Source organism: Phacochoerus africanus, chromosome 7 (assembly GCF_016906955.1).
Source record: "Phacochoerus africanus isolate WHEZ1 chromosome 7, ROS_Pafr_v1, whole genome shotgun sequence".
In the NCBI taxonomy this organism is placed as follows: Eukaryota; Metazoa; Chordata; class Mammalia; order Artiodactyla; family Suidae; genus Phacochoerus; species Phacochoerus africanus.
This window is the reverse complement of record NC_062550.1, coordinates 83,074,122-83,145,769: the sequence shown is the minus strand read 5'-3', so window position 1 is coordinate 83,145,769 and position 71,648 is coordinate 83,074,122. Positions and strand designations below refer to the sequence as shown.

At 41.4% G+C, this 71,648-nt stretch overlaps 1 protein-coding gene and 3 non-coding genes across 7 annotated transcripts; all 4 read left to right on the top strand.

Annotated features, from left to right (window-relative positions):
• Positions 1–34,119: 34,119 nt before the first annotated feature.
• KANSL2 (KAT8 regulatory NSL complex subunit 2) lies at positions 34,120–67,073 on the top strand. 4 transcript variants are annotated; one of them, XM_047788108.1, is made up of 10 exons: positions 34,120–34,209; positions 43,785–44,043; positions 45,470–45,648; positions 46,240–46,354; positions 50,874–51,037; positions 51,241–51,407; positions 52,568–52,664; positions 57,330–57,583; positions 65,558–65,677; positions 66,357–67,073. In XM_047788108.1, the coding sequence occupies exons 2-10, from the start codon at positions 43,793–43,795 to the stop codon at positions 66,486–66,488; spliced, it is 1,479 nt and encodes a 492-aa protein (XP_047644064.1). In that variant the 5' UTR covers positions 34,120–34,209; positions 43,785–43,792; the 3' UTR covers positions 66,489–67,073. The 4 variants fall into 4 exon arrangements, with proteins under 4 accessions (XP_047644064.1, XP_047644065.1, XP_047644066.1 ...); XM_047788110.1 differs by lacking the exon at positions 34,120–34,209 and adding an exon at positions 42,569–43,216 and having other exon boundaries at positions 57,330–57,481; XM_047788107.1 differs by lacking the exon at positions 34,120–34,209 and adding an exon at positions 42,684–43,216.
• Positions 52,753–52,889, top strand: LOC125131871 (small nucleolar RNA SNORA2/SNORA34 family). Its single transcript, XR_007136051.1, has one exon. It is a non-coding gene; the product is annotated as a small nucleolar RNA SNORA2/SNORA34 family (small nucleolar RNA).
• On the top strand, positions 63,824–63,955 carry LOC125131872 (small nucleolar RNA SNORA2/SNORA34 family). Its single transcript, XR_007136052.1, has one exon. It is a non-coding gene; the product is annotated as a small nucleolar RNA SNORA2/SNORA34 family (small nucleolar RNA).
• On the top strand, positions 66,000–66,138 carry LOC125131873 (small nucleolar RNA SNORA2/SNORA34 family). The gene has a single exon (XR_007136053.1). It is a non-coding gene; the product is annotated as a small nucleolar RNA SNORA2/SNORA34 family (small nucleolar RNA).
• Positions 67,074–71,648: the final 4,575 nt, after the last annotated feature.

Sequence of the window (71,648 nt, the reverse complement as noted above, 5' to 3'; positions counted from 1 at the left end):
TGGAATTCTTGGTATTCTCAGCATTGGTGCTCAATGGGTTTGCAAGGAAATCTCTCTGGTGGGTGGACCGAGGGAGGGTCTCTCCTCAACCCTTCCTACAGCAAGTATCCAGTTATTACATGGGCTTAGAGAGAAAATTGCACCTATTGGCTAGCTGTTTACTTAGCTTCTCTAATCTACATTTTCCTCACCAATAAGGAGAGGATAATAAAATCCCTCCATTATAAGGTTTTTATAATAATTAAATAAAACAATACATATAAAGTATTCCATCAAATCTGGCCTACAGTAAGCTCATAATAACAAAAGCTACTAATTGATGCCCAAAATGCGTGTGTGTGTGTGAGGGTGTGTGTGTAATTGGTGACAGAATAAATTGGATTTTCAAGGCTAGAGATTCCAGATGTGATTCATCTAAGGCTCTGGGGTTTTTTTTTGTTGTTGTTGTTGTTTTAATATTAGACATTACAAAACCTGCCAACTAGGAAGCAGCAAAATGGAATACTATATCAGGATTAGGCTCAGCAGTGAGATCTCAAATAACCGTGGCTTAAACAACATAGAAATTTCTCCTCAGAAAGACAAATACCATATTATATTACTTATATGTGGAATCTAAAATATGGCACAAATGAACTTATCTACAAAGCAGAAGCAGACTCACAGACTTGGAGAACAGATTTGTAATTGCCTGAGAGGGAGGGGGGAGGGAGGGGATGGACTGGGAATTTAGGGTCAGTAGGCGCAAACTACTACCTTTAGAATGGATAAGCAATGAGGTCTTACTTTATAGCACAGGGAACTATATCCAGTCTCTTGGGATAGACCATGATGGAAGATGTTATAAGAAAGGAATGTAGGCGTTCCCATCGTGGCGCAGTGGTTAATGAATCCGACTAGGAACCATGAGGTTGCGGGTTCGGCCCCTGCCCTTGCTCAGTGGGTTGACGATCCAGTGTTGCCATGAGCTGTGGTGTAGGTTGCAGACTCGGCTCGGATCCCGAGTTGCTGTGGCTCTGGCATAGGCAAGGGGCTACAGCTCCGATTCGACCCCTAGCCTGGGAACCTCCATATGCCTCGGGAGCGGCCCAAAGAAATAGCAAAAAGACAAAAGAAAAAGGAAAAAAGAAAGGAATGTATACTATATGTATGACTGGGTCACTTGGCTGTACAGCAGAAATTGGTGCAACATTGTAACTCAACTATACTTCAATAAAAAAATTTTAAAAAGGACATTTATCTCTTACATAAAATCCTAGAATTATCTAAGTTTGGAGAGGCACTTTACTCCGTGAGGTCCTCAGGGATCTAGGTTCTCTCTAATTTTCCCTCTCAGCTTTGGCGACCGGAAAAAAAAGAAAAGCACAACATGAGAGTTGTGAGTGAAATTTTATTCAGGGCAAAATGAGGACTATAGCCCAGGAAACAGCATTTCAGATAGCGCTGAGAAACTGCGCGCAAGAGGTAGAAGGGAAGGTCAGTGTTATACATGGTTTTAGTAAGGGAGGTACATGCAGTCAAGCACGCATTTTGGCAGAGGCCTGCTGCTGTTCACAAGGAACAGATGTCATCATTAATGACTTTAGTGTTTTTCTAGACATGGAAAGATGCAAGAATTGGGCTCATAAAAACTTCTCCCAAAAATATCTAACTATCTGAAGGCTTGTTCTGCTAGCTTTTTCCCAGAGCACGGCAGTGCCTCACTCCTGATCTCCACCCTGAACTCCTTTTGGGGGAGTTGAAGATCAGCTGAAGTGGTTCATGACTTAATTCTTGTAGAGGCATGTGCAAGGGCCAGTTTTTAGTTTGCAGCTTCATTGTGGTATAATTGACAAATAAAATTATTTATATTTAAAGTGTATAACTTGATGATTTGATATATGTATACATTGTGAAATGAGTACCACAAACAAGCTAATTAATGCCTTCATCATGTCACATAGTTACTTTTTTTTTTCCTGGGAACACTTGAGATCTACTGTTTTCTTAGCATATATCAAGTATACAGTACATTATTATTAACTATAGTCACCAGAATGTACATTAGATCCTTGTTCTTTTTTTTTTTTTTTTTTAGGGCTGCACCCTTGGCATATGGAGGTTCCAAGGCTTGGGGTCTAATTGGAGCTGTAGCCGCTGGCCTGCGCCACAGCCACAGCAACGCCAGATCCAAGCCATGTCTGTGACCTACACCACAGCTCACGGCAACATTGGATCCTCAACCCACCTGAGCAAGGCGAGGGATTGAACCTGCAACCTCGTGGTTCCTAGTCAGGATTCAGTTTCCACTGCACCACGATGGGAACTCCAGAACTCGTTCATCTTATAACTTTAAGTTTGTATCCTTGGACAAATATCTCTCCATTTTCCCCATTTTCTGCCCTTGACGACCACCATTCTCCTCTCTGTTCCTATGAGCTTTGAATTTTTTTTAAGATTCCATAGCTGAATGGAATATACAGTATTTGTCCTTATCTGGCTTATTTCATTTAGCATAATGCTCTCTAGCTTCACCCATGTTGTCACAAATGGCAGGATTTCATTCTTTCTTAAGTGACTGATGTATCTATGTCTAATCACATTTTCTTCATCCATCCACTCATCCACAGACACTTAGGTTATTCTTCTCTCTGTGTTAACGCTGCACCATACATGGACTCCATAGGTCACTCATGGGTCAGGAGGGCTATTCAGCGCCATCCATCAGATCTAAATTCCAGGCAGGAGCAAGTAAAAACGGGGCAAAGAGGAAAGAGTAGATGGTATAAGACTTGATCTCTTTAAAGGAGGATTCTTGGAAGCTGCCATATGACACTTCCTCTTAGATCTCATTGGCCAGAACTGAATCACATGGCCTTTCTCAACAGCAAAGCAGGCTGGGAAATCCAACCTTATTCTGTATTATCGTTGCCATACGCCCAGCCAAAAATCAGGGGTTCTATTACAATGGGGAAAAGAGAAAATAAAGATCATGAAATAGTTTCTGCCATAAAAACCCACCCTTCCCATGGTATTCATTATAATCAGGAACCTTAAGTGAGATCCCTTAAAATTCACCATTTTATTTTTAATAATTCAATAATAGGGCAGGCATTAAGCTTGGCACTGATATACACCACATAAATTTAGGCACTGGGGATGCAAAGATAAACAAGGAACAGTTCCTTCCCCAAATAAAAAAAGTACAATGTTTTATGTGCTGTACCACTGGTGGTTACAAAATGTTACTGGACAGTGAGGAAGAAGGAATGATTAAACCTTCTGAAGGAGGGGGTCACAGGGGGTGGTCTGAGGAGGCCTCACAGAGAACCAGTTTTATCTGGGGCCTTCGTAGGTAAAGAGAACCTTCTCAGAAATGGCAGATACAGGCTCATAGCCAACTGCTGGGCACATTCTCCACCATAGCAAGGGATTCTTGGCTCGAGTAAATGGATTCAAGCAAATGATTCAAGCAAGTTCGAGAGAAATGGAATGGAAAGCAGGAACCCTCCCCTTGCTCTTTCCATGCACCCCAAAACCAGAAGAAAAGAAGGGAATACAACGATTATTCCTTACTTTCAAGGATGAAACTTGGCTAGACCACTTACTGCCTTAGTTCAGTTTTCCCCACTCCCACCCCTGAAATGTTGGATACTTTTCATACTGAAGAGCAAATCTAGCAAAATGTGAATGGGGCAAAGATATCCTTTCTAGAGACATATTGAAAATATTAAATGGGAGTTCCCATATGGCTCAGCGGAAATGAATCTGACTAGTACCCATGAGGACTCAGGTTTGATCCCTGGCCTTGCTCAGCAGGTTAAGAATCCAGTGTTGCCATGGACTGTGGTGTATGTATGTCGTAGACACAGCTTGGATCTGGCATTGCTGTGGCTGTGGCATAGGCTAGCGGCTACAGCTCTGATTAGACCCCTAGCATGGGAACCTCCACATGCTGTGGGTACAGCCCTAAATAGACAAAAAAAGAAAAAAATTAAGAAAGAAAATATTAAATGGTAGAATTAGCTGATGTATGCACGATATGAAGTTTCTGCTAAGATAATACGAAAATAATATCATTGAGAGAATAATCAAAGCTCTGGGGGAAAAGCTTCAATGATGGCTGTGAAATCAATCTCAGTTTATCATTAAAAATGGGAAAACAAATGGAGTGATAAAGTTAACCCACTTTCCCAAATCAGTGGGGCTTTATTGTGGAAGGAACTCGGATGTTCTCATTCGTGGCAATGTCAGGTTCCCTCAGTTACTAAGCCTCTTTCAATATGGACATAGTTTTCTATACTCTTTGTATGTGTGATAACAAATTGAAATAAGAATGGAGTAATCACAGTTTAAACATACAAAAATGAAATCCAATGGCCCCTGAGGATCTTATTTCAGACACATCTCTGCATCCACTGAAAACTTGAGCTTGGTTTGAACTGCACAGACCCAAGGACACCACCCGCCATATTCAGAACAACACCTGGTAGCTATAATCTTATGGTCTCAAGATCATCCCCTGTCGATATGGGACCATGTCGGACCCCAACCAATCCTTATTTAATAGGCACCCTTTGGAGTTCCCATTGGGGTGCAGCGGAAATGAACCCGACTAGGGACCATGAGGTTGTGGGTTTGATCCTTGGCCTCGTTCAGTGGGTTAAGGATCCTGGGTTGCTGTGGCTGTGGTGTAGGCCAGTAGCTGCAGCTCTAATTGGACCCCTAGCCTGGGAATTTCCATATGCCACAGGTGGGGCCCTAATAAACAAAAACAAACAAACAAAAACCACCCCTACTTCTTGCCAGCTCCAATTGTAATTCTTGATAAATAATTCATGGAACTAACTGTAAGCTTGCTGATTGTTGCCTTTTATAAGCTTCCCTCATTTTACAGTCGGACAGAACACAATTCCAGTGCTTCTTGAATCTGTGTCTCCTGGGCTGCAACAAACCCCAAATAAACACCTTTTAATTTCAAACCAGTGTCCGTTTCTAAAATTTTGGTTAACGTACATAGCCTTTCAAAATCCAGTTTTATGTTTTGTTCCAGCATGCATACATTCTAACATAAGCTCACATGTACAACCTGAAAAGACCAAAAATGTCTTGATAAGGCTTTCATTGTGCATCTGGATGACACATTAAACAGCACAGTGATGCTACAAAACCATTGTTATAAATGTAGATGCCATCACAGGTCAAAACTGGGTTCAAAATAATTTGAAGACACTTCCTTCTAAAAGAACACAGAATAACTCCAGTTCATCAGAATTTAGGAAAGAAAAGAAAACATTTTCAGCCATCTGAAGCACTGCTAAGTGGGGCAAAGCAATCAGAGGAGAGGCTTTGAGAAAACCAGAGTCCTCCCAAGAGAAAGATACAATGTTCTGTGAGCTATAATATGCTGCTCTCAGCAGGAAAAATAAGGGCAAAGTAAAATAAAAGTAGCAACTGTGGTAGGCTGTTTTGTTCCATGATAGTGAGGGGTTTTGTTTTGTTTCGCTTTTCCAGTGCTAATAATTTTTTTTTTTTTTTGGTCTTTTTAGGGCCGCACATGCCAGGCTAGAGGTCCAATTGGAGCTGTAACCGCTGGCCTATGCCACAGCCACAGCAATGCCAGGTCTGAGCCACGTCTGTGACCTACACCACAGCACATGGCAATGCCAGATCCTTAACCTGCTGAGCAAGGCCAAGGATTGAAACTGTGTCCTCATGGAATCTAGTCAGATTCATTTCTGCTGAGCCACAACCGGAACTCCAGTGCTAATAAACTTGAATGGCCCGTTTTGAAATAATGTCACTATGTTGTTAAAGAAATGCAGTAAAATTCCCCAAACAGTAAATGTCACCTTTAACTTACAAAACGTTGTGCAGTGGTTTTGTGCTCTTGATGGTTTAAATCTCTTTCTCTATCTTTTAACTTGTAATTCCCTTCTGCTTTCGTATTCTTGAGAGAGGAATGGCTGTCTCATAAGACAGGAACAATTTTGTTCTCACTCTTTTAGACTTGAATGTCTTGGGAACTTTTTTACTTTTTGACTCTTAAGAACCCATCGACCTCCTGGCCAGGGTTTTCCTCTGGCTGAGCCACACCTTGATTTCCAGGCTGAGAGGTTGCGAGGGAACAGACTCAGTCAGCCTGAGGGACTGTGTCCTACCAAGCATGAAGATTCTGGGTTTGAATACTGGCCCTGCCGCTTTCCAGCTGTGTGATTTTGGACAGGTTATTTAACCTCTCTGTGTCTCCGTTACCTCAAGGAAAAATGGGAGTAATGAGAGTACCTACCTCACAAGGTTGCTGAGAGGATTAAATGAGAGCCTAGTGTATAGTGAGTACTCCGAGAAACATCAGCTATTTTCATTATTGTGTTCTCATACTCCAACAGGATATTTATTTTTTATGTAGATGCTTCTTTAACATTGTCTTTAATATAACATGCGCTCAAATGGAGAGTCCAGTTATTGAAATCAAAAGATCTTGGTTTGAAGCTCAGCATCGCCACATGCTAAGTGTGTGACCTTGGGCAAAACCTGTAACACTCATGGGCCTCAGTTTCCCCAACCTTAAAACGTAGGGAGGATGGTGAACTGGATCATGTCTCATTTGTTCATTTAACAAATTTTTCCTGAGCACTGAATATTCATCTCCCAAAGCCATGTGATTGCTTCGAGCATTTTGTATGTGCCTAATATCATCCCGGGTGCCTTTTTCCTCAAGGTGGTCTACAGATTCAATGCAACTCATTGACTTTTCTTTGCAGAAGAGGAACAATCCAACCTCAGATTCATATGGAATTGCAGATGATGCCAAAGAGCCAAAACAGTCTTGTAAATCGAGAAGAAAGTTGGAGGTCTCACATTTCTTGATTTCTAAACTTACTACAAACTTCAGTAATCAAAATAGTGTGGGACTGGCATGAAGACAGACACTTAGACCAATGAAAGAGAATAGAAATCCCAGAAGTAAACTCTCACATATGTGGGCAAATGATTTTCAACAAGCACGCCAAGACCATTCAATGGAGAAAGGACAGAATTTTCAATAGATGGAGCTGGGAACTCCAGCTATCAAAATGCAGGTTGGACCTTTACCTTACACCACATATAAAAATTGACTCAAAATGTATCAAAGACCTAAATATAAAAGCTAAAACTAAAAAAGTCCTGGAAGAAAACGTAGAGGGAAAGCTTCACAACATCCGATTTGATATCATTTTTTTTTTTTAGTTAAGACACAAGAAGCATCGTCGACTAAAGAAAAAATTGGTAAATTGGACTTTATCAAAATTAGACTTTTTGTACATCAGAGGACACTATTAGCAGTGTGAAAAGACAATCCATGGAATGGGAGAAAATACTTGTAAAGTATGCACATGATAAGGGATTAATATCCAGAATATATAAAAAATTTCTACAACTCAACAGCAAGACAAATAACCCAATAAATATACTAATAACTTGAGCAGATATTCCTCCAAAGCAGATGTACAGATGGCCAATAAGCGCATAAAAAATGCTCAACATTATTTATCACTAGGGAATGCAAATCGAAACCACAAAGAAATACTTCACATCCATTAGGATGGCTATTTTCAAGAAAACAACTCTCCAAGCCCTCAAACCTGGAAAGTGATAAATGTTAGCAAGAATGTTGTGCATCACTGGTAGGAATGTAAAATGGTGCAGCTACTATGGAAAACATCATGGCAGTTCCTTGAAAAAAATTAAACATATTATTCTCATTTGATATAGCAATTCCACTTCTGGGTATATTCCCCAAAGCATTGAAAGCAGGGACCTGAAAAGATATTTATATGCCCATGTTCATAACAGCATTACTCACATAGCCCAAAGTTGGAAGCAACTCAAGTGTCTGTTGATGGAAGAACAGAAGAACAAAATGTGGTCTATGCTTACAATGAATAGAATTCAGCCTTTAAAGGGAAAGAAATTCTGACACATGCTACAACACGGATAAACCTTTAGAACTTTATGTTACGTGAAATCAGCCAGTCAAATCATGTCAAATATTATGATTCCACTTAAATGAGGTACCCAGAGTAGTCAAATTTATAGAGACACAAAGTCAAACGTTGGCTGCCAGGGGTTGGGGGAGGGGAGAATGGGGAGCCAGTGTTTAATGGATAAAGAGTTTCAGTTTTGCAAGATGAAAAACTGTACCTAAATCGACAGTACTGACGATAACCCAATAATGTGAAAGCACTTAATGCCACTGGACCACATACTTAAAAAAGGTTAAGTTGGTAAGGTTTTTGTTATGTGCATTTCATCACACACACACACACACACACACAAATAGTCCAATGCCAGATGTCCCATCCCATCCTGCCAGAGTGGTGCAAGCAGAACATCAGCAGAGTGAATGGTTCCAGGCCAAAGACTAGACAAAGGAGAGTCGTTTTCCTCATCCCTTCTTAGGGCTCTTTTCTGTGGGTTGCATTTCCTCTGTGATGAAGGAATAGGAAAATGATAGGCAAAAATCCACTACATGGCAGCTTGTGATACAATTATATTTAACTGAATAATAAAACACAAGTAATTCTCTTTCTATATTATGTTCCATCACACTCTTCATTTGTGGTCTTTGTAAAATCCTGAAAAGAGGTACTCCTTGGGACTAGTGATGGATCTGAAGACTAGTTATATATCCAAACTGGGTTACATGACTGTCTTAGTTTGAGTTCTTCCCCAACCAAACCCCTGGGCAAGGATGTGAATGTGAGTTGTTTAATGGCAAATGCAAGGCACACAGTTAGCGAAGTAGCCAAGTGCTACAGGGAAGAGAGGAAGCCAGTAAAGGGGGCATTATTAAACCAGTGACCTGGGAAATTCTGGGAAATCATGTAAAACACACATCTCAGAATAATCCTACCTGAGGGTTGAGGGCTTGAGAGAGGTAGTGCTGGAGGGTTACTGGAGTGAGGCAAGGACTGCAATAATTTCCTGGTGCTTCTGGCCTGCTGTAAACACGTGTCACTTAAAGTGCCTTACAGGCTTCCAAAATGGGCCCTTCAAGTCCCCAGATGCCCATGCGGGAAGCTCCATCAGCTGGAGCACATTGAGTTGGCAAGGGCTAGAAGGGGAATACATTAATCACTGCAATCAATGTGGGCTAATCTGGCTCAAATCCCAGCCAGCTGTAAGATCTTTGGCAAAAATTTAAACCTCATAAGTGTCAGTATTTAAGGCTCAAGATTAATATCAGCCTTAAGAGGTTGCTGTGAGCATTAACTCAGAAAATATATGCCAAGTAAACCCTGGCACATAGCAAGTCTTCAACAAATTTTACATATATATGATGTTCTTAGGGTAGCAACACCAAGCCAACTGCCCTCTTACTGAATGTAGCCTTAACAAGGCTTAATTTGATCTGGGAGTTCTACAAATTACTAACCACACTGGGAGAGGAAAGGCCCATTTGTGTGTCAGTTCATCACCTCTTTATTGAGCATATATAATACAAACAGGGTCTAGATTGTTATTCCCAGAGCTTTAAGCATCCTTTGAAAAAGTAACACAAGAGGACTTCTGGAGCCTAGCAGATGGCTTCATGGCTCTCTCTGCTCTTAGTCTGTGGTTTAGTCCCAAGCCCCTGTTCAACCCTTTCAACTAGTGATGTGTGACCCTCATAGAGGAAACAAGTGTGTTGCCAGTTTCCCAGGGAACCGTGTTTATCTCAAGGTGCCTAACAGGCCTCCACGTTCTTATCTAAGATTGCAGCCATGGTCATTCCTCTCCTAAGTAATGAAATCTGCTCCAAAACAATAGTTCTTTATGGAAAGAACAATGCTATCAAAAAAGAAAATTTTCATTGTTTTGTAAAACCTCTGAAAGGAACCAAGAGTAAACTGTTGATTTACCTGCATGCTTACTTTTCAAATGGAGAAAGATATATCTTTTCAAAAATTACCCTTTATACAAAGATATTGATATTGTACAGGTTAAAAACTTTTTTTTTCCTATTTTGTTGACAGGCTGAGAAAGGCCCTGTTGCATTTAAAGTTCTTTTTGTATTAAAGAAAGGACTGGAACCATTCAAATGGTCCTTAAAGATCAGCGTGAGAATTTGGATTTTTAAGCCAATCAGTCTCCCAATCAACATTATTGAAGATCCACTTTGCAAGAGTACAAATTGAAAGGAGGCGGGAATTCCTGTCGTGGCTCAGCAGTTAACAAACCCGACTAGAATCCATGAGGACGCAGGTTCAATCCCTGGCCTCACTCAGTGGGTTAAGGATCTGGCATTGATGTGAGCTGTGGTGTAAGTCAGATGAGGCTCAGAATCAGTGTTGCTGTGGCTGTGGCATAGGCCAGCAGCTGTGGCTCCGATTCAACTCCTAGCCTGGGAACCTCCATATGCCATGGGTGTGGCCCTAAAAAAAAAAAATAATAAAAAAAAGAAGAAGAAAAGAAAAAGAAAGGAGGCAAAATATTCAATAAAAATAGATGGTTTTTGAGTTTTCAAGATAACTTTCTAACAATTGTTCTTAAAAAAAAAAATTACAGGAGCTGCTGGGTATTTTTAAAAGATGGATCAAGATTTGCTTTCTGGCTTGATGTAAAAGCAGTTTGAACCAGAACCAAAAAATGTAACTGGTTCACTTTACATCGTCTCTTATCTTCTGCTTCTATGGGCTGACTACAGGTAAGAACATCTTGGAAAGTTACCACTTCAAAGCGTCTCCTTTCTGCATTCACTAGTATTATCACTGTGTTCATAAGTTGCTTTCTTTCAAGCCTGGAACCAGTGTTGATGTTTTTTTGCATGCTAATGTCTGTTAACTTAGATTTCATTTTTTGGTTTCTCATAATAAATTTTAGCCTTTCTTAATTTCAACTTTTTTACTTAGCCGTCCAATTACTCAAACTACGTATTACATATAATACCCAAGATCTCATACCCTATTCTGTTCAGAAAAATGACCAGAAAACCCAAAATTTAATGTCTTCTACTTTAAACTCATTTAAGTCCTACTGAAGTGGGACTGAAATTTCTTAATTGCTTCTGTGTTTGGCATAGATTTTATTTTTCATCCCTGTCTGTTTGGTACCAAACATCATGGATTTTCTTTTATATCAAACACCTCTCTAGCTGGGTGCAAAACTGGAAAAAAAGAAAAAACTTTATCTTTTTTTTGATGGTCATATGATAAATGCTTCTGGTGCCTCAGGACCAAGGAATAGGAAATTCATAGCAAATGGCCAGCAGTAATACCTCTAAAGTGTGTGAAATTGATTGGGAGAAATTTTTATAACTTAACAAAACTTTTTCCTTACCTCCTTTATGTTTTCTAGTCATGTTTGGGTTCCCAATATAGATGTTTAAGATTTAAAAACCTTTCTTCATTCATTGTATTTGCTTTTATATTTGCTTTCATTACCATCACTGAAACACCTTGTTCATGCAATTTTTCCTGCAGTAGATAGAATTTGAACAACATTTAGGCATAAATAAGCCTCTGTGGGTTGGTCTGGGAGTGCCACCCTTTAGAAATTTTTCTATGAGAAAACATACTCTAATTCTAAAAGAAAAAAACAATAGAATACAATCATTTTGTACTTTGGACATGGCTGATTTGTACCAGGTTAAAAGCATGGATTGGAAGTAGGGAAGTAGGGTTGATTGAGATCTAAATGTTGGCTCTGCTTCCACCCATGTTTGTCATTTTGAGCAAGTTCCTAAAGCAAGTTTCTACTTCCTCTTTTCTGACAGGGGGGGAAATAATGGTGCCTACTGCAGAGGGTTTCTGTAAGATACGAGTGATATGCTATATGTAAACCACACTGTAAAAACACAACAAAGATGTCCCTAGATCCCAGACTACACAAGTTGGGAACTAGAAAGATCAGGGATCAGGCCCCAAGTCCTTTCTACAAGAAATCCAGTGACTTATTACAGAGATTTTTTCATTCCTAGCGAGGATTACTTGTATAGCCCTGGAAAGTTTCACAATCTTTTGTGTCTGTGTTTTCTTCTTTAGGATAGATGTAAGTAATAATAAAACTTGCCTCTCCTTTTTGTTTCCTCCAGTTTTATTGAGATATAGTTGACATGTAACATTGTGTAAGTTGGCATGTAACATTGTGTAACATTACTGTAAGTTTAAGGTATAAGATATGATCGTTTGATACATGAATATATTGTAAAATGATGAACACTCTAAGGTTAGTTAACACTTCCATAACCACACAAAATTACCTTTTGTGTGTGATGATGATTACATTTAAGATCTATTCTTAGCAACTTTCAAGTATGTAATAGTTTTTTTTTTGTCTTTTGTCTTTTTGAGGGCCACACCTGTGACATATGGAGGTTCCCATGCTAGGGGTCGAATCAGAGCTGTAGCCACTGGCCTATGCCGTGGTGACAGCAACGTCAGACCCAAACCGAGTCTGCAGCCTACACCAGACAGAGCTCAGGGCAACACTGGATCCTTAACCCACTGTGCGAGGCCTGAGTCATCATGGATACTAGTCAGATTCGTTTCCACTGAGCCAGGACAGGAACTCCTATTTTTAGACATTTTAATAATGGCTATTCGGACTGGTATGTAGTGATACTTGGTTGTAGTTTTGATTTGCATTTCTCTAATAATAGCGATATTGAGCATCGTTTCATGTGCTTGTGGGCCATCTGTATGTCTTCTTCGGAGAAATGTCTATTTAGGTCTTCTGCTATTTTTTGTTTGGGTTGCTTGCATTTTAGATATTGTGCTTTGCGAGCTGTTTGCATATTTCAGAAATTGATCCCTTGTCAGTAGCTTCATTTACAAATAATTTCTCCCAGTCCATAGGCTGCCTTTTTGTTTTGTTTGTAGTTTCCTTTGCTGTGCAAAAGCTTTAAAGTTTAATTAAGCCCCATTTGTTTATTCTTGTTTTTATTTCCATTACTCTAGGAGATAGACTCAAAAAAATATTGCTGCAATTTGTGTCAAGGAGTATTCTGCCTATGATTTCCCCTGGAGTTTTACAGTATCTGGTTTTACCTTTAGGTCTTTAATCCATTCTCTCTAAACAATAATAAATTTTTTAGCAAAACCTTTTTTTATCACTTGCTATCTTTGCATTATTACATGACTGTTTCAGGCTTGTATCTCTTTTATTCTCTAATTCCAGGGGAGAAGGTGGATTTTATTCTCTTAGAATACCCTTCACTGCTTAGCACATCACTCTGCAGATAATATATATGCAATGAGCATTTGCTTAATGAATGAATGAATTGAGAAATTAGTGACTGCTAAAAGCTTAATAATTTTGTAGATATCTATAAACTTTCTTTTCAATTTATTGTGGACTATGTTATAATTTGTTCAATAATAAACAATCTATAAGTAGGCATTGCATATTTAGGCATATTTGTGTTTTAAAAATATGAATGACAAAAAGGCAGGACAAACCTCTTGGACTAGGGAGAAAGTTAAATGTGTGAAAATGTGAAGAATATTTGGAAACAAGGAAGGTGGAAAAAATGAAAAGGAAATTTTTTAGAGAAACTGATGATGAGCAGACATGGCACTTAAATGATGGTGAAGGGGCAAACTGGGTTCTGAGACTCAATTTCCAATGTGTGGATGGTTGTCTCCCATACACAATGAGGAATTCTCCAGACTCCAGCTGGTTTTAACACTATTTACCTGAGGATAGCATCAGATCAGGTTAAGGGTTCAGTTCTACAAGGCTGCCCAAGTCTCCTACACCTTCTGATGTCAGTCACAAGTCTAGGTCGTCACCTATACTTCTGCCTGCCTGCCTCTAAGTCTGAGGTTTCCATGACTACCTCCTCAAGTTTGACTATTTTGCTAGAGAGACTCACAGAACCCAGAAAAAGCATGTTACCTATTGGATCACTGGCGTATTGCAAAAGGATATAATTCAGGAACAGCCAGATAGAAGAGATGCACAGGGCAAGCAATGCGTGGAGGTTACCTCTTTCCAGGCATGCCCCTCCCCCAGCACCTCCACCCTGGAAGCTCTCCCAACCCCATTCTTTGGGGTTTTATGAAGGCTTCATTACAAGGGTATGGTTGATTAAATCATTGGTCTTTTGTTATTGATTTAACCACAAGCCCCTCTCCCACCCTTGGAGATGGTAGGGTAGGCCTGAAAATTCCCAACCTCTAATTACATGGTAGCCTCCCTTGGCAACCCTAAAGTCACCTCTTTTATGTAACAAAAGACATCTTTATCACTTTCAGCTCTCAGGAAGTTCCAAGGGTTTTGGGAGCTGTGAGTGAGAAATCATAGGCATTCCCGTTGTGGCTTGTGATTAATGAATCCGACCAGGGACCATGAGGTTGCGGGTTTGATCCCTGGCCTTGCTCAGTGGGTGGGTTAAGGATCTGGCATTGCCCTGAGCTGTGGTGTAGGTTGCTGAGTTGCTGTGGCTCTGGCGTAGGCTGGCATCTACAGCTCTGATTCGACCCCTAGCCTGGGAACCTCCATATGTATGCCACAGGAGTGGCCCAATAAATGGCAAAAAGACAAAAAATAATAATAATAAAGAAATCATAGAAGGCCAAATATTTATGAGAAATATATTTTGGTCATCTGAATGATCAAATATATATTTTATAAATCACTATATTGCAAGGTGTCATGTTGGCTTGCTAAGATGTACATGTTATTGAATTCCATAAGTAATAGAAAACTCCATTTGGTAGCTTAAACATTTAAGTTTGTCTCATGTCTAGGAGGAGGCTGTGTAGAACAGATATGGTGGCTCCAACTTGTCTCCAATGGTTCCCATATGAGGAGCATCAAAATCACTTGGGCACTAGCTAAAAGTCAGATTTCTGGGCCCATACCCAACTTACTGAATCAAAATTTCTAGGTATGGCCACAGGGAATCTCAATGTTGAACTGGTATCATCTGTTGTTCTGATGGAGAGTGTTGACCTAAGATAAACAGACTGCCAATTACTTCTCCAGCAAAAATGGGTTGGGGAGGCATCAGCAAAGAGCTGCAATCTAGACCCACAGCCATGACGAGCCATATACAAGTCTATAGCAAGAAGAGAATTCTTCTAAAGAGGGGAAAAGAAAATTGGGAGTGCTATAAAACAAGAAATCCATTGGAAGAATTGAGAGTTGGAAGTATAGTGTCTTTTCATTGCCTGAAATGTAACAGTGGCTCATTGGCTGAGCTCTTTCCAGGCTAGAAGAGAAAGTATTTGTACTTCCCGCTGGGCCCTACTAAGTGATAGGGCATGAGAGCTCCCTCTTCTGGCCTCTTGGCTCTATTTTAATTGAGGTTTCTGTTTATTAAATTTGATAAGGGCTTGAGTTGAGAATCATTTGTATCTTTCTAAATTCCTACCTGCAGGTACTTCTGTCCTGAGATTTCTTCTACACGTATGTAAAGTTGCTTTGTTCTCTAAATGGCTAATGGCAGAGTGTTAGGGCAAGACTTATCGAAGAGGATAAAGGGGAAAAAAAATGTGTTAAAGCTAGTGTCTCGAAGCTAGTGTCTCAAAGTGTCTTATCCAAGAAGGATAAGATTCTTGCTCGTTGACTGGTGGCGGTGGAATTTAACCATTGAGAAATTCTAAAGAATATTCTCTTTGGTGCAGGGGACCTGCCCTAGGCTTCTTTGTAGTGCCTGGCCCTACAACCAGGCTTGTGTGGCGTTCCCGACTTTGTGACTGATTGGTATGTCTTCCCATGTGGACTATGGCCTGGCCAGAGACCCTGCCGCACTCCCTACCGTGGGGCAGGCAGGACTGTTACTATCCTCCTAGAATGGGGGAGCCTTCCTCATTGCCCTGCCCATACTCCTTCTCCAATAAAGACCTAAGCCCCCTGCGACAGCTCACTATATGCTGTTGCTGGGATGTTTGTACTAAAATAACAGAAAAGAAAAAAAGTAAAGAATATTTTCTTTGGGGTTGACTCAGCCTATTTCATTAGGACCTATCAAAGTGATAAATGATTATAGTACTTATAATAACACTCAATATGTTGACCACGGACACATTTTTCAGGAGGATCTAAGGTAGTAGAAATTTTAGCTTGATTTATGGATCTTTTCATTAATGGAAGAGAGACAAAGTAGTTTATATATGGGATGTAGAAGATGGTGGATAGGAATTTAGTTTCCCTGTAAAAGCAGATTTAAGGCTTTTTTTCTCCTTGGGCTAAAATGTTTCCACCTCCAAATTTCAATATGAGTTGCTTGTTTATTCCTCCATCCTGAGTTCTCTTTTATTACTGTGTACATAAGTGCTAGCAGGTGTCAGTATTGCTTTGAGGCCTGGAGCTTACAGACTAATTAGAAGAACTTGCATATTGAGAGAAACTGTAATTCCTTTAATAGAGAAATTATGCTAATGGACATTTTTATCTCATTTGCCTGGTACAATGGTCCCTGAAACTGATGCCTGATGATCAGTATGCCCTGGGAAGCTCTTAATGCATTTTCCACTGTTGATTAATTAATTTCAATGATAAAAGTAGTATTTACTTTGGGGTAAAATAATTCAAATCATGCAAAAGGGTAAAAAATGGAAAGCAAATCCTTTGTCTTCCATTTTATACTTCCTAGAATAACCCAACTGTTCATGTATTATTATTGCGTATTATCTTTCAAAAACTTTGGTACATAATACACGTTTATATCTTTTTTTCATAAATGTGACTATTCTATATCTACCATTCTGTAATTTGCTTTTCCAGGTCACTGTATATATGCTACACATTTTTTTTTTTGTCTTTTTGCTATTTCTTGGGCCGCTTCCGCGGCATATGGAGGTTCCCGGGCTAGGGGTCGAATCAGAGCTGTAGCCACCGGCCTATGCCAGAGCCACAGCAACGCGGGATCCGAGCCGCGTCTGCAACCTACACCACAGCTCACGGCAACGCCGGATCCTTAACCCACTGAGCAAGGGCAGGGACCGAACCCTCAACCTCATGATTCCTAGTGGATTCGTTAACCACTGCGCCACGACGGGAACTCCTGCTACACATTTTAATGCAGCAAAACCTTTTAAGATCTCTCATTTCCATGCTTGGCTGAAACTTCTTCACAGTAGGATTAGAAACTATGTTTTCCTTTCCACTGTCTGATAAGAATGAGAAATGCAATGTACGGGAGTTTCTGTTGTGGCGCAGTGGAAATGAACCTGACTAGTATCCTTGAGGATGTCGGTTAGATCCCTGATCTCGCTCCGTGGGTCAGGGATCCGGCATTGCTGTGAGCTGTGGTATAGGTTGCAGAGGCGGCTTGGATCTGGCATTGCTGTGACTGTGGTATAGGCTGGCAGCTGTAGCTCTGTTTCGACCCCAAGCCTGGGAACTTGCACATGCTTCGGGTGAGCCCTAAAAAGAAAAAAAAAAAAAAAAGAAAAGAAAAAAGAAAGAAAGAAAGAAAAAAAGAAATGCAATATACAACTGCCTCCAAAGTGATTTTGATTTTTTTAAAAAGACAATAACATTCCCCTGTACACACGAGGAAGAAAAGTTTCCTGGGCAAATGGTGGCAAGTATGGAAGATAACGGGTGGAATTTATTATGAAAACAAGGCGACATTTCTACCAAGAGAGTGTCAGTGTGAAGTCATCTAAACAAGGCACTTACAGGTCTGCATGAAGAGCCCAGAATAAACATCTGATAGTCATAGATAAATAGATGAATAACAGCAAAGCAGATGCAATGAAATGCTGCCCTCCCCCCCTTTTTTAAAGCTAAAGCTTTACCTTAAACTTAAGTCTTGTGAATTGCCTAAACTAATTTTTTCTTGCCCAGGGATAAAGACTTCACTTTTGAAAAATGATCTCCAGGAGTTCCCGTCGTGGCTCAGTGGTTGATGAATCCGACTAGGAACCACGAGGTTGAGGGTTTGATCCCTGGCCTTGCTCAGTGGGTTAAGGATCCGGCATTTCCATGAGCTGTGGTGCAGGTTGCAGACACAGCTCGGATCTGGTGTTGCTGTGGCTCTGGCATAGGCTGGTGGCTACAGCTCCGATTGGACCCCTAGCCTGGGAACCTCCATATGCAGTGGGAGCGACCCAAGAAATGGCAAAAAAAAAAAAAAAAAAAAAAAAGAAGAAGAAGAAGAAGAAAAATGCTCTCCAAAGCCAAGGGTGGGGTTTTCAATAGTCTCCTAGAAAACAACTAGAAGTCAATACACCTGCCAAGGAGCTTTGCTGGGTTTCCCTTGCATGAGCAGCTTGTCATCTGCCAGCAGTGAAGTGTGTTTTTCTGCAGGATGAATCTTGGCTGGTCCAATTCAGACTTGCCAAGAACACTAATTAAAGTAATAGAAGTTCAAGTCCACTTTATCCCTTAGGAAAGATTATGGTATGAATGGTGTGGAGGTAAGGACTTGAGAGTATTGGGTCCATTAAATTCCTTAGTTTAGAGGAAGGGAACTGGCCCTCCAACCACATCTCCCAGCTTGTGACAAGTGCCAGACATGATCAGTTCCCGTTTCCTTTCAACCACATCATCATTTTTAAAATAAAAAATCAAACAAGACTCAAAAGATCTTTTAAGCTTTTTGTTTTGTTTTGTTTTGTTTTTTACCAAACATATACAAGAACAATTGGAAGAGAACCTGAGCAGTTTCAAAACACATTCTCAGAGATTCCAATTTGGATATTGGCCAGGAGACCACCTCAGTTTGGAAATTACCACTTTAAGAATTCAAACTGGGAGTTCCTGTCGTGGTTCAGCGATTAACGAATCTGGCTAGCATCCACGAGGGCTCGGGTTCAATCCCTGGCCTCACTCAGTGGGTTAAAGGATCTGGCGTTGCTGTGAGCTGTGGTGTCGGTCACAGATGTGGCTTGGATTCTGTGTTGCTGTGGTGTAGGCCAGTGGGTACAGTTCTGATTGGACCCCTAACCTGGGAACCTCCATATGCTGTGGGTGTGGCCCTAAGAAGACAAAAAAAAAAAAATCAAACTGCATCAGAATGCATATTATAACTGTGAAAACTATGGAAGAACTGCATATTTTAGTGTGTACTTCTAGGCTGGTTTCTAAAGAAGTTTCCATTAATTTATATATTTATTAGTCATTATGTAAATGACTTAACACATTGCTCTGGTTACAGTTGGAAGCCAAGTCAGGTTAACCTAAAAAATGGAATGTATTAAAAGAAAAGCACATAGCTTTAGAGAATCAGAAGAGGATTTTGTCATAGGTAAATAGATAAGCAATGGCAAAGTAGTTAAATAAATGTGGGGGGTTTTGGCCACACCCACAGCATGTGGGAGTTTCTGGGCTGGGCATTGAACCTGCACTGCAATTGAGACCTGCACCACACTAGCAGCAGCTCTGGATCCTTAACCTGCTGCACCACAGGGGAACTTCCAATGAATGCTTTTTTTAAAGCTAAGGGTATGCCCAACTATCAAAATCATGTATACCTTGAATTTGGGTGCTGGTGAATTGCCTTAACTGTTTTAATTAACAGCAGGCCTCAGGGGAAAAATAACCAGGGAAGAGCTGGAGATTCCACTCACAGGCTCTTTGAGGAACTGCAGTCAGGATGACTCAGCCCTGACTGCTTTCCGTGCTTGGGTCACTGGGCTCAAGATTCAGATTGTCGGAAAAGAGCTGCATTGGCCCGGCTTGGATCACAGCCCACTCCTCAACCAGTTCTCCTCCTTGGTGAGCTGTCATGGTTCCCCGTCCCATCAGGACCACATTGAATGGGAGATGGAGAGTTCCCTGAAGGAAAATTTGGCTCTTGAAGGAAGAAGGGAGAAGAAACGCTTGGGTAGGTCAAAACTAGAGCAGCCTACGACTGTCACCAAGTATATCAATTAAGATGAGTTCAGTGGCAAGAAGCAACATCTAACAGTGCTGTGAAAAGTAGAGATTTCATTTATCCCACCCCTTACAAGAATTCCAGGTGTCAGTGGTCCCAGAAGATACTCAACACGTACGCATGATGAGTAGATCTGGAAAAACAGAGGTTTGCCATCAAGTGGGGAAGTGCGAACAGTTCGAAAGAGCAGTGAGGGGAGTGAATCCTGCAGTAGAGTTTACTTCTGCAACAGGAGCAGCAGAGGGGGGATATTCACACTCTGAGAGACAGAGAAGAGGTAAAAATGATGTGCTCTGTGGAAAAGAGGAAAGCGATAGACGTGAGATGTCTTTTTTGATAGCATGGGGGTGGAGCCTAAGGCATTGGTGGAGGATGATCTACTTACAGAAAAAGTACACACGGGCACTTTCACATGGGTATGGGGTGGATAACGCCCATCTCAATTTTTTTTTTTTTTGTCTTTTTAGGGCCACATTCATGGCATATGGAGGTTCCCAGGCTAGGGGTCGAATCAGAGCTGTAACCACCAGCCTACGCCACAGCCACAGCAACGCCAGATCTGAGCTACGTCTGCAAACTATACCACAGCTCACAGCAATGTTCTTAACTCCCTGAGGCCACGGATCGAACCTGCGTCCTCATGGATGCTAGTCAGATTCGTTCCCACTGAGCCATGATGGGAACTCCCCTCTCAATTTTTGATGTGTGTGACCACATAATGTGACTACTCAAGCAGCCCGATTCTGATAACAAGGCAAATGGGAGAGAAAAAAAATTGCTGATTTTAAATACTCTCATTCTATTTTTGCTGCCATGGGTATTCTCCTATTAAATGTAGTTAATACCCAGTCATGTTGGTGAAACATTTCTTTTTTTTTTTTTTTTGTCTTTTGCTATTTCCTGTGGCATATGGAGGTTCCCAGGCTAGGGGTCCAATCGGAGCTGTAGCCACCGGCCTAACGCCAGAGCCACAGCAACACAGGATCCGAGCCGCGTCTGCAACCTACACCACAGCTCACAACAACGCCGGATCCTTAACCCACTGAGCAAGGGCAGGGACCGAACCCGCAACCTCATGGTTCCTAGTTGGATTCGTTAACCACTGAGCCACGACGGGAACTCCTTTTTTTTTTTTTTTTTTGTCAGGTGAAACATTTCTCAGCATCATTCAGTGAGGGGATTTGAGGGTCAAGTCCCCATTTTTTGGCTGCACTCAAGGTATGTGGAAGTTCCCAGGCCAGGGATTGAACCTGTGCCACAGCAGTGACCTGAGGTACAGCAGTGGCAATGCCAGATCTTAACACACTGAGCCTCCAGTGAACATCTCAAGCCCCTATTTTTAATGGTAGAGGCTGAACTGGTCTCATGGAGGATGAGAAATTCATTCTGGGGTTTCCCATTGTGACGCAGTGGAAATGAATCTGACTAGTATCTATGAGCATTCAGGTTCGATCCTTGGCCTCGCTTAGTGGATTAAGGATCCGGCATTACCATGACCTGTGGTATAGTTCTCAGATGCTGCTCAAATCTGGTGTTGCTGTGCCTGTGGTATAGGCTGGCAGGTGCAGCTCCGATTCAACCCCTAGCCTGGGAACTTCCATATGCCTCAGGTGTGGCCCTAAAAAGCCAAAGAAAGAAAGAAAGGAGGGAAGGAAAAAAGAAAGAAGGAAAGAAAAGAAAATGAAAAGAAAAGAAAAGAAAAATTCGTTTTGTGCCAATAGATGGGAATTACTTCCAATTTATTGCTCAGGGTAATCTAAGTAAGGAATGTGGTAAGGAGTATACCTACAGGATAGAAGGAGGAGGAATGATTTCTTCCTGGGAAGATAGAAGACTTGTCAAGAAGGTAACATTTGATGGATCTTGAGGATTGAATGTGAAGGTGGCCGATGGAGGATGGAGGAGAGGAAGACATGCCAGGCGTGGGAACCTGTGTGAGCAAAGGTGTGGTGGTGACAGCCTGTTTGGAGTCTCAGAACACAGTGCTCAGAAAGAGGAGGAACTGGAGATGGAGCTACAAAGGAGGAAGAGCCAGATGTTACAAAGACATGGGATGCCCACTTGAGAGCTTAGCAGTGAGAAGCCAAGCTGAGATGTAAAGAAGGAGAACTATATGATCAGGTGTGTTGGGAAAGACAGACACATGGGCAGCAGTGTGGAGGGTGGCTGCTTCCTCTCCTAGAATGGCCCCTTGTCTTCTTCATCTGGCTGGATCATTCATATTTAAAGATGCAGCTCACATGTCACCTCATTTAGGGAGTGTGTACAACAGAACCCCAAACACCCATGGCAGATTTCTTTCCCTGCTAGCCTGAGGGTCCTAAGGTTTGGCCTCCTGTCTTTGCATATCTGCGTGGTCAGGACCTGGCACAGCCTGCAGCACTTCACAATCACTCCCTAAAAATGTTTACTGTGGGATGGACAGAGAGTTTGGGGTTAGTAGATGCAGACTATTATATTTAGAATAGATGGACAATGAGGTCCTATTGTGTAGCACAGGGAAAAATATGCAATCTCCTGGGATAGACCATGATGGAAAATAATTTATATATAAAAAGAATGTGGGGCGTTCCCGTTGTGGCTCAGTAGTTAATGAATCCGACTAGGAACCATGAGGTTGTGGGTTCGACCCCTGGCCTTGCTCAGTGGGTTAAGGATTTGGCGTTTCTGTGAGCTGTGGTGTAGGTCACAGATGCGGCTCAGATCCTGCATTGCTGTGGCTCTGGCATAGACCGGTGGCTACAGCTCCGATTGGACCCCTAGCCTGGGAACCTCCATATGCCATGGATGTGGCCCTAGAAAAGACAAAAAGACAAAAAAAAAAAAGAAAGAAAGAATGTGTATATGTATGTATAACTGAGTCACTTGCTATACATGGGAAATTGGTACAACATTATGAATCAACTATACTTTAATAAAAAAATTTTAAAATGTTTGTTACATGAATGAGAATAAGCATCCACTGCCTTTGTATTTTCTGAAGCTGAATAATGAATAATATTGATCAAATGCTTAATCTTTGTGAGATACTTTTTTAAAAATTATAGTTCATTTACAATGTTCTGTCAAAAGATACTTTCTGATCTCACTTAATTTTCACATAAAACTATTAGCAATAGTTTTGACAATAACATTTCTTTTTCTTTTTTCACTACTACTCCTATTTCTACTACTACTGAAATTTCCCATATGGCTCTTACCATGTGTCAGACACTATAGTGATTTATGTATATTAACTCATTTAATTCTCATGGGAACCTTATAATGTAGTTGCTATTATGTCCCTTTTAAAAAAACAAGACAGGAGTTCCCGTCGTGGCTCAGTGGTTAACGAATCCAACTAGGAACCATGAGGTTGAGGGTTCGGTCCCTGCCCTTGCTCAGTGGGTTAAGGATCCGGCGTTGCCGTGAGCTGTGGTGTAGGTTGCAGACGCGGCTCGGATCCCGCGTTGCTGTGGCTCTGGCGTAGGCCGGTGGCTACAGCTCAGATTTGACCCCTAGCCTGGGAACCTCCATATGCCGCGGGAGCAGCCCAAGAAATAGCAAAAAGACAAAAAAATTAAAAAAAAAAAAGACAGAGAGTGACTAGGTAACTTGCTAGTCAGTGGTGAATTAGTATTTGGACCCAGGCAGCCTGGCTCTAAGAGTTTGTGTGCTTTTCCTTGTTTAGATTATGTCCATGCAGTAGGTGGAAAGAGGTTAGGGGGTTTTAGGTTATTCAGTATAAATATCAGAGAACTGACCCCATGTCTGCTTGGTTCCAAAGTCCTAAGCTTTCAATTTCCTGCCCTGCTTTGTCTTAAGTATGATATGAGTGTTCGGCAGGGTTATCATTAAGACATTCAGAAAATTGAATTTCTGGAGGATTAAACAAAGCATGGGAGAGAGCAGTCTGATTCATAGAGGGGTTAGAAGCAGCCAGTTTCAGGGGAGGCTGGAGAAACTCAAGGTAGGTGGATTGAGCATCTGCAAGAAATTGGGATTCAGAGTCGCTTCAGTCTAGGAAATTTCTAGCCTGAGACACTATCTGAAATCAAATTTAAAAGCTTCAAGCTAGGAAACATTTAGAAGTTTAATACATTTTTTTTTTTGGTCATCTGTTGTAGCATTTAAAATCAGAAAATGACGTCTTCATTATCTCCCTGAATACTGGAAAATTTTCTTTTCTAAAGGGGCCTGAATTCTGAATTTGGAAAACATTTTCTTTTTTTCTTTTTTTTCTTTTTTTTTTGTCTTTTTGCCTTTCCTAGGGCCACACCCACAGCACGTGGAGGTTCCCAGGCTAGCGGTCTAATCAGAGCTGGAGCTGCCGACCTACACCAGAGCCACAGCAACTCGGGATCCCAGCCACATCTTTGACTTACACCACAGCTCACGGCAACGCCAGATCCTTAACCCGCAACCTCATGGTTCCTAGTTGGATTCGTTAACCACAACGGGAACTCCAGGAAATCACTTTCTTTAGAGAAATTCAAACACGGGAGTCCAAATTTTGTGTGCTTTAGCTAATGATTAAATGTGTCCTTTTGGTGTTCCCGTCGTGGCTCAGCAGAAACGAATCTGACTAGTATCCATGAGGACAAAGGTTCAATCCCTGGCCTCATTCATTGGGTTAAGGATCCAGCATTGCCATGAGCTGTGGTGTAGGTCACAGACATGTCTTGGATCCCACATTGCTGTGGCTGCGGTGTAGGCTGGTGGCTATAGTTCTAATTCGACCCTAGCCTGGAAATCTCCTTAAACCTTGTATGTGGTTCTCAAAAAAAAAAAAAAAAAAAAAGAGTGTCCTTTTTACCTTCTAGTTCCTCCCCTCTTTTCCAAGCAATTTTTTGTTGTTGGTTTTTTTTTTTTTTTCTAAAAAAATAAGAAAGTTCCCGGAGTTCCCTTCATGGCTTAGTGGTTAACGAATCCGACTAGGAACCATGAGGTTGCAGGTTCGATCCCTGGCCTTGCTCAGTGGGTTAAGGATCTGGCATTGCTGTGAGCTGTGGTGTAGGTCGCAGACTCGGCTCGGATCTGGTGTGGCTGTGGCTGTGGTGTAGGCCAGCAGCTACAGCTCTGATTAGACCCCTAATCTGGGAACCTGCATATGCCTCGGGTGAGGCCCTAGAAAAGGCCAAAAAAAAAAAAAAGTTCCCTTAGCATGTTAAACTGTATTGTTTTTCCTTTCAAATACATTTGTAAGGCAGTCTTGAGGGATGAGAATGCAGCTCCTTTAGTTTCATTTAAAGTAGTATATGAAAAAAAAGTAGTCTATGAAAAAATATTCTGGGGAGGGAAGGAATTCTTTTGGAAGAAAAAGACTTTTCAGGAGAAATGTGGGTTTGAGAATTTCAGTGTCAAGCTTTTATTTTCCTGTTTAGAGAAACAAATATGTAATTGTTAAAATGCCATTTTATTTACTTATTTTTAATAGTTATTTCCCCAATACAATTTTTTTTCTACTGTATAGCATGGTGACCCAGTTACACATACATGTACACATTCTATTGTCACACATTATCATGCTCCATCATAAATGACTAGACATAGTTCCCAGTTAAAATGCCATTTTAAAAAATTGAACTTCTAAAATAGTCTGTTGTAATGGAAATTTCATATATATATATGCATCTAAACTATCACTTCCAGTTTTCCCTTAGTTTTTATTACATTGTATAATTTAAAATATGTGATCTTAAATGTAGTTCAAGTGGAAGGATATTTACGGGTTTGACATTAAATTTGTAATGGATATCTAACATTGGAAGAGTCTTACTGTGTGTTATTTTTAAGCCATTGAAGATTATTCAACCATGTTTCAATCTTCAAAAATACTGTAGAAAGAACATTTACAAACACAAAAAAATCTCAGGCAAATTACTTCCTGCTCTTGGTTTGAATTCTAGGTTGATTTCTCTTTAATTCACCAGGGCAAGCTCCTCTATTCTACATGAGCTAGATGTCTTTCCTATTCTGAATGTTTCCATGACCAAGGAAAATGCTTATAGTTCCTGGTAAGAAATTAGGACATGCTTCAGAGAAAAGGACATGATATTATTTATTTTATAAGTGCATTACATTTTCATCTTGGTGCCGTTAGGCCCCAAGAAGCAGGTTTGCCACCTGCCTGTTCAAGGTTTTCCCTTGACCTCATTGTTTTAAATAACTGCTGATCCCAAGTACAACCTTTTATTATAGATTTCACTTGGGCCTATTTAGTCTGTGAATTCTTGGAAGCACAAAACAATACAGAAGCTTTGATAATATAAAAATACTATGGGATAATCCCCAACTTAAAATGTAATAACATTTCCATTTATATGAAATACCCATAGTAGAAAAATCCACAGAGGCAGAAAGCAGGTGAGCAATTGCCATGGGGCTGGGAATAAAGGTGGGGAAAGGGGAGGGTCCACTTCGTGGGTGCTAGGTTTCCTTTTGAGATGATGAGAATGGTTTGGAACTGGGTAGTAGTGGTGGTGCCTGCACAATATTGTGAAGGTTAAATGCCACTGAATTGTATACTTTAAAATGCTTTATTTGGAGTTCCTGTCATGGAGTGGTGGAAATGAATCTGACTAGGAACCATGAGGATGTGGGTTCGATCCCTGACCTTGTTCAGTGGGTTAGGGATCCGACGTTGCCATGAGTTGTGTTGGTAGGTCACAGATGGGGCTCTGATCTAGCATTGCTGTGGCTGTGGTGTAGGTCAGCAGCTGTAGCTCTGATTCAATCCCTAGCCTGGGAATCTCCATGTGCTGCAGGTGTAGCCCTAAAAAGCAAAAAAGAAAAAAAAGTGTAATAACATCACTTTGTGAAGGCTGGCATTGATGCTTGGTGAGGAAATAGGTGCTTTACCAGGAGATTGAAGTCTCATGCCTATGTTTAGTCTCAAAGGAATCAAATGTCAGAAATTAGAGAAAGGAAGTAGAGACACCGTGTGAGCTCTAAAATTGGTTCCCCCAGATGCTCAATGGCAGGGCACTGGACTATATTTCCTGGAATCTTTCTTGCTCTGAAATCCCCGGATTTGCTCAGCTCATTTTCCTCTCCACTCTTGGCGAGAGCCTGTTCCTTGGCTCTAAGCCCCAAGTCTTGGAGTCCTGAAGTGGTCATAGCTGACTGAAACACAAAGCCAAGAAGTTTTAAGAGCCTAGCTCCTTCTGGAGTTCCCGTCGTGGCACAGTGGTTAGCGAATCCGACTAAGAACCATGAGGTTGTGGGTTCGATCCCTGGCCTTGCTCAGTAGGTTAAGGATCCGGTGTTGCCGTGAGCTGTGGTGTAGGTTGCAGACGTGGCTCGGATCCCGCATTGCTGTGGCTCTGGTGTAGGCTCGTGGCTACAGCTCCGATTGGACCCCTAGCCTGGAAACCTCCATATGCCAAGGGAGCAGCCCAAGAAATGGCAAAAAGACAAAAAGACAAAAAAAAAAAGAGCCTAGCTCCTTCCTATCCTCAGGTGTACCTTAAATGCCATTGTCACCCTCTAAGGAGCTCCTCCACTTGTGTATTTAATCTCAGCTCGTTGTGTGGCTGAATCATTGCACTTCAACTTGCGATTTGGGGGGTCTATTTTTTGTCTGTCTCTGTCTCTAGGTCATCCCCACAGCAGCATGGGTGGAGGTTCCCATAGGACCTTGAGTCCCTACTTTGGTTTAAACACTGAGAGAAGTGCTGGGGAAACAGTGATGAAGCCAAATCAGGCCTGAACACATTGCTGCATGGGAGACACAAGGGTTAAGCTGAGAATCATGCAGAAACCTAAAGCTGCAACTGTGACAAATGCTTTGAGGACCAAGAGGCTCTGTAAGAGGGAATTTACCTTGCCAAGGAGGCGAGACCAGGCTTCAGGGAAGAAAGTAACACTCGAGTAAAGTTTGAAGGCTGAGCAGGAATTAATTATGTGAAGAGGAGAGAAAAGAGTATTCCAGGCAAAGGGAACATCTAAAGTAAAGGCCTAGTGGTGTGAGGGAGACAGGATAAGAAACCCAAGAAGGGGATGAGAAGAATGTGGCAGAAGGAAAAGGGGACCAAGACCAAGACCAAGACGGGCCTTGAAGGACTTTTGTCTTAGGACTTTTGCTTTATCATAAGAGTGATGGGCAACTATTGAAGATTCTAGCATGGGAGGTGTGATTAGATCAGATTTAAATTCTGAAAAAGCACCCTTTAGTGCCAGGAAGGAGAAAGGAAGGGGAGCCTGCCTTCATGCCTGACTAGGGTCTGCTGTTCCCTATCCTCAATCTTAGTTCCTGCCGTCTAAGGAGGGGAAGCAAGCCTGGCCAATCAAATTGCCATACCCTCTTGTCCTCAAGGACTGGTTCATAGATGAGCATGTGATGGAAAGATGGCTCAGTTGTAGTGACTATTGGGAATGGAGCAGGAATTACCAGAAAAAAAAATGCATGGACTTTCTCTTTGGCCTTGAACTTGAACACACATGGGGATCTCATGCAGCTGTCTTGGCCACCATGATGTGGAGAGTCTGGCCACCCAGTGAGATCCAAGAATGGGACCAAGCTAGGAGTCCGGATGATTTTTGGTGTCTTGTCAAAACACAGCTGAAGTTGTCCTTTCAGTTCCATGAGCCAATGTTTTCCTGGTTTGCTTTTGCCAAATCTCACCAAAGAGAGAGAGGGTTGACGGGCAATAGGGGAGCATGGGAAGAGCCTTCATCTGGGCATGCCATCTGCTGCATTAGGGCTGTGGAAGAGATGGGGAATTCTGTTTCAACTACTCCGACCAAGGAGGGGGTGCATCAGAGGAGGAGCAAGAAGAAAATAGCCCCCTGGCCTGGGGTCTCTGGTTCTCTAATCCCGTCTTGGGATAAGATGTATAAAGTTACCCTTCTCTATGCTGAAAACATCACTGTGCTGTGTGGGCGCTGCTGTCTCTTGGTTTCCTGATAAAGTTCATTTTGGAAGCTTGGGTCAGCTCTTGGCTGATTGAAAGGGGAAAGGGAACAAGCCAGGGAACCAGGGAGGTCAAAATGCCGTGGAAGCTGGGAGGCAGATGGCGTGGCAGCCACTAGGTCAAGCTTCACCTCTAGTGAGATGTGTCTGTGGTCAGTCACCAGGAAAAGACATGGCTTCCTCTCCTACCCATGATGGGAGCCCCTGCTAAGTACCTCCCCACCCTGCCTCCACAGCCAGTAACTCTGAGCTCCAGCACACTCTGTAGGTTTTCAGAGCCAGAGCTTCTTCCTAAATCTATGATTATTTGAGGCCCAAAGGTCCACACCTCTCAATCTGTTCTCAATCTGTTCTCCCAACAGACAAATGATGTCTGCAAGGGAGGGGGACAGCCAGAGGAATGCCTGGCTCCAGTCTGTCTTTCAGTATGAAAGAGGTAGGACAGTGTGGTCTGGAGGGTTGGACAGGAAACAAGAAGCTGTTCAAAGTCAAGTTCTTACTCTGCTAACTGATAAAGCAATGGTGAATTAGAATTCTTTGCTCAGTGTCTTCACTCACATGAGAGCATGGGATTCAATGATTTTAAATCAAATGCTACACATCTTATAGTAGATAAATGCCTTTTAAAACTACTCAGAAGGAGTTTCTGTCGTGGCTCAGTGGAAGTGAATCCGACTAGGAACCATGAGGTTGTGGGTTCGATCCTTGGCCTTGCTCAGTGGGTCAAGGATCCAGCATTGCCGTGACCTCCCGTGTAGGTCGCAGATGCGGCTCAGATCTGGTGTTGTGATCTTACGTGGCTGTGACATAAGTGGGCAGCTGTAGCTCTGATTGGACCCCTAGCCTGTGAACCTCCATATGACACAGGTGTGGCTCTAAAAAAAAAAAAAAAACCCTCAGAAAATGAACCCTCTCTCAATTTTGGAGTGAATGACCTACTGATTAAGTCATGATGGGAGGCAGAGCTCCCCCATCTCTCTCTCAATGAAGGCAGGACAGCTTCTTTTTTTCTCTGGCCCCAGATAGCATTTGACCTTGGATCTTCCCTCCTGGGGCTTTTAATCTTAACAGAGTGACCTGTAGTTAGGTGAGGGTGGGGTTGGGTTTGTGACAGCCGCTGTGGTGGGTAGAGGTCGTGGCAGGTGTAGCGGCCCCTGGTGGACAGGCACAGTGTAGCATGGCTGCAGTGGCCCCATTGCTTAGTCTCCCTTGTTTCCTGACTGCTTCCGGGGTCTGGTTCCCAATCTTCCTATTAAGTCTCTGAACCACCCAATCGAACCTACTCCCTAAGGCTTTAATTTAATCTCTTTGAGGATTAAACTAAGTTACTCATGTAGTCATCATTGTGCCTGGCCCACAGTAACTGTGCAAAAATTCATTTTCATTATTTTCAGAAAGAAGGTATAAGTTGTGTGGGAAACAAGTTCTAGGATTACTAATGGCATTTAGGCTAAAAAATATTTTTACAATGATTGATTTTCTTTCCCCATCCTCATCCCTGTCCATTTAAACTTACTCAAAGACATTTTATCTGCTCTCACAGCGCAGTAAAAGAAAAAAATTGTAGGACACCATCTCAAGGAGCTAACAACAGTTTAATCAGAGACATATGACATATATATAGTCAACATTGTCTATTAAAAATGTTATTTATGGGCTGAATAAGTAGCACATGCTATATGAAAATGTTCCAAAACATGTTCAAATATTAAACATGGAGAATGAAAAGGGAAGTCCCAATATATTTCAAACCATCACTTTCAAAGTGATAATTCTTTCCAAGACAAATTAAAATCAGTAGTAAAAACATTAACACATTTTAAAAAATTCATTTGGATGCAAAAAAAGATCTCAGTGATTCATGGAATCATATGTAATGGAAGTTACAAAGTATTTACAACTGAACAATGGTGAAAATATGAAATAAAATTTTGGGATGCAGCATAAGCTCTATTTAGAAGACAGATTTAAATGAGTTTGGTGATTAACTCAAGAAGTTATAAAAATAACAAGGTAAACTCAAAGAGATTAGAAAGCAGAAAATAATAAAGGCTGGAAATAAATAAATGAAAACCAAAAAAAAAAAAAAAAGACATGGTAAAAAAGTTAAAAGTGGACTCTGAAACTCCAATAAAATGGACAAATCTATAACAAGACTAATCAAGAAAGAAAGAAAACATCCAAATATAGTGTGTTATGATATACATACTGGTATATTATGATAACCCTCACATCTCAGTGACTTAAACACAATAAAAGTTTCTTCCTTGCTCATGCTATAGGCTCAGTGTGAGTGTGGGTAGGAATCTGCCTGATGCGGTGACTTAGGGATCAAGGCTGATGGAGGATGCATCTCCTTCACATGTTCTTCCTGGGTCCTTGTAGCTGAAGAATCCAACACTTGAAATCAAGAGCTTCTTGTGTGGTAGGCTTGGAGTTTCTGCTCAGATTTCCCTTTGAGAGAGAAATTGCTGTGAGGGAGTGAAGTAAGGCGACAGTCGCCAGGTCTTTGTGCCTCTGGGATCTGCTATTGTGGTCAAGCTGAGGTTAAGATCTCTCTGGGCAGCTTGCAGCCCAGCTGGGTTACTTGTGCCTGGTCATCTCTGCCCAGCATGGGACTACCCTTACAAGTAATCTACATCTGAAGTTCTGTTGGCCTTGGCTCAGACTTTCTCAGAGCTGCATCACAGTCTGAGCTTCTTCCTAACCCAGTCCTCCTTATAGATCCCTCTTTTTAGTTCCCCCATGGATGTCAGACCTGCAATGCAGCCTGAAGAGCTTCCCCTGCCTACTGCCGATTGCTCTCCCCAGTATCTTTCAGCAATTACCCACAATAAATCTCCTGCACCGCTAACTCCCAGGAGACCAGAACTCAGGGAGCTTCTAAGTCATATTTCACTTTTACTCACATCTCATTGGCCAAAGCTAGTCACATATCGATATGCACATCTTCAAGGGGGTGGGACACCTACTCTAGAAGACAACTGGATGTTGGAGCACATTTGCAATATCTATCACAACTCCTGATTAAGAAGCTATTAATTATCCACCACCTTTTTTTTTGGCCAGTTCTGTTCAGGTATCTATTCTGGTGCTGTCATGACTCAGGGGCAAACTGTAACGTATCAGGGTCAATTATAAGCATCCTATTCACCTTCCCAGTGGCTGGATCAGGAAGTGGCACATGATCTTATTCTGGCTAATGAAATGGGAGAGGAAGTGCTCTGCGTGCCTCCTGGTTTTATAAAGGGACACAAAGGGAGGAAAGCCTACTCCTTGTTACTGAGTATTGTCATGTATGATTGAGCTACTCAAATTAGTCAGGATTGGATGATGTCGGGTGGCTTTTGGTTTGTCAGTGACTTCGTTTTTGTCATATTCAGACAAGATGACTGAGTGGGGTCTTATTTTTGGTCTTCCTTCCTTATAGTTATTGAGCGACCATCTCTGTACTGATGTTCTGTGAAACCGTCTTTAGCAGGAGAGCATGAAGACCTAGCTGTGAGCGTTAGGCCATTTTCTGGAAGTCTGGGTCTGGTTTTCTCTTTCTTCCAAGTGACACTGGAATCCAGAGTCACACAGTGAAGAAAAATAAGCAAGAGCGTTTCTTTCAGCTGTTTGAGTGTTTCCCCCTTTCTCCATCACTGATTTTGTATTTTATGGGCCCAGCCAATGAAACAAGGTGGTGGAGGCCAAGGTAGAGACGCAGTGCTTCTAGAAGCGAAACAACTGAAAAACACCCTCTTTGCTTAAGAGTTAATCACCATTTTAGCGCTTGCCCAAGTATACCTAATTTTCAAATGTGGTCTGGTGTATCTTTTGTATCCTGAATGATAGGACTACCTGATCCTCACCATTGCCTCAAAGATCATGTTCAGTCATCCAGGGCCTTGGTTCTGGTTCAAGATTTTCTCGAAACACAGTTGTATGGTTTTAGGAAAGCCTTTTCACCAGTATTCCAGCATCCTCTGGACTCCCTGTAATCCTCTGGTGGCATCCCTTCTATATTGGTAATTCATTTATTTATAATCTGCCTGCCTGGTTAGATGGTATCCCACACGTTTGAATTTCTGGAACTTAATTTTAACAAAGGATTTGGCACAGGCTAGGCTCTCTATAAATATTAAATAGATTTAAAATGGAGTTTTAATTCCTGGCTTGAATTCATCTTGCACAATATTTATTGTCTGTCCTATGAGCCAGGAGGACATTTTGATAAATTGGATAGTCCTTACCATCAGGGAATTAGTACTTACTTCTAACAGATTTAAGAAAAAAGAGAACTAGCATTTATTTTGGGTCAGGCATTGTGTTAGATGCCTTGCATGTATTTGAGTCATTGCCGTTTTATAGGTAAAACAACTACACTCCTGTGTTAAGTAATTTTGCTGAAGTCACACAGCTATTAAGGGGGCAGAGCAAGAATTTTAATTCAGACAGCCTGACTCCAGAAATACTTGTCCAACTATTAGGTTGAAAGATGCCGTGTAAATTCACAGTTCTGTCATTAAATCAGAGTTCGGGCTTTGGATCCAGGTCGTCAAATTGCGGCAGATATTTAAAGTGAAATAGGTTAATATGACCAACCTGGGGAAGACTTTATGTATGTTGGTTTACTAGCCAGTTTGGATGGGGGATCAGAACTGCAGTGGCTTTCTATTAAAGCAGAAATGGATTTCAGTGTTGGCTTCAGTCTATAACATTTATTGGGTGCCCATTGAGCTCAAAACAGGTGTTCCCTGCCACTTCCTCTTCTCCCCACATCCTGGTGCAGGGAGGGGGCATGAGAAAGAAAAGAAAAGAAAAGGCAAAGAGGATGTGGAGGACGGGCAGGTGGGCATCCTCTGCCACATGGCCTCCCCTTCCAGCCTCCGCCGGCCACACCCCTCAGCCCCCAAACTCTCTTTAAACTCCCGCCCCCTCTTAACGACGACCAATGCTCCGCCTGGGAGCCCGCAGAAGGCTGTGGATTGGCCGGCTCCAGGGCTGCGCAGGCGAAGGGTGGGTCCAGCCGCGTCGCAGAGCAGGGAGGGGCGGAGCCAGGCGCGTACCTGGAGGTTTCCTCCCCAACCCGCCCTACTTGGCCCCGCCCGGGTCGGCTGAGGTCTGCCGCCGAAGGGGGCGGTCCCCTAGCGTCTCCCGGCGCCGCACGGCCCTCGCCAGGAGACCCCTGCTCTAGGAGCCGCCCAGTGCCTTCCTTTCCGCTCCCAGGATCTGGAGCTGCCAGCTCCCGAGAGCCGCTTCCCCGGCAGGCGGCGCGATGGACTTCGGGAACTCCACCGCCACCCGTGCCTGCGCGGGCCAAGGTGCAGGACGCAGGCTGGTGAGGACTGCAACATGGAGGCGGTGGGGAGCCCTGCAGGGCCCGCCTCGATGGGAGAGGCCAGGAGAGAGGCACCAGGAAGGAAGTGTGAGCTGAAGTTTGGCACTTGCCATCAGCTTCTAGGTGGAGTAAAACATGAGCCAGGGCAGCTTTGGTCCCTTTGGACCCTTTGGTCCCTGGTCTCCTGATGAAGACGACTGGCCAGAGTGCCCCGACGGGGTAAGGGCCATGAGACTTTGTTGCACTTTCTGCCTTCCTTTCTTCTCTCAAGCTGGCCTCTTTTCCTCCCTTTGAAATCTTTGAAGACCCAAGACACTTCTGTTTGTTTATTAGTACTTGGATCTGAATGTTCCTTGTCTCTGTAGGTTTTCTGAGACTACAATCTTGAATTTAAGGGAGTGTCTGATTACGATGGCCATGCCTGTGTGATTTGTATTTTTATGTTCTGTATTGTCATTTGTGATGGCCATTCTGCCTTGTGAAATAGGAAATTCTGGTTCGGTTCCACTGTGGAGCCCTCTTGGGCAAATTTTGTCTGACTGGAAAGAGGCTAATTCTAAGAAAAGGATGATATTTTATTATAATGCTTCGTGGCCACAATATTCTTTAGACTTCAGAGAATATTGGTTTGGGTGAGATTTGAAATGTTCAAAACTGGCTCTTTTTGCATATACAATTAAAAAAAAAGCAAGCCTGAGAAAACATCTTTTAAGAAATCTTAATTTGGAGTTCCTGTTGTGGCTCAGTGGTTAACGACTCCGACTAGGAACCATGAGGTTGCGGGTTCCATCTCCGGCCTTACCCAGTGGGTTAAGGATCTGGCATTGCCGTGAGCTGTGGTGTAGGTCGCAGACTCGGCTCTGATCCCGAGTTGCTGTGGCCGCTGGCGTAGGCCAGCGGCTTCAGCTCCGATTAGACCCCTAGCCTGGGAACCTCCATATGCCACGGGAAGCGGCCCTAGAAAAAGCAAAAAGACAAAAAAAAAAAAGATAGTTGCATTGGACTGAGTGAACTGGCAAATATGGTTATAATTTTATGGTTTCTACCTGAAATAGTACTGGCTTTTAATCTCTCTTTCCCAGGTGTAAAGAAACTCTTCCCCTTAAGCTAATTATGACTTAAAGTAATTTGGTAAATTGTACTTTTCTAAGCAGAATTGAAATATTTTTCTCTTTTATCTGATCCCTCCAAAGACTGACTGCAAACTCTTAGGTTCCCAGCAGCTTTATCAGATAAATTAGGGAGGCCACCTTGTAGGTAGCCTGAAGAAATCTCAAGGCATTTTGGGATTTTGAAAAGGGGGGAATTAACCTAAATCTTTTTTTTATTTATTAATTTTTACAAATGTATTTACTGTGGATAGATGTCTTACTCTCACTTTCTTAGAGAGTGAAGATACACTGGATTTCTCATTATTTTATTTACTTTGGAAGTTTTTTACCTTTTGGGGGCTAATTTCCAGCTGGTTTTTTTTTTGTCTTCTCTAGGGCCGCTCCTTCGGCATATGGAGATTTCCAGGCTAGGGGTCTAATCTGAGTTGTAGCCAATGGCCTACACCAGAGGCACAGCAACGAGGGATCCGAGCCGCATCTGCGACCTACACCACAGCTCACGGCAATACCAGATCCTTAACCCACTGAGCGATGCCAGGGATCGAACCCTCAACCTCATGGTTCCTAGTCGGATCGCTAACCACTGAGCCACGATGGGAACTCCTCACCTAAATCTTTAAAACAAAATTTATGACAAGCCCTAGGCATGACTTTCCTAAAAGCTCTGAGATGGCTTTTAACAGCTAAGTCTGAGATTTCTTATAAAAGTTCTAGCAAAGCCAATTTTTTAGAAAATCCTATATGATCGATTATATTTATATAAATCATCGGTCAAGTTTGTTGAGACCAAACTTAATTGGCAAATAAATTAGTCTTAGTTTGGCTATATTTGATAAAAGTGAGCAAAAGAGATGTTTCAATGGATATCTGTTAATCTGTTAATCTAATTCTGTTGATTGTGGTCAGTATTCAGTAAGATTTACTTCCTAGGTAGTTCTTTGCTATTATATTGTTGCAAAGTTTAACTGATCATCTAAAAGGACTTTCTAAGCTTGTTTCTAAAGTTTATCTCAATGATCTATTTTTTATTTTTTATTTATTTTTTTGTCTTTTTGCCATTTTCTTGTGCCGCTCCTGCGGCATATGGAGGTTCCCAGGCTAGGGGTCTAATCGGAGCTGTAGCCGCCAGCCTACGACGCCAGAGCCACAGCAACTCGGGATTCCAGCTGAGTCTGCAACCTACATCACAGCTTGTGGCAATGCTGGATCCTTAACCCACTGAGCAAGGCCAGGGATCAAACCCGCAACCTCATGGTTCCTAGTCAGATTCGTTAACCACTGAGCCACGACGGGAACTCCTCAATGATCTATTTTTGAATGAAGATCAGATGCCCCAGAACCTGTGACCAGGGGATCATGCAAAATGAAAAGGACATAATTTAAAAGGACTATTTCCAAGCTAGAAGGAAGAGCCTCACCAGGTACTCTTAACTAGCTCATACGCAGTAAAACTAAAGGGAATTGACTCTCAGATTCATATTTTCCCACTTAAAAAAGGGCCCTGCACTGGACTGGTTTATAGAGAGGATTGCTGACCTCAAAATCATTTTAAAACAATGCTTGCATGGAGGAGAAACTACACTAGGATAAGAAGACTAGATCGGAAGTAGACGGTGGCCCAAGATGTTGGACCTGACTGGTATGATGACGTATAATGTTTTCTTGACTTCTTGAACTCTTGCATATAAATCAAATATTTTCCCATCAGGAGTATGATCCTATGCTAATTTTAAAATCAATCCGGAATTCCTGTCGTGGCGCAGCGGAAATGAAGTGGAAACAGATTCGACTAGGAACCATGAGGTTTCGGGTTTTGATCCCTGGCCTCCCTTAGGGGGTTAAGGATCCGGCATTGCTGTGAGCTGTGGTGTAGGTTGCAGACATGGCTCGGATCTGGCATTGATCTGGTTGTGGCTTAGGCCAGCAGCTGTAGCTCTGATTTGACCCCTAGCCTGGGAACCTCTGTATGCCTCGAGTATGGCCTAAAAAGCAATAAAATAATAAAATAAAATAAAATAAAATAAATCCAAATTGTTGGGTTTGTGGCCAATTGCCTGTATTCAGTGCTTCTGGGTTACTTTGGTAGATTTCTCCCCTCCAAGATTCTCACTGGATAGCCCTTAGGAAATTTATTTTAGAAGAAAGAAAATTCAGTCCTGTACAGGCCATTATTGATATTACTAATGAGATTTTCTCACTTGGCCAATTAATGATTTGGCAGGTAATTAATGACACCTGCTCTGACTCTGACCATAAATAGGAATTTTCTTGATGAGTCGCCTTACTTTTTGTTCATGAAGGATAGCTCCTGTGAGAGTGTGCTGTTCTCTCCTCAAGCTCGTTCTTTGCTAAAAATTATTTTGTGTTCAGAGAAGAGAAAGATAGCAAGTGCAGGCTGTAAAACACGAAGGAGAAGAAACCATTACATACGAGTAGGGAGTTATTGCCTCACCTCTTTGATGCCTCTGCACTCGTTTCTGAGAAGTCATTCCCCAAACATGTTTCTGCTGATGGGTGAGTCCAGCTGGCAAACTTGAGGTCTGGGTTATTGCTATTTAGAAATTTTCTGTCCGCTGGTAGAGGACTTCAATTTCAGAAAGGAAATGCATGGGGAGGCGAGACGGAAGGTTAAGAAAACCGAACCACAGTGCAAAGGTACTCAAGTCCCTTTCTGTTGTGGACTTTGACATCAGCATCAAATACACCATTGCCCAAGCTGCAGACATGTGTTACTGAGCCCAAGTGGAATGAAATGCATTATATAGATGTTGTCTCCATTCTCCAGGTAATTATAATGAGCAACTACCAAGATGTCCCAGGAGTCCTACACTTCAGTAGTCATACTTATGCTTTTTAGCACAGAAAATGTACAGAGAAAGATGATAGGCAGGGTGCTGAACTTGAGCTTGGAGAGTGAGGCTCCAGCTTGGCATTGTCATTATGCTGGTTGCGTTACTGTGGGCATTTCATTTCACTTTTTCCAGCTACGGAGGGGAAGCACTCTGTATTGTAATTATGATTTAGCAGTGGAATATTACCATGTTGTGGTTTTCCCTGAATATTTTTCTTTTCTTTTTTTTTTTTGTCTTTTTTTGCTATTTCTTTGGGCCGCTCCCACGGCATATGGAGGTTCCCGGGTTAGGGGTCGAATCGGAGCTGTAGCCACCGGCCTATGCCAGAGCCACAGCAACGCGGGATCCGAGCCGCGTCTGCAACCTACACCACAGCTCACGGCAACGCCGGATCATTAACCCACTGAGCAAGGGCAGGGACTGAACCCGCAACCTCATGGTTCCTAGTTGGATTCGTTAACCACTGTGCCACGACGGGAACTCCTGAATATTTTTCTATAAGAATATAGCAAATCTACTTTCAAAGGATGCATTAGCATGTTATAATAATGCCGCCCCCCATGTAGGAGCCCCATTATAAGCCTTACTCCCTAAGTTATTTAGGTAAAGCCAAATAATTATTTCTCTTTTCCCTGAGCTATTTGGACTGCTGCCTTTCTCGGCTTTTGTCTGGTGAAACTGGTTTATATGACAAATTGATATTTAATAGTGTACTTGAGTAAATTGGATTCTGTATGTCCACTATGTGGAGAAACTGAAATGCAGTAAAATGTTCAAATGGCCAGAAGGAATCAGATCACTCCAGTCCTAGATAATGCAGGTTGGATTTCCCTTATGGCAGATTTTAAACTGTCAGCTTGTACACAGTCCCCCTCTGTGTGCCAAGCTTTGTACTCTCTTAGGAAATTTTCAGATGATTCATAATTTTATACTTGACTCTTTAAAAAATCTAAAAAAAAAAAAAATTATAGCCTTCTTGGTGGTGCCTGGAAAAACTGATAGTAAATACCTTTTTCTTGAGACATAATAAAACCACATACACAAGGTAAGACTTGTAAATTACATATTTCAATGAAAAGAATTTTTATGCCAAAATGTTCCCAAATTTAAAAGGAGAAAGCTATAGTTTAAAAGCTCTAAAAGGAAAAAGGTAATTTTTTTTTCTGTCTTTTTAGGGCCACACCTATGGCATAGGGAAGTTCCCAGTCTAGGGGTCCAATCCAAGCTGCAGTTGCCAGCCTACACCACAGCCACAGCAATGCCAGAACTGAGCACCTGTGACCTACAACACAGCTCACAGCAATGCTGGATCCTTAACCCACTGAGCAAGGCTAGGGATTGAACCCTCAAGTCCTCATGGATGCTAGTCGGTTCATTACAGCTGAGTCACCACTGGAACTCCGGAAAAAGGTAAATTTGACAGAACGTTAAACACTTAAGAAAAAAGATCACTTGAGTCTTAAGTTCTGTTCATTCTTTCTCCATTTTCTAAAATAAGACAAGGGAGTTCCCATCATGGTTCAGTGGTTAAGGAATCTGACTGGTATCCATAAGGACGCAGGTTTGATCCCTGGCCTTGCTTAGGGGTTAAGAATCTGGTGTTGCTGAGGGCTGTGGTATAGGTCCCAGATGCAGCTCAGATCCTGTGCTGCGGTGGCTGTGGTGAAGGCCAGCACCTATAGCTCCGATAGGTCCCCTATAGCTCCGATAGGTCCCCTAGCCTGGGAACCTCCATGTGCCGTGAGTGTGGCCCTAAAAAGCAAAAAATAAAATAAGACAAGTTAAGATTTTTGTTTGCTGTATCTCTCTTGAAACTTTTGTGGCAGTTGCTGATATTTTAGGAATTTTGGTCTGGTTTGAATGGAAGAATAAAGTAGTAAATGAGGTGAGGATGAATGACACTGTAAAATTAAAATTTAGTGATTTGCATTTGGTAGAAGAGATACTATCAGCGGTGTTTCCTTGGAATAGATGAAGCATAAGTCAATATACAAATTCTGAACAACTGGATTCCCCATTATAGGGATGTGTCAAACTAACTGGTATAGAGCTAGGTTTCATCTTATGATCTTCAGTCATCTTGGTCTCCCTGATGCTTTTGAGAGCTAGTAAGATTGGCTTGATTGCTCTCATTCAACATTCTGTATAAAGTTTGAAGCCCTTCCTGTGACTTCTGTGGATTCCCTTAGAGCTGCTTCTTGTAATCTCTAGCTCTTGGGCCTACTTCTGCTGAATTGATTTGGTTTATGGATCATCACATGTCTTGTGCTACCTTTTTTGCACTGTGGAATCCTAACCCCCTTTCTTCATTTCACATAACACTCAAAACCAATGCATAACCAAAAAACCACAGTGATGAAAAGAAGTTAACACTGAAAACTAGATGCACTTTTCCTGAAAAGTAGTTTCAGGCCCTTCCCTGCCTTTGTTTATTCCTTCCTTAGAAAATAGTGTGGGAGTTCCTGTTACAGCACAGTGGGTTAAGGATTGGGTGTTGTAGCCACTGCAGCATAGGTCAAAGCTGCAGTTTGGATTCGATCCCTGGCCCTGAAACTTCTATATCCCAAGAGTGCGGCAAAAAATAAAAGCAAATAAATAAAAAATAGAGAATAGTACCTGGGATTTCCCGGTGGCACAGCAGGTTAAGGATCCAGCATTGTCACTGTAGTGGCTCAGGTCCTGGTGGGGGTTTGATCCCTGGCCCATACTATGGGTGTGGCAAAAAAAAAAAAAGAAAATAGTCCCTACCGAGTGCTATATACTGTTTACTGATGGGACTATGGCAGTAAACAAAGTAAGCATCTTGCCCTCATAGAATTTGCATTCTGGTTATAGGGGAGATAAGTAAAATATAATATGCTAGATGACAAACACTTCGTAGAATGTTAAGCAGGGAGGGTGGAATGGTGAGTGTATGTGTGTGTGTGTATATAGGTAAGTAGGATTGTTGGTTGGAAATAAGATGGCTAGGGAAGAAGGCTTTAGGAAATTACATTTCCACAAGGACCTGAAAGAGGGGAAAGCAAGCCATGGGAATGTCGGGTAAGATCATTCCAGGAAACAAATGCAAAGGTTCTGAGATGAGAAGATGCTGGCATGTTTGAGAAATAGCAAGGAGGCCAGTGTAGCTAGTATGGAATTGAGTGACGAGGAGGAGAGAGTAAATTGAATAGAGAAGCAGAAGTCTGGATACCACAGGGCCTTTTAAACCATCATAAAGACAGTGAAATAGAGCACCATTGATAGGCGGTGAGTAGAGAAGTGACATGATCTAGCGTAGGTTTTACAATGGTCACTTGAGCTGCTGTTTTGAAAATGGATTATAAGGAGTCAAGGGTAAGGAGAATCTCACAATAATTAAGGTAGTAGATGAGAATCCCTTGGACCAGGTTGGAAATGCTGAAGGTAATGAGGAGTCACATATCTTGAAGCTGGGACCAGCACCTGCTATAAGGCTGGAAGAGAAAGAAGTCAAGGATGACTCTCAGTGTTTGTCCCAATGACTACAGAAAGTGCAGGGTCCTAGTATTAGTTTTTTTTTTTTTTTTTTTTTGCCGCACTTGTGGCATGTGGAAGTTCCTGGGCCAGGGATCAAATCCCAGCTACTGCAGAGACAATGCTGGATTCTTAACCTGCTGCATCACAGCAGAAACTCTTCCTTTTTGATATCACCTCATTAGGTTGAAGATTCCCCAATTTTTTGTAATGTGGCTGCCTCCCCTAGTTTTGAGTTGTAGGGTGTTTATAACCAATGAGGGTTGGGAGGGTTAGCATATGTATATAACTCATAGTTGCTATTTAATGGTTGTATTGCATCCGTAATCCCAAACTACTCTAGAATGTTTACTCCAAAAGAGCAGGATTATCTTTCTTGTTCTCTCTATATCTGTACTGGCTGGCACTTAGGTGCTCAGTAAATATTTGCTGAATGAACAAATCTCATGCAAGGGCCTTCTAGGACTGCCCTAATCCCTGGGAAAAGTCACCTCTAAGCCCTCCCCTATTTTGGTTTTAATCACTTCTTTTTATCTAAACTGCTGTTCCCCAGCATTGTAGATTCCCTATGCTCACCTGCTCATTGGTAGTGGAAAAATAGCTTACTTAAATGAAACTGACAACAGCTAGGAGAGCTTGTGAAGCTTGGGATGCAAAAAAGATCCCAAATTATTTTATTTCTGCCAGAGGTGTGGTGGAGATGAAAGAAGAGATGCTTTAATTAAAAAGCCTTAAAGGATGATAAAATTGGAATTGTGCCTGCCTTTTCTATATACCTGCATGATTTAGCTTGGTATTGTACAGAATTTTAGAGAATCAAGGCCTCAACCAGAACTCATATTTACCAAGTCTCAGTCCAATGCCTTTCACTGTATGACCAGGAATAAAGGGATAAAGAATGAGGGAATGGTTCGTGGAGTTCCTGCTATAGAGCAGTGGGTTAGTGATCTGGCTTGTCTCTGTTGCAGGTGCCTGTGATTCCAGCCTGGCACAGTGGGTTAAGGATCCAGCGTTGCTACAGCTGTGATGTAGGTAGACGCTCTGGTTCAGATTTGATTCCCTGGCCAACCAACTTCCATATACCACGGGTGCGGCAGTAATAGTATTAAAAAAAAAAAAAAGGAATGAGGGCTGGTTCAAATTTGTCTCCATTCCCTATTTACTAGATACGAACCTATTCTGTTCCTCTGTTATCTTATCTGTAAAATGGAGATTGTAGCTTCTACTTTTTAGGACTGTTCTGAAAAGAAATGTTTATATATATAATTTCCCAGACTCAGTAAATACTCAAAAAATGTTTCTGTAAATTAACTTTTCACAAAACTAAAGCCTTTTACTGTATAAACAGTAAGAGTCAAATGTACCACGATCCTTTGGCCTCCCTGTCGATTTTGTGCCTACCGTGTAACGGTGGTGGTGTAGGTGCGGCCTAGTGCACAGATAAAGCGGCCATAATCGACCTGCAAATCAGCCATGCGGGGAGGTGGAAAGACAAACCCAGCGCTGCTAGCGGGTCCCCGAGCCCGCACTCAGCTCCGCCTCACTTTCATGAGCAAGTTGCTGACGGACAGCTCTTCTCAGCCACTCAAGCCGCGCCTTTTCTTAGCGCCCCGCCCCCTCAGACTTGATAGGTAGCTGGCCTCAGCCAATGGTGACGCACAGGCGTAGGCGTCGTGCCCAATCAGCGAGTGGGAGCCGGGAAAGGAATGGGGCCGCGTTAGAAGCGGCTGGCGCGGCCAGAAGGCAGCAGCGCGGCGCGCGGCGGAGGTAAGATGGCGGCGTTGCTTGCTCTTCGCCTTTGCCTTCGGGGTGCTACTTCGCCCTTTCTCCCCACTCAGAGCTGCTACCCTGCTCCCTCAATCAACGTCAGGGTCGCTCTCCTCTTATAATCTCCCAGGACTTGGGTTCTCCGGTGCTCGGAGACTTAGGACAAAATGGCGCTTGCAGGCGCCGCCAAGGATGGGCAGGGCCCAGGCGTGAGCTCTCAGGCGGACCGGGACAAAGGCGGCGAGCCGGGAGGCGGAGACGGGGGTGGGGGCGCGGGCGCGGCGCTGCAGCGTTGCGCGGCCGCGTGGTGCGGGCGCTGGCGCGGCCCCCTTGTGCGGCGGCCGCACAGTCTACGTGGTGGTGGTCGGCGTGGGGCGGCCTTGGCGGGGGAAGTTGAGGTGAGGCAAATTCACTAATGCCCGGGGAGGCTTGGGCTGGGAGACCTGGGCGGAGGGAGTGAAGGAGCGTGACTTCCGCTTGTCTTTTAGAAGCCACGCGCCGTCTGCCTGGTTACTGTGGGGCAGGAATTTTCGGGAAGGGCTTTTTGATCTTTTGTGTGACCCTGCAGGTTTTGGTATGAACAGGATTCGGATCCACGTCTTGCCGACCAATCGGGGAAGGATCACCCCAGTGCCCAGGTCTCAGGAGCCCTTGTCTTGTTCGTTTACTCATCGCCCATGCTCGCAGCCTCGTCTGGAGGGGCAGGAGTTTTGCATTAAGCATATCCTTGAAGACAAGAATGCACCTTTCAAGCAGTGCAGTTATATATCCACGAAGAATGGAAAAAGATGTCCTTGTGCTGCTCCGAAGCCTGAGAAGAAAGACGGGTATATATGTATAGATATCTGTACTTTTACGTTTTTTGTTGTGGGTTTTTGTTTTTGTTTTTTGGGGGCCATGTCCATGACATGTGGAAGTTCTTGGCCCGGGGATGGAACCAGCGTCACAGCAGCGACCCCAGCTGCTGTGGTGACAACGCGGGGTCCTTAACCTGCAGCCTGCCACAAAAGTAGAGGGAACTTCTGTTCTTTTAGATTTTAAGTGATGTGGGCTGGGAAATAGCTAGCCAGTTCTTTGGTCACATGCTTGTAACATTGAGGTTATGGATATATCCTTGGAGAACTTTTTAAAATGGTGAAAACTGGAAGGAGACCACTCTCAGTTGGGCCACTTCGTTAAATGTCTTTGGATTTTTTCTGGTACCTGTAAAATAAAGGGACACTCTAGATTTTTCTTTTTTTCTTTTTCCTTTTTGGGCCGCACTTGAGGCATATGGAAGTTCCTAGACTAGAAGTTCCTAGACTAGAGGTCCACAGCCATGCCATATCTCTGCAACCTACACCTTAGCTCACAGCAATACTGGATCCTTAATCCACTGTGCGGGGCCAGGGATTAGCACACTTCCTCATAGATACTAGTTGGGTTTGTTACCCGAGCCACAAGGGGAACTCCCTCTGGGTTATTCTTAACCTTAGGTTGCATGGCTCTTTTGGCCATGCACATTCTATGTGTGTGTTCTTTTTGGAAAGACTTAATGGTTTTCATCAATTAAGCAAAAGTATCCATGCAGAAACATAGATAATTCTGTATCTTTTGATTTTAAAATTGTGTCTCATATCCTATTACCTACAGTGGATTGATACTGAAGTAAAATGTAGAGTTGCCTTCCAGAACCAGGCTTTTTTTTTTTTTTTTTTCCTCCCCCTTGTCTTTTTAGGACTGCGCCCATGGCATATGGAGGTTCCCAGGCTAGGGGTCTGATGGAGCTACAGCTGCCAGCCTACACCACAGCCACAGCAACTCAGGATCCGAGCCTTGTCTTCGACCTACACCACAGCTCACGGCAACACCAGATCCTTAACCCACTGAGCAAGGCCAGGGATCAAACCCGAAACCTCCAGTTCCTGGTTGGATTCGTTTCTGCTGCGCCACGATGGGAGCTCCCAGAACCAGTTTGAAAGATGGAAGTGGATCTCTGATGATGTTGTGAAATGTCAGCATTTTTATAGTTGGAATGTTTTGTTTAATGGGTAGAGCAGTAGGTTTTGTTACCTGCATTTCCCTTTAGTAATACCAAATGAGTTGGTCTTGGGCCAGTTAATATATTTTGCCTCATTGACATTTTTAATTTGTAAATGAAGACAATGGTCATTTTAGTTTCCTGAAAATAATCTAATGATCAGTGTCTCTAAAAATCACTGAACTCCTTCAGGAAGGAACCTGAGTATAAATGTGAATATTTTATCTCCTTAGGGTGTCCTTCTGTGCTGAACATGCGCGTAGGAATGCCCTAGCACTTCATGCTCAAATGAAGAAGACGAATCCAGGGCCTGTGGGTGAAACACTCTTGTGCCAGCTGAGCTCATATGCTAAGACAGAGCTGGGGTCTCAGACTCCAGAAAGTAGCCGAAGTGAAGCCAGCCGAATTTTGGGTAAGAAACTTCTTTAGGGTGAGAAAAGAGGAAGAAAACAAAAAATATAAATTGGTTTAGCACAGTGCCTTGAACATATTTGGCACTTGATAAAATAGTATTATTGTTAATTCATTTGCCTTTTGGTGAGAATTCAGGAATGCCGTGTTGTTCACTAATCTTTCTGGTTTTAAGTAGTGTGTGCTTAGGTTTACTTTCTTGAGTTTATGACTGCTTCCTTCATTGCTGTTTTTACACTTAACATCTTTGTTAGGTAAGGTAATTCAGGAAACAGTCATTTTGAGTTGGCCTTTCTGTTTTGAGAGCATAGTTAATTCATTTATGTTATAGGTATTCATATTTGGGGTGTATTTTTTTCCTTTTCTTCTTTTTTTTTTTCTTTTTTCTTTTGGCTGCAGCATGAAGTTCCCAGGCAGGGGTCGAACCCACGCCACAGCAGTGACAAGCTATGGCAGTGACAATGCCTGATTTTTATTTGCCAGTGCCTCTGTACTAAGTTTTTCTAATTTAAGATTTGGGTTAATCTAGTTTTGTGTGGTGGAGTTACAGAGGTGGGAAGTCTTAATGGCTGCTCTCCCTTCCTTGCCTCAGATGAAGACAGCTGGAGTGATGGGGAGCAGGAACCCATTACTGTGGATCAGACATGGAGAGGTGACCCTGACAGTGAAGCTGATAGCATAGACAGTGATCAAGAAGATCCCCTAAAGTAAGTTGTAACTCCACATAAGGCTTTAAATGTTTTAGTGTTTAGTATGTGGAATATAGTACTGCATGCTGTTAATGGATTAATAACCAGGAGAGTTGAAAATAGCTTAGCTGTTTGTGAGCAAAATAGCTTCTGCATATTTTTTTTTTTGTCTTTTGTCTTTTGTTGTTGTCGTTGTTGCTATTTCTTGGGCCGCTCCCGCGGCATATGGAGGTTCCCAGGCTAGGGGTTGAATCGAAGCTGTAGCCGCCGGCCTACGCCAGAGCCACAGCAACGCTGGATCCGAGCCGTGTCTGCAACCTACACCACAGCTCACGGCAACGCCGGATCGTTAACCCACTGAGCAAGGGCAGGGACCGAACCCGCAACCTCATGGTTCCTAGTCGGATTCGTTAACCACTGCGCCACGACGGGAACTCCCAGCTTCTGCATATTAAAGTGTGTCATCGTTCATCACCATCTTGCTTCCTTCAGGGCAGGATTTGATTCTTTTTTAGGAGTCTTGTAATTTGGAAAAGTTTTTGGACATGGGGGGAGATGGGTGGAGATCAAGTTAGAGAGGAGAAAATTGATGTGAATTGGTTCTTGGCTTAAACCTCAGGAATAATAAAGTGATTATATTTGAGTACTTTTTTTCCCCTAAGTTCTGTTTTATGTATTTATTTGTTTAAGGAAAATTAAAAGGTGTGCAGGAGCTTTTGGTTTCATGCCTAAAAAAGAACTGATTTAGAAACCCAGCAGTGAGTAATCAACCTAATTATATCTTACTAAGATCCTGCTTAACTCATGATCACTTGAGGAATTGTAGACCACTCCAAAATCTCATATTTCTATGTCTTGTGGCTTGGGTTTAGCTTAGGTTTTTGTTTTTGTTTTCTTTCTGACTTCTGTATCTTAACACTTTCTACTGACAGTTTAAATGGAAGAACTCTAAGTAGTGGGGGGTAATGAACTTCCTGACTTAACTGTTTGACACATTCTTAGAATAACATTTTCTTCATTCCTTGGATTCTAAAATTTATAAGAAGTCACTTAGGGTTACATTTTCTTAGTAGAGTAATTCATCTATATAAGTAATCTAAGTGTAGTCAGGTATTCAGGAGGTAGTTGTATGGAAAGTCCATAAAAATAATTTGAGAAGGAAAGTTTCTTTCTAGAAGGATTCTCTAAGTAGAAACTTTATAGCAAGGACATACACACATACAAACACACGCATGCGCGCATGTGTGTGTACACACACACACATATATATACATACCGCCTTGTCCCCCCTCCATTGTTCCAGAAATGCCAAAGTGACTGTATTTTGGTGTGGTAAACACTCAGTTTTGAAGGTCCAGAAAATTTATTTTGTCAGTAGTAATCTAGAGTGGATCAGTCTCCAGGGGACATGTTCTGTCTGATTTACAGGAGATCACTGTACAAACCAGAATACCAGTTAATTTTATGAAAAAAATATTAAATGTTAAAAAGGACTGGTATACTTAAAGTCGGTTTTCCCTAAAGGGAACATTCAAAGGAGAAAATAAAGCCCCAGATGTGCTCAGCTACTAGGCAATGAAATACAAAGCTTCCCTTAATTATCCCAGTGATATTATTAAGAAATTTTTTTGGCCTACTAAAGTACAGTTGTTCCTTATAATCTGAGGGGGACTGATTCTAGGATCTGCTTCAAGTGCCAAAATCCAAGGCTGCCCAAGTACCATAGTCAGCCCTTCTTACCTGGCGATTACACCAACTGGAACCAACAGTACCCTATATATATATATATATATATATATATATATATATATATATATATATATATACACGCATTTTTATTTTACTAATTTTGTTTTTTAATGGCCACACCTGCAGCATATGTAAGTTCCTGGGCCAGGGGTTGAATCTGAGCTGCAGCTGTGACTTACAGATCCTTTAATTCACTGCCCAGATCCTTTAACCCACTGTGCTGGGCTGGGGATGGAACCTGTGCCTCCCCAGTGGCCCAAGCTGTTGCATTTGGATTTTTTTTTTTTTTTTTTAAAGGACTGTACCCACCGCATATGGAGGTTCCCAGTCTGGGGATTGAATTGGACCTGTAGCTGCTGCCTTGCCACAGCAACGCCAGATCTGAGCCACATCTGCGACCTACACGACAACTCATGGCAACGCAGGATCCTTAACCCACTGAGCCAGGCCAGGGATCAAACCCGCCTCCTCATGGATACTAGTAGGGTTCATTACCACTGAGTCATAATGGGAACTCTCATGCAGTTGGATTCTTATTGTGACACAGTGAGAACTACTGTATTGCCTTTTAAATAGCAGAAATAACTTTTACTCAATCAAAATAAAATACTAAGTCAAGGTGTATGTCTAGCTTACTCTGTGTCTATAATGATTACACAAGACAAATGGAACCCAAAAAAATGGGTTTTTTTTGGTTTGTTTGTTTTTTAAGGGCTGTACCTGTTGCATGTGGGAGTTCCTGAGCTAGGGGTTGAATTGGAACTCAGCTGCTGGCCACAGCAATGCCAGATCTGAGCCACATCTGCAACTTAAATCATAGCTCACTGGAATGCTGGGCCAGGGATTGAATCCAAGCCATATCTGTGGGCTATGCCACAGCTGCAGCAAAGCTGGATTCCTACCTAACTCACTGTGCTGGCCCCGGGCGAGGGATCAAACTGGCAACACCATGGAGACAAGCAGTATCATTAATCTCCTGTGCCACAGCAGGAACTCCTGTAGTTAATCTCTTAAATTTTGAGTTACTTAAATCAGAGGCAGGAAACCATCTTTAATTAAACTGCCATTTAACTTATTTGCTTATGTGGTCTCATTAATCACTAGAATATATTTTTTTAAAGTTCCTATTCATATTTGGTGGCAAAGTATAATAAAGTTTTTTTCGTGGTTTTTTTTTTTGTGTGTGTTTTTGTGTGTGTGTGTTTTTGTTCGTTTGTTTTTTTTAGGGCTGCACTTGCAGCATATGGAAATTCGCAGGCTAGGGATCCAATTGGAGCTACAGCTGCAGGCCTACACCCCAGCCATAGCAACATGGGATCCAGGCTGTATTTGTGACCTACACCAGAGCTCGTGGCAACACCAGATCCCAGACCCACTGAAAGAGGCCAGGGATTGAACCCAAATCCTCATAGATAATAGTAGGATTCGTTTCCACTGCACCACAATGGGAACTCCAATCTTAAAGTTGATGTGTGTCTAGATATTTGGCAATTAAAGATTAACTCAGGGTGCTGTATTTTGAAAATACTGTCAAGGAAATGAGTTGAGGACATAGGTCAGCTGTTGTGACTGGTATTTCGAGGGCCTGTGTAAACTCCAAAATGCAGATTTTTTTTTTTTTCTTCTTTCTCTTTGGTCTTTTTGCCATTTCATGGGCTGCTTCCATAGCATATGGAGGTTCCTAGGCTAGGGGTCGAATCGGAGCTGTAGCTGCCAGCCTACGCCACAGCCGCAGCAACGACAGATCCGAGCCGCATCTGCAACCTACCCCACAGCTCATGGCAGTGCCGGATCCCCAACCCATTGAGCAAGGCCAGGGATCAAACCCGCAACCTCCTGGTTCTTAGTTGGATTCGTTAACCACTGAGCCACAAAGGGAGCTCCCAGATTTTTTTTTTTTTTTTTAATTAGAAGTTGTGGAATTCCTGCTGTGGTGCAACAGGATTGGCAGTGTCCCAGGAGCATTGTGATGCAGGTTCAATCCCTGGCCTGGCACAGTGGGTTAAGGATCTGGCATTCCCACATCTGAGGTTTGGGTTATGACTTAGGCAACCTGATCCCTGGCCCAAGAATTTCGTGGCAGGGCGTCCGGAAAAAAAAAAATAGTGTTTTTTTTTTTTTTTTTAAGAGCTTTTGCAGCATATGGAAGCTCCTGGGTTAGGGGTTGAGTTGAAGCTGCAGCTGCTGGCCTGTGGCACAGCAACAACAGATTTGAACTGCATCCGTGACCTGTGCCATAGCTTACAGCAACACCAGATTCTTAACCCACTGAGTGAGGCCAGAGATCAAACCTAGTTGACTAGTTGGGTTCTTAACCTGCTGAGCCATAATAGGAACTCCTATTTGTTACTTTGTGTACTTTAATTAAAATATATTGAGATACATGTTACCAAATTAAACACTTTTAAGCTGTCCTGATTGGTAAGTGATTTTTCTACACTATAAAATAGAACAAGGATGTAAATTAATGAAATTTTTAAGTATTCTATATCTTCATTCCTATTTAAACACAATGCAGATAACTAGGGAAAATAAACATTTCCACTTCCCCATACAGTGAAATCATATATTAGCGTCCATACTTGGGAATTTTCTTTTTTTGTTGTTTTGCTTTTTAATAGCAGAACTTCAGTGGCAAAATGCTATGTGAAAACATTCCTGTTTAATGAGGTGATCGTCTTAGCACCGACTGCTTGTTGAATAGCAAACATAAGTCTAAATTTTGTCTCCTTTTAAGCTTGAGTTTTATTTGCTTTCATATGCTTTGTTGAATCCTGTTTTATTCTAGACATGCTGGTGTCTACACAGCAGAAGAAGTGGCCCTAATTATGCGTGAGAAGTTAATTCGTTTGCAGTCTTTGTACATTGACCAGTTTAAACGACTTCAGCATCTGCTCAAAGAGAAGAAGCGACGTTACTTACACAATCGCAAAGTAGAACATGAAGCTCTAGGCAAGTTTTATGCCAGTTCTAACAAACTGTTGTGGGCTTAGCATGTGAATTTGGTGTAGTTAGGTTAATTTCTGTCTTGTTACCTGTCTTGAAACTGTCAGGTATGGGCAGAGATTTCCCTGTTTACTTCTTGTTAATTTGGAGAGGCATCCTTGACTGGTTGCTTGACAATAGTCAACATCTTGACTATTGTGACTTTCCAGGTAGTAGTCTTCTGACTGGCCCAGAGGGACTTCTGGCCAAAGAAAGAGAGAATTTAAAGCGTCTAAAATGTCTTCGGCGATATCGTCAGCGCTATGGAGTGGAAGCCTTACTACACAGGCAGCTGAAGGAACGCAGAATGCTGGCCACAGATGGTGCCGCCCAACAGGTGATTTGTGTATATAGCTCTAAGATGTATACATGTGCTATATTTACAAAGTTAGGGTAATTGTTGAAGGGAATTGAAATCCGACTTAATGAACATGGGATATATTGAAAAGAGCACTTATCTAGAAGTCCGGAGACATAGGTTTTAGTTCCCTTCTGATCTTTTCTGTGCCTGCACTGATCCTTCTCGGGGCTCTGTTTCCACCTACATATTGATGGGTTGCCAGAGATGTCTAAGTACTTGGTTCAGAAATTCTTCAGTTCAGAACAGACACAGAACACACATTAGCTTTAGTCTCTTATTTTAGAAGGCAGAAAGAGTAATAGTGAATGTCAGGAAGTAAGGTTGATAAGCAGAGTTAAATGATCATTCTTAAATTTGTTTCTCAAGGCCCTGGTCTCTGCTTCAGTAAGAGTTATTCCATTTTTATCTCTTTTATTTTTTAAGGCTACACATAAGAGTTTAGGGAGTTTCATTCGTGGCTCAGCGGTTAAAGAACCTGACTAGGATCAATAAGGATTTGGGTTCAGTCCCTGGCCTCCCTCAGTGGGTTAAGGATCTGGGGTTGCCTCGGGCTGTGGTGTAGGTCACAGATGCGGCTCAGATCCTGCATTGCTGTGGCTCTGGCATAGACTGGTAGCTGTAGGCTCCTATAAGACCCCTAGCCTGGGAACTTCCATATGCTGTGGGTGGACCCTAGAAAGCAAAAAAAAAAAAAAAAAAAGAAAAAAAAAATAAGGTTTAAAAATGCTAAAAGAAAACCTTTTGAAAACCATTAGGCTGGCATTCCCTGGTGGCCTAGTGGTTAATGACCTGCTGTGGCTTGGGTCACTGTTGTGACTTGGATTCAGTCCTTGGCCTGGGAACTTCGGAAAGCCATGGGCATGGCCATAAAACCCCCAGACACTAGGCCGTATATCCCACTTTTATGACATGGACAGAAGTGTATTTCGAATTATGGTTGACTCATTGTTTGGACATGAGTTTAAAATTTTTTTTTTCTTTTTGTAGAGTATTGGTGAATAAATTTGTTAAATGTTGAAGTTTCTGGGCTTTAAGGATGTACCTTTCTTATGTGTATAACTAAGAATTCTCATAAATAATTAGTGTTACATTCTTTTGTGGGTTTGTTTTGACTTTATCTGTTTTCTGCATTTTAGGCCCATACCACTCGTTCCAGTCAGAGGTGCTTGGCCTTTGTGGATGACGTTCGTTGTTCCAATCAGTCTCTTCCAATGACCAGACACTGCCTTACTCGTATCTTTTTACTCTGTTCAGTTTGCTAGCTAGACTGAGGGCTAGTGGGGATCTGTGAGTTTAATTAATTGAAGGTCTTTGTTTTCCTTTGGCCCTGAATCAAGGCCAGCAGTTTGCTGAAGCTGTTGGTTTCAAGCAGGAGCCTAAAGAAGTGTCTTTCTATGGTCTGTTGGCTGTTTCAGAACTTTGGAGATGTGATGGTCAATTCATTAGAAAGAAACATCTGAGACATTGGTTGTTAGATGTGGGCTAATACTTGTTTGTAGTTGATTAATACTGGGGTTCCAAAATTTAAGAGATCCTTGATTTAACTTGTTCATTAGAATTATAATACTGGGAGTTCCTATTGTAGTTCAGTGGTAATGAACCCAATAGTATCCATGAGGGTGCATGTTCGATCCCTGGCCTCGCTCAGTGGGTTAAGGATCTGGCATTGCCATGAGCCGTGGCGTAGGCCAGCCGCTGCAGCTCCAATTTGACCCCTAGCCTGGGGACTTACATGGCCCTAAAAACCAAAAAACAAAAACAAAACCCTGTTAAATCTAATTACCACAAAAAAATTTTCTTTGGATCCAAAAACAGTAGGTTAGGAGTTCCCTGGTGGCCTAGTGGTTAAAGATTCAGTATCATTGCTGCTGTGGCAAAGGAACTTTGACCTGCTGAGGGTGTGGCCAAAAGAAAAAAAAACCAGACAAGCAAAAATAGTATGATGATTCTGAACTGTGAGCTTCCTTTAAATATTAATCTCTTTGTATGGTCAGGTCCCTGACTTGTATATTTTAGATTTCATTCAAATTGGAAACTTACAAGTAAGTTTTGTAAAACTGAAAGTTTGTAAGGCTGTAAAACTTTGAGTTGTTTATTGGATTGTGGAAGTGCAGCTATCTATCTGTCTGTCTATATTTTTTGTCCATTTTAGGGCCACCTTCTGTGACATATGGAAGTTCCCAGGCTAGGGGTCAAATCAGAGCTGTAGCTGCCAGCCTACGTCACAGCCACAGCAATGCCAGATCCAAGCTGCACCTGTGACCTACACTACAGTTCATGGCATTGCAGAATCCTTAACTCATTGAGCAAGGTCAAGGATCTAACCTGCATCCTCACGGATGCTAGTCAGCTTTGCTTCCCCTGAGCCACGATGGGAACGCCCAGTGCATCTATGTTTTGAACAGGAGAAAGTTAGTTTCATAGTTAAATGCAGTTTTTAAATACTATCTCCATTATGTGAAAGGTGTAAATCTTGCTGGATTTCATTTGTCTGGCAAGATACTAAAATATTTGGAAGTAAAATGTATTTTCTTTAATAGGAAGGGAATAACTTCCTTGGTCCTTTAAAAGGAAAACTGATTTTTTTTCTATTCTGTTTAACTGCTTTACCAATTTATTATAATTATTGTACCACCAATGTCTAGTGAAGGATTACTGTTCTTAATATATGAAATGCTTGTGTGAAGTAGTTAATAACTAAAGATAAATGCTTAAAACATGACTTGGCAAAAGCTATCTATGGACAGACCAAAAGTAGAAATGACAGATAGTTGAAAACTATAAAGTGAAATGGGAAATAAAACAAGTTTGTTAATGAGGGAATGGTGAAATGGGCCCTACTGAACAGTGCCATTGGGACTGTAAAGCGGTACAGGCTTTTAGAAAACAGTTTGATAGTATTTATATTCTTCAATATGATAATGTCACCATTGGGAATTTATTTTAAGGAGATAATCAAGTGCCAATCAATATTTATTACATAAAGTTCTTCCAACTGGACGTAGCCTTAAAATTTTCAGAGATGGGGGATAGAGAGGAAAATTGTGACAACATAATATGGAATCTGTTCAGGCATTAATATATTTAACAAAATTTATGAATGACATAGGAAGATGTTAGTAATGCAAATGGAGTATGGAATTGGGTAGAATATACATGGAATTAAATACTGGGAGGGAATGTAACAGAACTATGACTTGGATTATGAATTATGTGGGGTTATGAATGCCCTCTTTTTCCTCTGCTTTGTACTTTTCAGGTTTTCTTCAGCGACCGTAAATTGGTTTATAAGGCAAAAACCCCCAGTTTAATGGATATTAAAGAGTATTTTAGACTTTTCTTAATGTAGTATACTCAGTTTATTAATGTTTTAAAAAGCAAAGTTGAAAATGAAATGTATTTGAAAAGAGAAGGGAAGTATTTTTTTTTCTTTTATGTTCTTTTCCTTTCCACTCCATAGTTGCCTAAGTCACTTACCCTTCCTTAAGTCCTTATCCCAGAGAAAGATGCGACTGCCATTGGTGACCTGTTAACTCTTTACTCTGGTCTAATGGAGACAGCACTGGACTGAAAGTGAAGGACCCAGACTCTAGTTGTAGGTCAACCATTCCCTTTTTTGTCTGTTGTCCCCATCTGAAAGGAAAGGGGGTGGAGGAGGATGGGGGAGGGTTTTTTTGAGGATATTGTGATACTAGATGAATAAGAGACTTGTGAAAGTCCTTTGAATTCCATGAAAAAAAGTTCTAATTAAAACATTTAATGGATTAACGTTTTAAATTTTAATAATTTAAATTCCATTCAGCTTCTTAAGCACATAGGAATTGCAAATCTGGTTGTTTCCATTAGATTCACATGTTTATTCATTTGAGTGTTGATTTTTCATTTAATATTTGTTTACTTTGAGATATTTACTGTTCCTTTAGAGTAGTGGTACTCAGGAGTTCCCTGGTGGCCTAGGGGGTTAAGTATCTGCAATTGTCAATGCTGTGGCTCAGGTTACAGCCATAGTATGGGTTCAGTCCCTGGCCTGGGAACTTCCACATGCCACCAAAAAAGAAAAAATAGAGTGGTGGTTTTCAGCTGGGGCAGTTTTGGCCCCCATTTGGTAATGTGTGGAAGCATTTCCTAACTGGTGGAGGTGCTACTGTCATCTAGTGGGCAGAGGCCAGGAATACTGTGAATAAACTTTGTACATTGCACAGATGGCCCATAATGTCAGTAGTGGCAAGATTGTGAAACTCTGCTTTAGAGTTTAGCAAGTTCTAGGAATGGATTGAAAGAAAATAGCTTTTTTCAAGAGGTGTTAATGGTTCAAAAATTACAATGTACATTAGATTTTTTTGTCCTTTTTGTCCTTTTAGGGCCACACCCACGGCATATGGAGGTTTCCAGGCTAGGTAGGAGTCTAATGGGAGCTGTTACTACTGCCAGAGCCACAGCAATACCAGATCCGAGCCTCATCTGCGACCTATACCACAGCTCATGACAATGCTGGGTCCGTAACCCACTGAGTGAGGCCAGGGATTGAACCCAAAACCTCATGGTTCCTAGTCAGATTCGATTCCACTGCACCACGACGGGAACTCCTACGTTAGATTTTTTTAATTTTAAAAAATTACCTTAAAATTTAGGGGATGAAAATTACCTTTATTTCTATAACCCTGGGTATAATCCATTTATCAAAAGTTGTGCTTTCTGGTTTAAAAATAATCCCCAGTTTGAAATAAGGGTTATGTTTGTTAATCTAGGGAAAATAACCATGTAGTTAGGATTTCAGGAAATGGTAAAATGTATTTTGTAGATTGGCTTGAATCGGAATTTTGTTTTCTAATCATAATTTCAATTTTGATTCATCCTACAGAGCTTTGCCAACTTGGAAGTATAGCCCTTTTCTGCTTCTACCCTTAACAGAAGTTATTAGAGGTCCTGGAGTGATTCCTTTCCTTGGGCCCTCATAAGCAGTTGTCTTCCTCCCTTTCTCTCTGGGATCATAATAGGACTCCCCTGCAGACACATCCCCTGAAAAAAAGTGGGGGCCATGGAAATTGATTTTAATGTCCTGTCAGGACATGATACCTAGGATACCTAGTTACTATTACTAACCCCCTCTCTCTCTTTTTTTTTTTTCTTTTTAGGGCCGCACCTCTGGCATATGGAGGTTCCCAGGCTGGGGGTCCATCAGAGCTGTCGCCGCCGGCCTACGCCAGAGCAAGAGCAATGTGGGATTCAAGCTACATCTGAGACCTACACCACAGCTCGAGGCAATGCTGGATCCTTAACCCACTGAGCGAGGCCAGGGATTGAACCTGTGTCCTCATGGATAATAGTAGGGTTTGTTAACCACTGAGCCAAGATGGGGAAACCCCCCATTCCACCCCTCTTCTTTAAACAAGTTTATTGTGAACATTTTGGAAACAAAGGTCAAAAGGGTTTTACAAACTTTTTACCCTCTGCTTAACAGCAGAAGCAACATTGTATCTCTTGACTCTTAGAAGGGGTTGGTAGGGACCTCTGCAAGCTGTTTGCATCCATGGCATGTTTCTTATCAGTAGATATATAGACCTCTAGGATTGTTACTGTTTGTTTAGCACTATGTTTTGAAATGTTTTGTGTTTGATCCTAATAAGGAGAACAGAGTGGTGTTTTTAAATGACTAGATCCTGAAATGGAAGTTAGAGACTAGTTTTACACTACTGATAGAGCTAAGATTATGATAGTAAATGACAGTTTGAGAAGTAATTTTAAAAACTACTGCCTGCATTTGGTTCTGTATCAAATGTAACCAATTATTTTGTATAGTCCAAACCTTGAATTTTACAAGGAGGACTACTCTTTTTTTTTTTTTTTTTTCGGGCCTCCGATAGATGCATTTTATTTCCCTTGACCGTTTTTCTACAGATATTTGTCAGGACACGAATCAGGTTCTCTTCAAATGCTGCCAGGGGTCTGAAGAGGTACCCTGCAACAAACCAGTTCCTATAAGCCTCTCTGAGGATCCCTGCTGCCCACTGCATTTCCAGTTGCCTCCTCAGATGTATAAGCCCGAGCAGGTACTGTCTGTGCCAGACGATCTGGAAGCCGGCCCCATGGATCTGTACTTGAGTGCTGCTGAGCTTCAGCCCACTGAGAGTTTACCTCTGGAGTTCAGTGATGTAAGTTAGAGAAGCTCTGCTTGGTTGGCCCTTGAGGTAGGGCCTAATTTATTAATGGTGAGAATAGGTTAGTCTTTTGTGCTTTAAAAAAAACCCACAGTTTTGATAAAATTTTTCAAAGGGTATACTTATGGTTGTATTTGTATGTTAACATGTTCATGTAGAGAGTTTAAATTTGCAGAAGTGTTTTTTTGTTTTTTTTTCTTTTTTCCCTCTGAGGGACTGATAAGGAAAATTGATTGTAAACTAAAGAAAGTTGAAAAGTCACAATTATATTTGGGTTTGTGTAGCTGGGAAATTTGACGCCCATCCACGAGGTGAGTAATTCACTAGAATCTTAGTAATACAGTTGAATTCTGATATCTGTTTGACAGTGTAATCTTGTGTTTTTGTAGTAAGGGTTGTTGTTTTCTGATTAATGCATGCCACCCCACTCAACCCCAGATAATTCTAAACTTAGCTCTGGCTAAGTTTCATTTTTGCTACGTTATTACAGATTCTGTTGTGAACGGACTAGAACAATACTCCTTAAATAATTACTTTTATAGCCTTCTAAGTGTGTACACTTGACTACCTTTTTCATCTTGTTCCCTGTTTGTCCCAGCCCATAAACCCATCTCTGATTGCATGTCTCCCTAATTACCACTATCCTATTACTTCACCCACTTTAGGGATCAGTTGACATTCCATCTTTGTCTTAGAACTTTGCTTAATACCTAGCCTTCTAGTAAAGGTCTTTATTAATTTATTCTGAAGATAAATCTTCTGAATTTCGTAATAAAGGTGTCATATATAATTAGGACATTTAAAGTGACAAATCTAAATGGAAAATTCAGTATAGGTTGCAAGATTATTTGCCTAGGCATAGAAGCAGGATTTGGGTGGTCTGGAGTGTTACTTAAAAAGATACATCAGGACAGATCTGATCTTGTTAGATCAGATTTTTCAGATCTAATATCTGAAAAAGTGGCATTAAGAATAAACTGACTCCAATTAATTCCCCTCCCCTTTTGGTTATATATTATCTATAGGTTTAGTAAATTTGATTTTTGTTTATTTATAATAAAATTAGAACTTATGCTCTAATCCTGAGAATAATTGCTTTTTAAAGTTTCTTTCAAATAGATTCATAGTATATGAGAACCTTTGAAATTATTCACTCCAGTGCTTCCCAAACTTTTCCAGTGAGATTGTATTGAAGAGGGTATTGGATAGCCCTAGTTAATTTTTTCCCCCACTTCCCTTCATTTTACATTTGATGAAAACCCAAAGAGGTGCTGTCTTTCCCCCACCCCTAAACTTAGGAACAGCTTTTTTTAAGGGCTGCACCCACGGCCATAAGGAAGTTCTCAGGCTAGGGGTCAAGTAGGAGCTACAGCTGCCGGCTCCTTACCTGATTCCTTACCACTGAGCCACAGCGGGAACTCCATGAACCAGTTTAATAAGGTCTAAAAAATAACCTCATAAACACTACATTGCCAGTTCACTTCAGATATTAACGTACATATGTAGAAACTAAACTAGCACATGTGTTTTACATAGATATATTAGGTTATTTTATTTCATCTGAATGTTAATTTCTAGAACAGTTTGTTTTGACCTTTTTGGTTTTTCTCCTTTCACCTGTTTTTTGCTATTATTATTATATTTTTTTGCTGAGCCTGAGGCATGTAGAAGTTTGTGGGCCAGGGATCCAACCTGTGCCATAGCAGTGACCCAAGAAGCTGCAATGACAATGCTGGATGCTTAACCCCCACAAGAACTCCCTGCCATTAGTTTTAAAGTGTTTTCTTTCTCAAATTTTGATAATCTAGACCTAAGAAAATAGAGCTGTTATGCTTGACGATTATATTCTTGTTTGCTCTTTGAGGAATATTAACACAAAATATTACGACAGAATAACAAAATATTAACAGAAAATATTAAAAGATTATGAGATTTGCGATCATAGGTGAACAGTGATACTTAAGGCGTTTTAAAATACTTATTTATTTATTTATTTATTTTGTCTTTCTGCAATTTCTTGGGCGGCTCCGGCGGCATATGGAGGTTCCCAGGCTAGGGGTCCAATCGGAGCTGTAGCCACCGGCCAACACCAGAGCCAAAGCAACGCGGGGATCCCAGCCGCGTCTTCAACCTACACTACAGCTCACGGCAACGCCGGATCCCTAACCCACTGAGCAAGGCCAGGGATTGAACCCGCAACCTCATGGTTCCTAGTCGGATTCGTTAACCACTACGCCATGACGGGAACTCCCATAAATTTGTTTTCTATGTCTGAGTCTACTTCTGTTTTGTAAATAGATTCATTTCTATCATTTAAAAAGATTGTACATATAAGCAATATTATGGCATTTGGTTTACTTAAGATAACCTCTAAGTCCATCCATGTTACTACGAATGACAGTATTTCATTCTTTTTTCATGGCTGAGTAATATTTGATTGTATGTGTTTACTATGTCTTTATTCATTCCTCTATCAATAGACATTTAGGTTACTGCCATGTTTTTTTGCCTGTTGTGAATAGTGCACATTGGGGTGCATGTATCTTTTCAAATTGCATTTTTCTCTGGGTATATGCCCAGTAGTGGGATTGCAGGATCATATGGTAGCTCTGTTTTTAGTTTTTTTAAGGTACCTCCATACTGTTCTCTATAGTGGTTGTACCAATTTACATTCCCACCAACAGTATACGAATATTCTCTTTTCTCCATAACCTCTCCAACATTATTTGTAGACTTTGAGGTTGGCCATTCTGACTGGTGTGAGGTGATGCCTCATTATAGTTTTGATTTGCTTTCTGTAGTAATTAGTGGTGCTAAGTATCTTTTCTTGTGCCTTTTGGCCCATCTATATGTCTTCTCTGGAGAAATGCTTTTTAGATCTTCTGCCCAGTTTTTGATTGTCACATCATTTGCAAATATTTTCTCCCATGCTGTTGGCTGTCTTTTTGTTTATGGTTTCCTTTGCTATGCAAAAGCTTTTAAGTTTATTTAGGTCCCATTTGTTTGTTTTTGGTTTTATTTCCATTACTCTAGGAGAGGGATTCAAAAAGATACTGCTGCAATTAAAGAGCCTGTCTTTTCCCCATTGTGTATTTTTGCCTCTTTTGTCATAGACTGACCATATGTACGTGGGTTTATTTTTGGGTTTTCTATCTTCCATATTTCTGTTTTTGTGCCAGTACTATACCATTTTGACTACTGTAACTTCGTACTGTAGTCTGAAGTCAGGCAGGGAGCCTGATTCCTCCAGCTCCATCTTTTTCAACATTGCTTTGTTTGGGGTCTTTTGTGTTTCCATAGAAATTTAAAACTTTTTTGTTCTAGTTCTGTGAAAAATGCCATTGGTAATTTTCTTTTCTTTTTCTTTTTTTTTTGGCTGTACTCATGGCATGTGGAAGTTCCTGAGCCAGGGATCAAACTCATGCCGCAGTTGTGACCTGCAGCACAGCTGTGGCAACATTGGATCCTTAACCCCCTGTGCTGCAGGGGAACTTCCTCCATTGGTAATTTGATAGGGATCACATTGACTCTTTAGATTGCCTTGGGTGGTATTGTCATTTTGACAATATGATTCTTCAAACCCAAGAGCATATCTTTCTGTTTGTAAAATCTGATTTCTTTCATCTTACAGTTTTCAGAGTACGTGTTTTTTTCCTCCTTAGGTAGGTTTATTATTCCTAGCTATTTTATTTTTTTTGATCCAGTGGTAAATGGGATTGTTTCCCTAATTTCTCATTGTGATCGTTATTGTTAGTATATAGAAGTGCAACAGATTTCTGTGTATTAATTTTACATCCTGCAACTTTACTGGATTCATTGAAGAGTTCTAGTAGTTTTCTGGTAGCATCTTTAGGATTTTCTGTGTATAGTATCACGTCATCTGCAAACAGTGAGTTTTCCTTTTTTTTCTAATTTCGTTTCTTTCCTTTTTCTTCTATGATTGCTGTGACTAGGACTTCTAAAACTATTGAATGAAAGTGGTGAGAGTGAGTGTCCTTGTCTTTTTCTGATCTTAGGAGGTGATTTCATATCTTCACCATTGAGTATGGTGTTAGCTGTGGGTTTGTTGTATATGGCTTTATTATGTTGAGGTAGGTTCCCTCTGTGCCCACTCTGGAGAATTTTTATCATAAATGAATGGAATCCTAAGTTTAAGGAATCTTAATTTTAAAAATATTTTAAAAATATATTGTCATGTCTTTTAATCTTTATTTTATGGCTTGAATTTTTTAGAGGATATATGAGAAGTAACTTTGAGAATCTTTTGGGTTTTTATTTTGTGGTTAGAGGTTTAAAAATGATAACTGTACTTGATCATCTATTATGTTTGTATTAATGTGCTTCAAATGAATCACATTGGTCATTAGAAAGTAGTTTTATTCTTAATCTTTGGAGGCAGACATTTTCCAGAAAATGTTAGATACAGTCCAGTTTAGAAAATAATTTTCATCTTCCCATAAATTCCAGATACATTTATTAGTCTTGTGTTGGAAAAAAGTAATTTTTCAATTATATGAAGTGCATTCAGCTATCTTAACTTGTTACCTATGTTGTTTCTATAACTTATTGGTAATTTATTGTAACTGTACTTGTGGGAGGACCAGGTATCACATATTAATATTGGCAGAAATTCAGCCGTTCATTCTGGATATTAACACTTGCCTCTTTTCTGTCCCTTGATCCAAGGATATTTGACAAATAACAATTTAATATTTTAATCTATAAGCTTGTTCTGTGTTTTTGAGCTTTGTTCCTTGAGATCAGAACAAAGTGTGGATTATCCTTGTGTACTGATATACATTCCTGTAAACATTCTTTTTATGATAGACATTTCTGCTGATCCTTTCTTCTTATTTTAGTTTCTGTTCCCAATTTTAAGTCTTATAACAGACAACACTGTGAATATGTGAGAAAAGCCTTTTCAGTATCTATTTTTCTTTGAAAAATTTCCATACCACTCTCACTTTCAGACCTGGAAAACTTTTGCCACACTCTTTAAATGGGTTCTTTTAAATGCCACGTTAATTACTACATTTGACCCTTGAACTGCATGGGTTCATTTATATACAGAAATTTTCCAGTAAATACTTATTTACAGTCTACATGATGTGCACTTGGTTGTATCTGAGGGTGCAGAAACATGGACACAGAGGGCTGACTGAAGTTATGCATGGATTTCTTCTTTCCTTCCTTTTTCCCTCCTTCTGCATGTCCTGTGGAGTGCAGAAGTTCCCAGGCCAGAGATTGAATCCACACCACAGCAGTGACATCCTTAAGCACTCTGCCACCAGGGAACTCATGTGTGTATTTCTGACTGTGGGCAAGGGCACCCCTAATGCTTGCCTTGTTCAAGGATCAAGTGTGTAATCATTGTGCATGTTAAAAGACTTGGAGGAGTTCCTGCTGTGGTGCACTGGGTTAGGAATTGGACTGCAACAGCTCAGGTCACTTAGGAGGCACAGGTTTGCATCCCCAGCCTGGTACAGTGGGTTAAAGGGTCTGGCATTGCCACAGATGTGGCTTGGATTCAGTCCCTGGCGTGGGAACTTGCATATGCCACAGGTGTGGCCGTAAAATTAAAAAAAATTAAAAATTATTTTTAAAGTAATTGGAGAAAACAATTCACACTCTTAACAGTATGAGGATATTGGTTTCTGTGGATAGTACAGACATTTCTGACACAATTGAAATAAATGTTAGGTAGCCAAGTATACTTTGCCTTATGTTTCTGTTCCATGTAAACAGCTTTACATCCAGCGTGTTCTTTAATTATCTTGAGGATGTGATTCTTATTTTTGGTAATCAGGAAGACTTTTTTTTTTCGTCTTTTTAGGGCCGCACCCACGGCACATGGAGGTTCCCAGGCTAGGGGTGGTATCAGAGCTGGGGGATTCAAGCCACGTCTGCGACCTAAACCAAAGCTCATGGCAATACTGGATCCTTAACCCACTGAGTGAGGCCAGGGATTGAACCTGCAACCTCATGATGATCCTCGTCAGATTTGTTTCCACTGCACCATGATGGGAACTCCAGGAAGACTTAATTTTTTAAGCATGGAACTTAGCTTCTCTTATGAAGCCAAGTTACTGGAAACATAAAGCTTCTGTAGAGGTGCTTGGACATAGAGGAGTACAAAACCCTTGAGTAGGTTTCACTTGTGATTTAGCAATAGATTTTTAGAAAGGAGAGTCATGAAAGTCAGTTTGATATTATGTCTGACCCTTCATAATGCTTTAGGCCCTGAATCAAGACCAGTAGTTTGCAGTAGCTGTTGGTTTCAAACAGGAGCCAAAAGCAGTGTCTTCCTATGGTCTGTTGGCTTCAGCACCCCAGTGGGAATGGCCAATTCAATTGGAAGAAACATAATCTGCAAAATGTAATAGCTGTTATTTGTGGGGGTTTGTTTGTTTTTTGTTTGTAAAGAGCAATCTGATTATGTTAGGTTTAAGAATCAGGGAATTGGAAGTTCCCATGGTGGCTCAGTGGGTTAAGAACCTAACATACTGTGTGAGGATGTGGTTTGATCCCTGGCCTTGCTTAGTGGGTTAAGGATCTGGCAGTGCCGCAGTTATGGCATAGGCCTGCAGCTGCAGCTCTGATTTCGACCCCTATCCTGGGAACTTCCACATGCGGCAGGTGCAACTAGAAAAACAAAAAACGAACAAACAAGAGAATCAGTGACTTACTCTTTGGGGCTAGGGACTTAACCAGAATAATACTTTCTGGCTATTCAGAAGGACTTTGAGTTTTTTGTCCTTCTGTTCTTCCCCATCCCTGTCTCTTGTTCACTGGCTTGCTTTGGGGTTACACTGATCAGATGGTCCCATGTTTTCCAGTCTTTTAAGGCAGTATTTCGTTATAATTTGCAGTTGTGCTGATTGTCCATATTAGATTCATCACTGGTGAACTTAGATGTTTACTAGTTAGTCTTAGGGATAATATACTATATACTGTTTTTTTTTGTTGTTGTCTTTTTTTTTTTTAAGGGCCACGCTTGTGGCATATGGAAGTTACCGGGCTAGTGGTTGAATCAGAGGTGCAGCTGCTGGCCTGCACCACAGCCATAGTAACACAGGATCTAAGCCACATCTGTGACCTACACTGCAGCTCACAGCAATGCTGGATCCTTAACCCACTGAACAACGCCAGGGATTTAACCCGCATCCTCATGGATACTAGTCTGGTTCATTACCACTGAGCACAAAGGGAACTCTCCCAGTAATATACTTTTTTTAATAAATATTTTTGTTGTAAAATATTTGTAATGCAAGAATTAGCGTTTTAGTTAATTAATTTATTTATTTTACTTTTTAGGGTTGCAGCCACAGCATATGGAGGTTCCCAGGCTAGGGTTTGAATTGGAGCTACAGCTGCTGCCCAACGCCACAGCCACAGCAACGCCAGATCCAAGCCACATCTGCAACCTATACCACAGCTCACGGCAATGCTGGATCCTTAACCCACTGAGCAAGGCCAGGGATCAAACCCACAACCTCCTGGTTACTAGTTGGATTTGTTTCTGCTGCACCACAACGGGAACTCCCCATTTTAACGATTTTTAAATGTGCTATTCAGTGGTGGTATGCAACCATCATGACTGTTAATATCCAGAACTTTTCTATCAGTGCAAATAGAGATTGTACCCATTAACCTATAACTTCCACTTCTCTATCCCTAGTCCCTGGTAGCTGCTATTTTGCTTTTTGTCTCTGAATTTTCCTGTGTAAAAGATATGCTTTTTAAAGTTACTGTAGTGGTCTGTGCATTATACTTAGCAGCAAGAAAAAAGTTCTTAGAGCTTTTTGATTTTATCCCATTTGTTGAATATTCTGGGGAAATTTTATTTAAAGGTAGGTAAGTGGTGAAGGAAGCATGGAAGAATTGCCTTGAGGTTTGTTGGAAGTTAGGCAAACTTTAGCTTAATGGTTCCTTTGGTACTAATAGGCTTTTTTCTCTTTCTTTTCCTAGGACTTGGATGTTGTGGGTGACAGTATGCAGTGCCCTCCTTCACCCTTGCTCTTTGATCCTTCACTGACCCTTGAAGATCATTCAGTCAAAGAAATTGCTGAAGGCTCAGTGGATGTTTTGGCAAGTGAAGGACAACCCTGGCCAAACAGAGGGTTTGCTGCTGGCTATGGCTAGCATGTACTCCCAGGGAATACGGGTATCATCAGTAGCTGGAAAGGTGCCTCAGATGGCAGTTCTCCAGATGTGCTGTAGAGAGTACAGTTAATAGCCCTGGTCCCAAATCTGGGAGAGCAGGACACAGATTTATTTAGTTAACTAGAAAAGTTTGAGACAAGGAATGTAGGTAAATGGTTGCTTCTGTGGAGAGTTTAGCACTGGGATTGTTTTCATCATAGAGTTAAGCAATATGATTGGCTTTTTTGAGCTGTTGGGTGAGATACTAATGGCCCTGACTGAAGACCTGCAGTTATATACTACAGCTGTTGGTTTCAAGCAGAGGCCCAGAGGACTGTCTTCCTGTGATCTCTTGGCTGTTCTGGAACCTCAGCAGAGAATGGCTATTTCATTTGGAAGAAACAACCCACAGCTCTCCTTTTGACTGGGGGAGCCACAGAAATGATAGAGAAAAAGTGAATTATGACTCCAAGCATCAGGATAGTTAAGTATGGGCAAAAGCAACTGCCTAAAGTTCTATCTGCTGTCTTGTTTGTGTTGCTTATACATGGGCGTTGTATAAGTCACACTCATGCTTCGGACCACAATGAATGAGTTTGTAACCGGAGTGACTTTCTTTTAACAGGGCCAGATGCAGATGGCTGGAGATGGGTGCAGATCACAGGGATTTCGAAATTCTGAGAAAGCTTCTGCATCGTTGCCTCAAAGTGGAGTGGCTACTGCAAATGGGAAGCTAGAATCCACTTCTGTCAGTTGATAGTTTGTTTTGGGAACCAGTTGACTTTGGAGGATTAGTATTTCCCAGTGTTTAAGCAAGTATTTCCTGACCAGCTCTACTGAAAGACAACCCAGACTACCTTGTTTTTCCTCTGGATTATCAAGTGCTATAGTCAGACTAAATATTGGGGGAAGGGACCAATAATGTCTAAAAGATGTTAGTGTCTTCCCACTCTAGACACAGAAGAGAGATGAGCGATTCTTACCCAGTCAGAGCTGCTGGGATTCAGAGTATTTGGGACTATGCCTAAGGGGAGAGAGATTTTTGCAATGCAGTTTCCCAGGTCTTGGGATATTTGATGGACCTAATGGCTGATTATCTCTGTCTAGCAGCCTGTGTTTTAGCCTTTCCTTACTTCTCATCTAACTGGGTAATCTGAACCCCCTTCCCTCAATGAACTCTGCCCTATAGCCTCTGAGAAAATAGCCTGCAGGTCTGGACCATCCATCTTCTAACCTACTGTAAATTTCTGTAGTGGCTGTCTTATGTTAAGATATAATAAAAAATTATTGTATATAGTTTCTATTAAGTATTAAAATGTTATGAAAATGTAAGTCACTTGAATGCATGTTTTGTGTTTGAGAGTGTATATATATGTGTGTGTATATATATATATATATATATATAGCTTTTTTAGGGAGCTGTATCTGATGGGAAAGGGAAAACAGGATAGATACATGTCCATCCCAACAACTAACTATATTTTCAGTAACTTAATATGGTTTAGTTTTGGAGGATAAGATAAAAACCTGTAAGAAGAAAATGGAGGTGTTCCCGTTGTGGCTCACTGGGTTAAGAAGCTGATGTTGTCTTTATGAGGATGTGAATTCAGTCCCTGGCTTCATTCAGTGGGTTAAGGATCTGCTGTTGCCATGGCTGTGGCACAGGCTTGAACCTATAGTTGTGATTCAACTACTAGCCAGGGAACTTCATAGGCTGCATGTGTGGCCATTTAAAAAAAAGGTAAATGGAAAAGGGTAGAACTTCTCTATTTAAGCCTATCTACCCAGAATTAAGTAATTTCTGCAAATATCTCTGAGATGTCCTTCTTTTCACTCTGTGCCCCCTCTTTCCACTTGCATTTCCTGCTCACAAATTTTTTTTTTGGGGGGGGGGGGGGGACTTGTCTTTTTAGTGCTGCACCCAAAGCATATGGAGATTCCCAGGCTAGGGGTTGAATTGGAGCTGTAGCTGTCAGCCTACACCCTCAGCAATGCGGGATCTGAGCCATGTCTGCAACCTACACCAGAGGTCACAGCAATGCTGGATCCTTAACCCACTGAGGGGCCAGGGATCGAACCTGCATCCTCATGGGTACTAGTTAGGTTCGTTAACCACAGAGCCATGATGGGAACTCCAAGTAATTCTGATTGTTGCAAAATTCTCTAAAGCTAGGAACACACACACACACACACACACACACACACACACACGTATAAAATCTTCAGAAAAATTGGGCTTGATACTGGATCATAGAGAATAAAGTTAGGGTTAAAATAAGACATTCAGTTTGGGTTAATTTACTTACACTAGAAGTTGCCTGTTACTATAATGTAATGTAACAAAGTAAGAATTGAACAGAGAAAGATTTATAGAGTTATACCATCACCTTGGCTTTAGTTTAAATATTTACTTCCAGCAAATAGTCAAAAGTGACTCAGAAGGCCCATCAAATAGATTCTAATAACACCTTTAATAGGGTTTGCAGTGTCTACTACTCACTTTTTAAATCTTATCCACAAAGATAAACTATTTCTTAATGCAGCTTGAGTATGTACCTGCTCCTGCAATAAGAATAGAGATTAGAATACCTTCTTCCCATTGTTTTATTTTCAAAATGTTACTATTTTTTGCCATGGTGTGCAGTGGCCTGATGTGGGATCTCAGTTCCAAAATCTGAATGAACCCAGGGCACAGCAATGACTGTTGGCAAGTCCTAACCATTAGACCAATCCTCTCTTCCCATTTTAAAAAGCCTACTGGGAGTTCCTATTGTGGCTCTCTGGGTTAAGAATCTGACTGGTAATCCATGAGGATACAGGTTTGATCCCTGGCCTTGCTCAGTGGGTTAAGGTTCCGGCTGTTGCTATGAGGTGAGGTGTAGGTGGCAGATGCAGTTCAAATCTGGTGTTGCTGTGGTGCAGGCTGGCAACTGCAGCTCCAATTCAACCCCTAGCCTGGCCATATGCCTCAAGTGCAGCCATAAAAATTAAAAAAAAAAAAAAAACTGCAAACCATGAGCATCCACATTGCTCAATGTGATTTTTCTATAAATGAAAAGGTTCCTGAATACTTCTTTTGGCAGGGAGTGTGGGAGAGTAGAGTCCACAGAGTGTAGATCCAGAAATTCTGATGGCCATTCAGTTTGCACACCCAACAATGCTGAGTCTTGAGAAGGTGCCATATAGCTACCACCTACCTCCAGGGTCCTGGTTTCAATTATTAGGGAAAATGTGAAGATTTGGTAGGAAGATCCTCACTCAGCCTTCACATCCCTATAAGGCCATGCACCAGCATACCCCCTTTTAAGGGCATAATAGCCTGTACTCACTGAGGAAAGAGCAAGCATCCAATCCAAAAGCAGTATACACACACACCCTCACAAGCTACCAGGGGCACTCTAGCATATGAAGAACTCTCCAAGACAACAGTAAATAATTGTTTTCCCTAAACTCGCAGAATAAAAATACAAGCAAAATGAAGCTCAGGAACCATTCCCAGTTAAGATAACATAATTCCTCTGAAGGAACAAGCAATGAAACATCTCTGCTGTCTTAACAGACACCAACTTCAAAAAGGAGGTAATGAGAATACTAAAGGAATAAGAGTGGATATGGGGATTCCTGTCATGGCTCGGAGGAAACGAATCTGATCAGTAATCATAAGGTTGTGGGTTCAATCCCTGGTCTCGCTCAGTGGGTTAAGGATCCAGTGTTGCTGTGAGCTGTGGTATATAGGTCACAGATGTGGCTCACATCTGTTGCTGTGGCTGTGGTATAGTCTGGTGGCTACAGCTCCCATTCGACCCCTAGCCTGAGAACCTCCATATGCCATGGGTACAGCCCTAAAAAGCAGCAGCAAAACAAAACAAAAAACCAAAAAGGTGGTTATGAACAGTAATGCAGATTACCTATTACTATTAGGAGGAACCAAGAAAAATTAGGAAGTTCATTTGCAAAAATGCAAGCTGAGTTAAAGGCACTGAACAGAATGAATAATGCAGAAGAACAAATAAGTGACTTGGAAGACAGAATAATGGGAATCACCCAATCAGGACAGCAGACAAAAACAAAAAAACCCCCAAAACCCAAAACAACAACAAAAAACAAAAAACATTAAAGCAATATGAAATCTATGGGATAATATAAAGTGGGCCAATCTATGCATAATAGCAATTCCAGAAGGAGAAGAAAAAGAAGGGATTGAAAATATATTTGAAGAAATTATGGCTGAAAACTTTACAAATCTGAAGGAAACAGCAAAATACAGAAAATAGAGGGTCCCAAACAAGCTGAACCTAAACAGACCCATATATTATGATAAAAAATGGCAAAAGTCAAAGATGAGAGGATTCTGAAGGCAGCAAGAGAAAAACAAAGAATTATAAGGGAACCCTTGTAAGGCTATCAGCTCATTTCTCTACAGAAACACTACAGTCCAGAAGGGAGTGGCAAGATATTCAAAGCTCTAAAAGGGAAAAATGTGCAGTCTAGAATACTCTACCCAGTAAGATTATCGTTTAAAATGGAGAAATAATTTCTCCAACGAACAAAACCTAAAAGAATAAGCCATACTAAACCCATTCTAAAAGAAACACTGAAAGGTCTCCTCTAAATAAGAAGATATAGGATGGAGGAAATCACGACTGGAACGTAGTCACTTAAATAAGCCAGTATACAGATCTAAAAGGATAAGTAAAACCTATTTGTAAAAGCGATGATAAACACAAGGAACAGCAAAAGAGAAAACATGAAGATGTGAAAAAGGACATCAGAATCATAAAATGTGGGGAAGGAAAGTAAGAACATCTAGATTGTTCTTTTTAAATGTGTTTGAGCCTATATCAGGCTTAAAACAAGCAGCTATAGGAGGGGGTTAACACTTGAAAAACAGGGCAACTACAAATCAAAACCAAAAATATAGTCACAAAAACTAAAAAGAAGAGAGCACAACCATAAAATAAAAGGAAAACATCCAGCCAAAAAAAGGAAGAAAGGAGAAACACAGAATTAACTGGAAAACTAGGTTAAAAATGGCAATAAATAATATATTTATCAATAATTACCTTAAATTTAATGGACTGAATGCTCCACTCAAAACACACAGAATGGCAGATTGGATTAAAAAACAAGAGCCTACAATATGCTGCCTACAAGAGACTCATCTCAGGGCAAAGGACACATAATTGAAAGTCAGGAGATGGGAAAAGATATTTCAAGCAAATGGAAATGACAGGAAAGCAGGAGTTGCAATACTCATATCAGACAAAACAGACTTTAAAACAAAGGCCATAAAGAAAGATAAAGAAGGACACTAATGATAAAAGGATCAATTCAAGAAGGGGATATTACAATCAATATATATGTCCCTAATATAGAAGCACCCAGATACCTACAACAAATACTAACAGACATAAAAGGAGAAATTGATAGGAATACAATAATAGTACGAGACTTTAACACCCCACTCACATCAATAGATAGATCCTCAAGAGAGAAAATCAACAAGGCAACAGAGATGCTAAATAAGCCAATTGAACCATAATATTTAGTTTATATTTTCAGGACATTACATCAAAAAAAAAACCCAACAAAACAAAACAAAAAAACCCAGAATATACATTCAAGTGCACATGGAACATTCTCTAGAATTGACCACATACTGGAGCACAAAACAAACTTCAACAAATTTAAGAGTGTAGAAATTATTTCAAACATCTCTGAACACAATGGCATGAAACTAGCAATCAGCCACAGGGTAAAAAAGTGAAAAAACTGACTACATGGAGACTAAACAACATACTACTAAAAAACCAATGGGTCAATGGGGAAATTAAAAAATATCTAGAGACAAATGACAATGAAGACACAACCATTCAATATCTATGGGATGCGGCAAAAGTAGTTCTTGGAGGGAAGT

Excerpts from the sequence above, each read along its gene's own strand:
- KANSL2 (XM_047788108.1), top strand. The coding sequence starts at position 43,793 with ATGAACAGGATTCGGATCCACGTCTTGCCGACCAATCGGGGAAGGATC. Across the intron at positions 46,355-50,873 it reads GATCAAGAAGATCCCCTAAA|ACATGCTGGTGTCTACACAG; the intron begins GTAAGTTGTAAC and ends GTTTTATTCTAG. Across the intron at positions 57,584-65,557 it reads TACCTCTGGAGTTCAGTGAT|GACTTGGATGTTGTGGGTGA; the intron begins GTAAGTTAGAGA and ends TTCTTTTCCTAG.